The 72,089-nt window shown below is 42.7% G+C and overlaps 1 protein-coding gene across 1 annotated transcript; it reads left to right on the top strand.

Annotated features, from left to right (window-relative positions):
* Positions 1-19,877: 19,877 nt before the first annotated feature.
* Positions 19,878-65,770, top strand: DUSP7 (dual specificity phosphatase 7). Its single transcript, XM_030206072.1, has 3 exons — positions 19,878-20,766; positions 23,754-24,182; positions 65,049-65,770. The coding sequence occupies exons 1-3, from the start codon at positions 20,358-20,360 to the stop codon at positions 65,354-65,356; spliced, it is 1,146 nt and encodes a 381-aa protein (XP_030061932.1). The 5' UTR covers positions 19,878-20,357; the 3' UTR covers positions 65,357-65,770.
* The last annotated feature ends 6,319 nt before the right edge of the window (positions 65,771-72,089 follow it).

The raw sequence follows: 72,089 nt of genomic DNA, 5'->3' as shown, positions 1-72,089 counted from the left end.
GCCTCATACCAAAGAGTTGAGTCTAGTTGAACTCCTAAATTTCTTTTGTCCCTAAGAATTGGAATCTCAACAGTATCTATCTCAACTGACATTGTCACAAACATCACTAGAGATCATTAAAATTTGGGTTTTTGAAATATTCAAAGATGATTGCCTCTCAGCCACTGATAAATATTACTGAGACAAAATCTCAACATACCATAGCTCTTTTCATAAGTTGAATCAATAGGCACCAGAAATTTTATGTCATTTGTGTAGATTTTATATTGCAGACCAAGACAACGCAGTAAAAGACAAAGAGGGAGAAGAAAAAGATTGAAAAATACTGCAGAAAGGCATGAGCCTTGAAGAACACCAGTAAAACAAGTTTTAATTTCAGATCTTACTCTGTGACATATACAGGGCTTTTTTTGAAAGGGAACTTGGGGGTACTGAGTACTGGCACCTTTTCCATTGTCTGGTAAAATTGACCCATGGTCCCCAAGTTTTAATGAAAAAGTTCAGGCTCTATACACAAATTCTGCCTTGTCATAGATTCTGTGACTAGTTGCAGGGGGTCTGGCTATTGTGGGGTGGGTCCCTCAGTGATCACACCACCCCTGAAGGGTCGCCTAGTATTTGAGTACCGGAACCTTTTTTGCTAGAGAAAACGCGCTGGACATATATAAAAACATCTATCTGATAGAAAAGAATGGAATCAACGTAATACTCTACCACCCAGTCCAACTGCCTTCCTGTAATAACTTAGTCTTCCTCCACTAACCAAGACTCAGTAATACAAAGAATATCTGGTGAAACATTAATAAGAAATCATGAATTAAGGCAACTTTATTCCTTACAGATCTAGGATTAATTAAAAGTATATTCAAGAGAGAGAGAGAGAGAGAGAGAGAGAGAGAGAGAGAGAGAGAGAGAGAGAGAGAGAGAGAGTTATTTAAAACACCATTACCAGTTACCAGTGGTATTTCTTTAATATAATTAAAGTCACAATGATACGTTTTTGAAGATGGAAGAACACCATAACAACAACAACAACAACAAAAAAACACAAAAGCAGAAGAGACCCCTTTTGAAAAAAGCAACAAAAAACAAAATTTAAAAAAAACACAAAAAGGGGAGTGACTACTGATGTTCCAACTCTAGAATATTTATTCAACACTGTACAGAAAAACCCTAAATATGACTCGATGCAGTCCTGCCTTTCAGCGCCTCAGGAGTCTTAGGGATGAATCAGTATATATGTAGTTAATCAGGATACAGCAAAAATTGCAATAACCACCATCTATGAAAATAGTGTTTCCAACTGATACAGATTTCGGAAATTAGGAAACAGCAATGCAGCAGGTCAAAAAAGAGATTTGCTAAACCACAGTTCACAAAGCAGATCCACAGCAGCATGATGGAGAAAATGCTGAGAACACGGACAGCCCTTACAAACCTCTGGTGCTAGCCTGAACTTGTGCCCTTGAGTGATGTCCAGAGGTCACCCAATAGCTTCTTTGAATGTCAACCCAACAGTGTAAAGCAGTGGTTCTCAACTCTCTCCTGGAGGCACACCTAATCAGCTGGGGTTTTAAGGATTGCCACGCTCAATATGCATGAGATAGATTTCCATATGCTAGAAGCAATGCATGCAGTTTCTCTCATTCAGTGTGGTAATCCTGACAACTCAACTAGCTAGGTGTGCCTCCAGGAAAGGGTTAAGAAGAACTGGTATTAAAAAAAAAAACCTGCTAAATGGCCAAGGACAAAGCTGTTGACCACCACTACTTTGGCTAAATTATAGGCTAAAGGTTAAATGAGCCCTGCTTAGGCTATGCATCTAGCTGCCAACATCCTCTGTTTTCCCAGAGGAAGAGTTAGGTTTCCATGTTGGCCTTTATTCTTTTTCATATGGAAAAAAATGTTAAGGGGGTCAAAATAAAGTTACAAAGAAGTTGCCAACTCAAGGTTGTCTATGTGAGCTATAACTGTCACCTAATCACATCATATCAGTGGAAATACACTCCTTTTGCAATGACTACTGACCCCCAAAACTTAGAAATAAATTCTATAAATCGCACCTAAAAATCGGCACAGAAAAAAATAGCTTAGCACTATTCTATAAATGGCGTTTAAATATAGGTGCCATTTATAGAACAGCACTTAGCACCAGGAACTGCAACTATATTTAAGCGTGACCATTTACATCAAGAAAACCATGGTGTAAATCCCCGTTCCTATATTAGGTGTGGATCCCCATTATTCTATAACAATGCACATAAATTCATGGAAAGCCCCTGATCTCCCCCCCCCCCCCCCCCGATCATGCCCCCTTTTTGGGCCTGCATGTAAATTTTGATTAAATCCATTCAGCATCAATAATTGCTTGCTAAGCTCTCAATTACCGGTGATAATTGGCTCGTTATTCAATTCAATTACGTGCACAAATTGGTCATGCACCCAAATTTGCACATTTAATTTTTTGTGACTTTTACAGAAAATGTTGTAAAGTGGTTTAGAGCTTGCCACATTTCTAAAGTAACACCCATCATTTCAGAATAGAAACTAAATGGAGGCATAAACACCTGTGGCATCTATAAGATTACAGTCAATTAAGCTCTTAAATCCACATCCGTCTCTAGTACCAGCCATAAAGCAGCTGCTGGCAACTTTCCATCACTTCCCATGCCTCAAGCAGCATTCTGCATGAAAGCCAGATAGTATGACAAGGTAACTGCGCCAGGAATATTTGGAATATTTCAACAGTTGATGGACACACTTCTAGATAAACTGGAAAGAAGACTTCTGTACATTGATGATATCTCTGTTCTTGCAAGGTCAGAAAATGAGTTACCAAGATCTTGCTAAATCTTTCTCATGCCTGAAGATAAAAAAAAGTGTTTATTTAAGAGCCTGATGTAGAGTTCTTGAGTTATTTTATTGACTAACAAAAATTTACAACATATGTCAACTTTGAGTAGCACGCCACTGAAAGCAGGATTACATCCGCAAGAAGTCATGATGCACCCACAGTTGAGGTTAAACCTCTACTTCATGGGGCATCTCAATGACACATATTCCTCATTTTCATTGACTTTGTTTTGAAGAAGTTAGAGGTTGGAAGACTACTTGCAATGTATCAAATTACCACAAGTCATGATATCAGATAATGGATTTGCATTCATGTTTAAAGCACCAAAGATAATTGTAAAATGAAATCTAATTTTTCATATAACCATTGCACTGTTTCACCATAAGCTTAAAGATCAACAACAGTGCTCTTGAGATTGCTTAAACTGCTTCCATCCAGACTGCACCGGAAATCTTCAAGGGGAGCAAATGCCTGCTTTTTGAAACTTAAAGATAATGATCCAGGTTTTATGCACAGCTACAATTCAGGACCATAGAGAGAACCAGCTATCATAAGTAAGGTGACTAGACTAATTTTTGAGACTCTAAAAATGTCTGATGGATAGATAAAATGCTGTCATACTGATCATCGTTGTGCCAACTGTGCCAGAGTCCCATTGGAACAAATACACAGATTCTTTTTTGAGGCCTAGTTGATGCACCACTATCAGGCTTATTTTCGAAAGAGAAGGGCGCCCATCTTTCGACACAAATCACAAGATGGGCGTCCTTCTCACAGGGTCACCCAAATCGGCATAATCAAAAGCCGATTTTGGGCGTCCTCAATTGCTTTCTGTCGTGGGGACGACCAAAGTTCATGGAGGCATGTTGGAGGCATAGCGAAGGTGGGACTGGGGCGTGCCTAACACATGTGCGCCCTCGACCAATAATGGAAAAAAGAAGGGCGTCCCTTTACCTGATCCTTTTTTTCTTACGACCAAGCCTCAAAAATATGCCCTAAATGACCAGATGACCACCAGAGGGAATTAGGGATGACCTCCCCTTACTCCCCCAGTGGTCACTAACCCCCTCCCACCCTAAAAATATATTTTTAAATATTTTTGGCCAGCCTCTATGTCAGCCTCAAATATCATACCCAGCTCCATGACAGCAGTATGCAGGTCCCTGGAGCAGTTTCAGTGGATGCAGTACACTTCAGGCAGGTGGACCCAGGCCCATCCCCCCTTACCTGTTACACTTGTGGTGGTAAATGTGAGCCCTTCAAAACCCACCACAAACCCACTGCACTCACATCTAGGTGCCCCCCTTCACTACATAGGGCTATGGTAGTGGTGTACAGTTGTGGGGAGTGGGTTTTGGGGGGCTCAGCACACAAGGTAAGGGAGCTATGCACCTGGGAGCAATTTATGAAGTCCACTGCAGTGCCCCCTAGGGTTCCCGGTTGGTGTCCTGGCATGTCAGGGGAACCAGTGCACTACGAATGCTGGCTCCTCCCATGATCAAAGGGCTTGGATTTGGTCATTTCTGAGATGGGCATCTTCAGTTTCCATTATCGCCGAAAATCGGGGACGACCATCTCTAAGGATGACCATCTCTAAGGTCGACCTAAATTTTGCGATTTGGGCGTCCCCAACCGTATTATCGAAATGAAAGATATATGCCCATCTTGTTTCGATAATACGGGTTTCCCCGCCCCTTCGCCGGGATGTCCTGCGAGGACATCCTCAGGAAAACTTGGGTGCCCCTTTCGATTATGCCCCTCTATGTGTGTTCCATATCTGACTGAATGTGACCAAGGGCTTGCACTTTGGGGGGGGGGGGGGAAACCTGTAAAATGCAGGGGGGGAATTCTATATATAGTGCCAAAAGTGTAAAGATCTTCGCTGAGCCCCTATTCTATAAAGGGCAAACAACCTTTGTAGAATAGGAGCTTAGTACACAAGTCACGCCTAACTGTGGGCATTGAATGTATGTCTCATAGAAGCTGGTGTAATTTCCTCCCCCCCCTCCCCCTCAAGTTAGGCTTGGATGGCCATTGTTTTGTAATACCGTGCCTTACTTATTGTAATCCCGTGACCCACCCATACCGCTCCCATGGGCACACCCCTTTTCTAATTAACATGAGAATAGTTAAGTGAAGTTATTGGAGAAGTGCACATAGGGGAGATCCATGTGCAACCCCTAATTAGGATCAATTAATGTTAATAGCACTAATTAAATGTTAGTACCAATTGAGACAATTTGTGTGTGGATCTTGGATCTGCATGCAAATTCCATTGCCCAACTTTGGGCGACCTATATAAAATCTGGGGGACAAATGTCACTGGCTGCAGGAAGAAGAAAGGTGAGAAGAAAGGTGAGGTGGCATTAGGTGGTTGCAGAAAGAAGCGGTGTCATCAGCCATGTGGAGAAAATTGAGGTGGTGTTAGTTGGGGATGTGGGGCTTGCATTAGCTTATAGAGGAGGGGGAGATGTCATTGGTAATCACAGGTCTTTGAGAGTTAGAGGCTAAGGTGGACAGGAAGATGCTTTCTGGGGACCATGGGAATTGGAAGGGGGAGAGTACCAGCAGGGGCTTGAAGAGAGGAAAGGAAGGGAAGTTGAAGAGTTCTGGCTGAGGTCTTAGGAAGAAGGAGGGGAGAAAGCGCTGACTGGAGACTGCAGGAGAATGCTCCTCACTCTTGGATTTCAGGGGTCCTGCCTTGGATGATTCGCCTTGGGCCTTTTACCAGCCTTAGGGTGAGCCTTGTTTGCAACCATCAGCTGAGACACCTGTCAACAAACCTGCTGAGTCACATGTATCCAAAACTGTGTTACAGACATTATTGAATCCACCCAAACATGTTGCAATACTGCATAGTATTTGTACTAACATCTGAAGACAATGTGCCTTGGGAGACAGGTGTTATATGTTTAGTCTAACACATAAATATAAGTTCCATAGGCTAAGAGTTGTACCTTTATTATTGTGTGGTCTTTGCATGAGTAACAGGAACTTCTGAATAAACCAGAACTAATGAAGAGTTCAGTTGTTCTTCATAAATATATAAAATAAAAACATGAAGGGAGTCAATTTTGAAAGCCAGCAGTCAGTGGAAGTATATAAATGCCAGTTGTATTGTTTAAAGTCTTCCGTTCTGTCTTAACTTTTCATCTACCCCCCCCCCCCCCCCTTTCATTGCTCCTGCCTTGAATCTACCCATCACTCAGCTTTCTTCTGTGCAGGTCCTTCCCTCTGGAATGCTCTTCCTGTTGAACTCTGACAAACAATCTTATTATTGATTCCAAACCCTCCTCAAGACTCTCCTGTTTTCCCAGGCTTTTCCCTTTCTTAGTCCTGGTTGAGCTGACCTAGGTTGCCTACCCTGAAACTGCCCCTGCCCCTCCTCAATTTCACTCTGTGCTGTCTCTATTTTGACTGTTTGTAGTAATTGTGCTTGTTTTTTTTGTTGTACACTGCTCTAATTTCCATAGAAGGGCGGTATGTCAAGTCTTTAATAAACCAAACTAAACTAAACATATGTTGAGTACTGCTATATATAGCCAGTCACATTGAATATAATTATTTACTGCTGAATGCTGGCTAGTATGAGGTTAATTATAAAGTACGCCTAGAGGAATCCTACTTGGTGACTATTCTATAATGAAAAGTAGGTGCCTACTGCCTTTATAGAATATTTTATTTATTTGTATCCCACATTTTCCCACCTATTTGCATGCTCAATGTGGCTTACATAGTACCGTACCGGCGATCGCCAATATCAGTATGAACAAATAAAGACACATTAGGGGATCGTAAGGTGGAAGAGTTAAGTTATGTCCTGTACGAGCTTTGATATCGTTGTGTTGCAGGGTTAAGGCATTTAAGTTGGATTGTTAGGGTATGCCTTTCTGAACAGGTAAGTTTTCAGTAATTTCCGGAATTTTAGGTGGTTGTTAGTTGTTTTCACGGTGCTTGGTAGTGCATTCCATAGTTGTGCTTATATAGGAAAAGCTGGATGAGTAGGGTTGATTTGTATTTGACTCCTTTGCAGCTTGGGTGGTGGAGATTTAGGTATGTTCATGTTGATCTTGATGCGTTTCTGGTTGGTAGGTCAATGAGATCTGTCATGTATCCTGGGGCATCTCCGTAGATGATTTTATGAACCATTGTGCAGACTTTGAATGTAATACGTTCTTTGATTGGTAGCCAGTGCAGTTTTTCTCATAGGGGTGTGGTGCTTTCGAATCTCGTTTTTCCATATATAAGCCTGGCTGCTGTGTTTTGCGGTGTTTGGAGTTTCTTTAGGATTTGTTCTTTGCATCCCGCGTAGATTCCATTGCAGTAGTCTAGATAACTTAGTACCATGGTTTTGTACCAGGTTGCGAAATATTTCCCTCGGTTTTACTCATCTGAGCTTCCACATTGAGTGGAACATTTTCTTTGTTGTGGCTTTCACTTGGCTCTCCAGTGTGAGATTGCGGTCAATTGTAACTCCGAGAATTTTTAGGCTGTCTGAGATAGGGAGGTTGTGATCTGGGATGATTATGTTGGTGGGTTTGTTCGTGTTGTATTGGGATGAGACAATGTGTTTTTTTCTGTATTAAGTTTTAATTGAAATGCATTCGCCCAAGAGTTCATGATGTTTAGGCTGAGCTTGATTTCATTGGTGATTTCTGCTAGATCATTTTTGTAAGGGATGTATATTGTGACATCGGCTGCGTAAATGAATGGGTTGAGGCCTTGATTGGATAAGGACTTGGTTATTAGAATAATAGGTAAAATATCCAGGTGTAAATTAGGAGCCTTCCCTCCCTTATCCACTTTCTCCATCCTCCACTTACTCAAAGCATGAAGGGAATAGCAGTCCGCACAGGGCCCAGTTTGTCATGTGCACTGACAGACCCCAGCTCATATGGGAGGAAGGAGTAGGGCTTATGAACATTCACTGACTCACAGGTCCCATACTGACTGCTACCACTGGGCGTAGATCACTGCAGAGGTCTAGAGGGAGAGGGAAGCATCCCTATTCCTCTGGCTGTATCTACTGATGATGTGACCCCATTTGGAATTCCAACCCACAGTTTGAAAGCTACTGATGAACAGGCTGAAAATCTATGGATACTGGATTTATATGCTGCTTTTAACTGCTAACCCTTACTCACTTGTTCAGTACCCATGTTTTATCATTCCCATCTTAGTAATTCCCTTTTCTCTTGTTTGTCTTTCCTAATTAGATTGTAAGCTCTGTCAAGCAGGGACTGTCTCTTTGTCCAGTGTACAGTGCTGTGTACGTCTAGTAGCGCTATAGAAATGATAAACTCCATTTGAAAACTGGCTCCTAAGATGTGAGTGATCAATGGTTAAGACAGTTGAATGAGTTAAATTGTACACAGTTACACACTATAAGTTAAAAGGAAGAGCACCAAGTACACAAATATCTTGCTAAAATCCACAATTTAATCAAAGCCCAAATACTCTTATTGTGGACCTACAGCACTTGACGTGGCCAAGTTTCACCTCAGATGGCTACATCAGGGGTCACCAAATAAGCAAGGAATAATTACAATATCAAGCAATTTCAAATGGTGAAGAAGATCACTTCTAGACCAAATAAAACAGCACAGCATGTCTATGTCTTCTCACAAACTTGCAAACATGCAGCCTTCTGAGGTGAAATGTGGCCATGCGCTTGATGCTATTCCTTTATCTTCTGTGGACATTACAGAACCAGCCTCTTTTTTGTTTGTGTGTCACACTGACAATATGGAGCATTCTGTCCAAGGAGGGACAATTTATGTTGTGTAAAGCGACTGCAGACATTGGATTTAATGGAATTTAGAAATTAAAGATCCATTTGCCTCGATTCTCTTTCTAATTACCTCTTATTCTGTAAAGCATTTTTATTTAGTAAATCCCATACACTTGTAATTGTTAGTTCTCAGGTATACTTGGAACCCTGCTCTTGTTATTCGATAGTAGTGAGGTTTGTGTATTGTATTATTTCTACGTATGCTAATACTAATTGTATTGTACTTTTTGCAAATGTTTATTGTTAGCCACATTGAACCCGAACTTGTTTGGGATAATGCGGGATATAAATGTCATAAATAAATAAAATTAGACCACAGTACATAGACCGCTTTTAGGGGATGGTAACGCAGCTGAGACCTGGAAGGCCCCCCCCCCCCCCACCAAATTGAGAGCAACACCCAGCTCTTCCCATCAACTGAGACAAATATCTATGTTGGATTGTTCTGACCAAGTAACATCAGTGGTCAATATGCTAGCCATTAGACCACACTACATAGACAGCTTTCGGGCTTCTTACTGATGAAACACCTGTGAGCCCAGTAGGGATGATCTGGGCAGCTGTGACCTGGAAGCCTGCCAAACTGAGAGCAACAACCAGCTCATCTCATCAACCAAGACAAATGTCTATGTTGGATTGTTCTGAGGCAGTGAAAAGCTTGATTGGCCAAAAAGTAACTATATCAGAACCCCGAACTACAGGAACAGGTTAGTCCATAGAGAAGGTAGTCTGTTCAAAAGAAAGTCTAAGTCCAGGATGCCATAAATAGAATTTCGCCTAAAGCCGGGATGTGCATTGTTCCAGTAGATGCAACCATTACATCATGGAGAGTTTGGTATAAATGCTAGCACCAAAATCGGTAACTACGTGTGTAGAATTTAGAACTGCCCATGTCATGCCCCTCGTCATGCCTCCTTTCCAGCTCCACATGGTAGAATTTATGCAGACTACCTTATAGAATAAGCTTATGAAGCAATGTGTATAAATTCTAATTAGTCCCTATTAGTGCTGATAATTACCTGTTAACAACCAATTATCAATGCTGATTGGTTGTTTAATCAATTAAGTTATGCACATTATATGGAATACACCTGGATTTGCATGCAGAAACTTTGGCACACTGTACAGAATCCAGGGGATAGCACTAAACATTTAACATTTTGTGCTGCCTCCAAAGACCACACTAGAAAATTTTCCCAGCAGATGCTGAATGCACAGCTTCCACGCTGCGGGGACCTGGTGGACACAGTTTACATGTCCTGTAAAGGCAGCCCATGTTGGTGTGAGCCCATGTGGGCCATTTTCAACGTCATACACACCCTTTGGGAAACTCCTGGATTCCTAGGCATCATTGCCATCCAATGGCATCATTTTGGGAGATCGCCATTGATCTCCTATATGTTTTTGGCATCTTGGTCAGTGGGAGGGGGCACAGAGATATGTCAGTTTTACAATAGTTTTATACATACAGCCCTGCATTTGTAAAATATGTCATAGGCTCCGGATGTTTTTGTAAAAACATCTATATTCCCACTTCCACAACTTATCTAAAATATGCTTACCTATCTTGAGCACCTCTCAAACATTAAAAGATAGTAGTCAATATATCTATTAAATAACACATATAAAGTAAAACATACATAATTAAAATAAGTATATCAACAATAAAGATAGAGGACATGAAATAAAAAACACATGGGGCTCCTGCAGGCCACATATTCCCCATCTTAGGAATCCCATAGCAATAGAGTTAGCTCCCCACCCTGGCATTTTCCAACAGTCTGGGGTCTCCTTGGCTACACAACACATGTGTCTATGGATGTTTCACAACATCAACAAGACCAATTGCATCACGCTCCCTATCACAGAATATGTAGGTAGACCTCAAAATGCTATGCTGCCACCTCTGACTGATAACTAAATTGCAGAGACACAGGACACACCCCAGTGGGTGTTGGAAAGGACAGGGATGTAGCACAGGAAGGTATAAAGTTAAGTTCTCACAATCAGGGTTGCATACCCCCACATGCTGGCAATATGTGCCGTGCATCCCATCCCTGAGACTAACTGGAGTTGCTTCCACCCACAGGACACAAGGATGTGCAGGACACAGAGGAGAAAGAAGAGGAAGAGGAGGAGGAAGACAAAGAGCCCCCCCGAAAGACTTAAAGCTGCTGCACCCTGGCACCGATGCCAAGCTCCAGAACATCAACCAGAACCACCACAACACTGTCTTGGGTCCCTCACCCGCTAGAGCCAGTTTTGGAAAATGATCAGGGCAATGGGGATGAGGGTTTAGAGGAGGAAGGGGAGGCAGGGTGAGGAGTGGTTTGAGGCTGATGCTGGCCCTTGATCCCATCACCCCCTCCTCCGGCAGGACAAAGGGAGAAGACGGGAGGACATCTGCTGTAGGGATCAGATCACAGAACTATAAGTCTTGGCATGCTCCTGCAGCTGATGACCCCCTTGAGCCAGTAGACCCCCACCCAGATGCCAATAAGGTCCCAGAGCCACAGTGCATGCGTAAAATCTGGCATCAGTTTGACACCCTCTAGGCTGACCTGCTGCCAGCTCTTCATGAACATTAACCAGATTATAGAACTTATAGTCACTACAATGGAGGGGATGCAGGCTGAAATAGGTGCTTTCACGGAGGCCATGAGGCACCTTGAGGCAGGTACCCTGACTTCTCTATCCTAACCCCAACACTATCCTATCCTAGCTATAAGGGCAAAAGCTGAATCAGGTGGAAAATGCAAAACCAAGAATGTGAGGCAGCGCAAAAGGAGGAATCCAAGGATCTGGTTCTTTAACCCTTTAATGCAGTCAAACGTTTCCAATCGCCTGGTTTGTATCAGACTCAATACAGTTGTGTTTCAGCACGGGTGCCTGCGTCAGGAGTCACAATACCTGTCACATCCAGTGATGCGTGAGTGTTTGAAGTATATATGTGAGACTGGCAGTCAGTTGTACTATGTAGGTGATATGCTGCTTTTTTTTTTACTTCAGCGCTGGATGTTGTATGCCAGTCCCACATATATATTTTGAACACTCTCACATTGCTGAATGGATGTGACAGGTATTGTGACTCCTGACTCAGGCACCCCTGCAGAGACGTGGCCATGAGTCTGATACACACTAAACGGTTGGAGACTTTTGACTGCTTTAAAGGGTTTTAGATCCAAATCCTTGGAATCCTCCTTTTGTGTTGCCTCACTTGCTTGGTTTTGCTGTTGCATATCGGTGGGGTTGTGATTTCCTCCTTTTCTCTTTGAATTGTCTCAGGTGGGAAATGGCCAGGTGACCCTTAATGTATGCTGCCTCAATGCACTAACTGGTACACTTGACAATGACACTAACTCAAGTGTCCAAATCCAAAGATATTCCACCACAGATGTTTATATAGTTTTCTTTCACATCTTTTTCTCTGAATTGGTCCTTTTCTTTTACAAAGCCACGAAAAGGTGGCCCCGTAAGAGTTTTCATATTTACATAGATTTTATTTCTGCATTCACAAAGTTTCATTTCATCTTATACAATTAATTATATGCATATATACACTTACTTTATACTTGTTTTACATCCAGCACCTTTTGAAAAAGACACTGCTACTTATACAGATTTATGTTTCCTTTATAGATAAGAATAACTTCTACATATGATTTTCTTTAGACCCATTTTAAATCCAGCCATTCTAATGAATGGCACCTCTCTTTTTTATACTGATGAATCTTTTTTAACCTTTCTGTTGTGGATAGGATCAACCTTGAGGGCATTTTTAGATCATCTTCGATGTTATTTATTTATTTATTTATTATTTTTTTTTACTTTGTTTTAGATTCACATTTTTAGATTCACATTACACAGCACCTTCATAAGCTAACTAAAAAGGGGTACTCAGCAACAGCTATTATTATTATTTAATCACAACCGTTTAAGATGAATCGTACACGTGGAAGAATTTATAAGAAGAAAATATTTCATAATGAGTTCACAAACATAATATTATGTTCATGTTGGCAATATGCAGGATGTTTCTGTGGTAAATAATATCACGACGTCAGAAGTTCTCTCATACATATATATTTTAAAGCATTTTTAAAGCGTTTTCGTGATTAGAAAAGAATCATAATTACATTAGAGATATATTTTCAGTAGTAACGTATCTCCTAACCTCATAGTTTATCATTTTTAGAGGATCACCAAATTCCAGTCTCATGGGAGTGCACTATATATATAAACAATCTCCAAACTCATTTTCACATTCTTCAGGTTGATTTATATAATTCTAGAGAGTTTGCAATTATGACATTTTTATCACTTGTTAACTTGGGTAATCACACTGGATATTAATAATGAGTGAGTTTTCTTTGTCATTTATAGGATTATATTTATATCGTTTGTGTCTATTGATTTAATAAAGACATCTTTTTTTTGTCATAAACAGCTATACATCATAAGGTCAGTAGATGTGGAGGGGCATAATCGAAAGGGATGCCCAAGTTTTTCTGAGGACGTCCTCGCAGGACATCCCCATGAAGGGGCGGGGAAACCCGTATTATCGAAACAAGATGGACGTCCATCTTTCGTTTTGATAATATGCTCGGGGACGCCCAAATCGCAAAATTTAGGTCGATCTTAGAGATGTTTGTTCTTAGACTTTGTCGTTTCTGATTTTTGGCGATAATGGAAACCGAGGATGCCCATCTTAGAAACAACCAAATCCAAGCCCTTTGGTTGTGGGAGGAGCCAGCATTCGTAGTGCACTGGTCCCCCTGACATGCCAGGACACTAACCGCACACCCTAGGGGCACTACAGTGGACTTCAGAAATTTCTCCTAGGTGCATAGCTCCCTTACCATGTGTGCTGAGCCCCCCAAAATCCACTATCCACCACTGTTCGTGGCTTGGTCGTAACAATAAAAGGATCAAGTAAAGTCATCCAAGTGCTCATCAGGGACACCCTTTTTTTTCGATTATGGGTTGAGGATGCCCATGTGTTAGGCACGCCCAAGTCCCACCTTTGCTACGCCTCCGACATGCCCCCAAGAACTTTAGTTGTCCCCGCGACGGAAAGCAGTTGGGGATGCCCAAAATCGGCTTTCGGCTGGGAGAAGGACGCCCATCTACCGATTTGTGTCCAAAAATGGGCATCCTTCTCTTTCGAAAATAAGCCTGATAGTGAAATACACTACATAGATTTATTTAATTATTTCATTTTAATGTACAACATTCATCTTTGTTTTTTCCAAATTTATACCAGTTTGAAATGTGTTCATATTGATTTAATGAATTTGTTTTAAGATATATTTGTTTTATATATACATTTCTTATATATATATATATTTTTTTTTTCTTAATATATATAAGTATATATTTTTTGTACTTGTATATATGTATAATTTATGTTTACATTTTATATAATTGTTTTTTATATTACAATGATTTATACATCATATATTCTCATTTTACATATAAACAGATTTATTGATTATCTACATAACATCTGTTTTTATATATGTGTATTTTTACATATATGTAAATAATTTTTATATTATTAGTTTTATATATTTCTTATGTCGACTTTATTTTTTGTATGTTTTGACAACTGTATATTTTGTAGACCCCCGAGGAAGGCGCTTGGGTGCAGAAACACGGCTGCTGTGTCGAGTTGTTTCTGGTTTTCTTGCAATAAAGATTTGATTTCCATCATTACGTCTCCTCCGGTTTTTGAGAAGAGCCTACTCTTCCTACTTTTTTGCTTCTGTCTACTAACTCAAGTGTACCTTGACTGTTCTGGTTGTCCAAGTCTTGCCACTTCTGAATAAGTGGAACCAACATTTCAGCCATCGTGCTGTGCCTTTCTTCAGGGTATGCTGCGAGATCTGCAGTTTGTCTTTTTACAGTGGGTTCTCAAACCTGATTGGTTGGGGTATGAAGTGGGTGGTTTCCTCATAAAGGCAGGAGATTTTGGTGAGAAATTGAGGTGGGAAAGTCCGTTGGTCAGAAGTTTGAATTTTGGAGGGAAAGTTTGCAGACTTGCCAAGTCTCTCGCATTGAGTGGGAGACTCCTGCTTTGGTGGGTCATCACCCATACCCCTGCCAAAGCGGGAAATTTCCTGCTGGTGCTGAGAGAGACTGCCAGCACTGTACCGCCACTGTTGCTTCTTCCGATGAGCAGCAGTGGCAGCAAAACAACAGAAATCAAGCGAGCTGCAGCTGTCGGCTCTACCAGCCCTCTGCTCCCATTGACGTCAACTTCCTGTTCTGGGGCTGAGGACCAGCAGAGCCAACAGCATGTGTCTGAAAGCTGCGGTTCCACGCTTGCTTTCTGTTGTGTTGCCACAACTACTGCTCATTGGGAGAAGCTGTAGTGGCAGCAGGAAATAGAAGATACCAAGGGGAAAGAGAATGGAAGGGAAGGGGGTGCATGGAGAGAGGAAGGAGATGCCAAATGACAAGAGAGGAGGAAAAATGATAGATAGAAAAGTGAAGACTCTGGAGGGATAGAGAGAGAGATGGTGAATGGAAACAAGATGGTGAAAGTAAGAGGGGATATAGTGGATGGAAAAGGGATGGAGAGAGAGAAGATGATGGGTTGAAAGATGGGAAAAAGGGGGAGACCATGGCTGGAAGGATGGAGAGAGAAAGGGGGGAGATGCTGGATGAGAGGATGCAGAAAGAAGACACTGGAAGAATGGGGAGAGAAAAATGGAAAGTGCTTGATGGATGCGTAGGGAGAGAAAGAAGGAAGGCACTGGAAGGCAGGGCAAGATGGAAGGTTAGGGAGAGAAATATAAAAGATGCTGGATGGAAGGATGCAAAGAGAAAGAGAGGGAGACACTGGAAGGATGGGGAGAGAAAGAGGGAAAATGCTGGATGGAACAGTAGGAAGAGAAAGAGGGAAGACACTGGATGGAAGGATTCAGAGAGAAAGGAGAGACACTGGAAGGATGGGGAGAGAGGAAATGCTGAATGGAAATAGGGAGAAAGAGAGAGAGAGAGAAAGACTGGATGGAAGGAAGAGGCGAGAGAGGGAGACACTGGATGGAAGGATCGGGAGAGAGGGTAGATTTTGGGTGGAAAGATGGGGAGAGAAAGAGGGAAGATGCTTGATGGAAGGGTAGGGAGAGAAAGAAGGAGGACACTGGATGGAAGGATAAGGAGAGACAGAGGGAAGGTGCTGGATGGAAGGGTAGTGAGAGAAAGGAGATACTGGATGAAAAGATGCAGAAAGAGAGGGAGGGATTGGAAGGATGGGGAGAGAAAGAGGGAAGAAGCTGGATGGAAGGGTAAGGAGAGAAAGAGGGGAGATGCTGGATGGAAAGGGGGAGAGGATAAAGTTGCCGACAGACTGGAGAATAAGAGGAAGGGACATAGGGGAGAACAAGGGTGAGGGAAAGATAAAAAGCCATAGGTAGATGTCATAAAAAGAGGGAAATTAAAGACTAGATAGTAAGAATGAATTAAATCTGAACAGAGTGGCAGAAAAATAAATTGAAGAAAACTGAAAGAAACAGGAGGGAGATAATGACAATTGGACAGGCAAGAGAGTTAAGAGAAGACAAAGGAAAGCAGAAACAAGAGAATGGGACCATGAGAAGTGGAAGGGATGAGGAAGGAGGGAAGGGAGTGAAACCTGCCATACCACAAAAGAGGAGGAGAGCTAGAGGATGCAGGGCCTGCAGGGAAAGGGAGGGAAATACAGGGAGAGAGAGAGAGAGAGAGAGAGAGATAGAGAGAGAGAAATGAAATATGGCTAGGATCTGTGAGGGAGGAAGAAAAAGAAATAAATAGTGGACTCATGAGAAGTGGGGTAGGGGGGCAGGTAAGAGAGTGACATTTCCTGAGTTTCTGGGGAGGAAGGCATAAGGAAGGGGGAGATAGGGACACACAGGGATAATGACATATGAGGGGGTTGGGGACACAGAAGGGTGATACTGGATAGGACAAGAATATAGGCACAGAGAAGTGGAATACTTAGTATGGTGGTAGGATAGGAGCAGGGACACAGGAAATACTAAACAGAGTGATAGTGACACAGAGGGAAGAGAGAAAGTGGGCATGTAGAGAGAAGAAATGCCAAATGGATCAAGAGGCCCTGGCAAGAGAGTTAAAAGAAGACAGAGGAAAGCAGAAACCAAAGACTGGCACCACCATAATGAGGAAAATTAAATGACCAGACAACAAAGGTAGAAAAAAGAATTTTATTTTCTATTTACTGATTGGAATATGTCAGTTTTTGGACTGTGTATGATCTGCCAGAACTAGTTTTAGACATGGCTTGTGGCCTGTGAAAACATTCTCACTCATTTGGCCTTCAATTTCCAGCACTGCGGTGGTAAATCTCCAGCATTGGGATGGGCTACCCTTGGCGTCTCTGATGTTGTCTCTGCTACAGGGTCCGGGGTAATGCAATGTTGTCAGCGGTGTGTGTGGTGAGAAAGGCCATGAGATACTGTGTGATGAACAGGGAGATCTGGCTGACTGGCTGAGGCCTGTAGTGATGGCCAGGACAGTCTGGAAATAAAGAAAGGCTAGTGCATAGGTGACCTTGAGGTGGACAGGTACAGGTTGTCCCCTATGAGTGTGAAGTGGAGGAGGAGCTCCAACTGTGGGTAGAGATGGTGAATGGCTTTCCTAACAAAGGGCCAGATGCACTAAGGTCCTCGGAAGAGCCCTTCCCTTACCGATTCCATAGCGAATTGGTAGGGAACGGCCATGCATCAAGGGAATGGAATGCAAATGAGCTGCTCGTTGTAGCTCACTTGCATTCTCTATTCCATAGGAAGCCAGTCGGCCGGTCGAGCATGCGCAGAGCAGCCAAGCGTTATGCTGGCTGCTCTGCGCATGCCAAGGACGTCCTTTATGGACGTCCTTCACTAAAAAACAAACAAAAAAAAGGACGTCTCTGCCAAGGCACACCTTCTCTCCCTGTAAGGCATTCCCGCAGGCAGCAAACTGCTTCTGCAAGCTTGGGATCGGGAAAACGATCTTCAGACTTCTACTTTCCTCCTTGTCCGCAGTTCCGAACCTCTCTCTCAAGCCCCTCCACACCGTGTCATCAAACTCATACCTGGCAGCTATCGGCAGCTTCTGCTCTGGCCGCCTTGCCCCGGGGTGTTAGCAGCACATCTGATGCCCCTCCTCCAGGTTTCTCTCAGCCAATCACAGCGCGTTTAGCTGTCACTGGTGTCAGCTAAACGCTCTGTGATTGGCTGAGAGAGACTTGGAGGTGGGGCATAATCGAAAGAGACGTCCAAATAGTTTTTTGATTTGGACGTCCTCACACCCATCATAAAAAATCTGGGGGAAAAACATCCAAGTGCTCGTCAGGGCCGTCTTTTTTTAGTGAAGGACGTCCATGTTAGGCACTTTAGAAGGACGGCCCTGACGAGCACTTGGACGTGGCTAGGCAAATGTTTCCAGCTGGTTGTTTTGAGTGAAGGACATCCATAAAGGACGTCCCTGACGAGCACTTGGACATTTTTTTCCCAATTTTTTTTTTGTTAAATTTATAGAAGTTTTTAGAGGCGAATAAATCCCACGCAGCCCCAATGAGAGGTACAGACCTCCCATTAGATTTTCCACAGTTAGGCAATCGGAAAACAGTAGTGCATCTCATTACAATACGATTTATACACATTGGGGTACTAATTTGCTCATCTGCATTCTGTTTTCGTTAGCTGCTACCGTGATCGGAAAATGGCTCAGAGAAGCCTTTTGTGCATGCCACGGTTTACTACTTCCTCGTTAATGGTTCGTTAAGTTTAGTGCATCTGACCCAAAGTGGAAGTGCCCTATGCAATACTCTTCAGTGAAGTCAAGGAACTGTGATAGGGATAACAACATAAACATTGCCATCTGGAACAGACCAAAGGTCCATCAAGCCCAGCATCCTGTTGCCCAACAGTGGCTAATCCAGGTTACAAGTACCTGGCAAGATCCCAAAAACAGTACAATACATTTTATGCTGCTTATCCTAGAAATAAGCAGTGGTTTTTCCCCTGTCATCCAAACCTTTTTAAACCCCACTAAGCTAACTGCTTTTACCTCCGTTCTTCCTGGTATGCCTTATGTAGGATGGACTCAGTGGCCCAGACATTCAGCCATCTCATGGTTAGAACTCCCACCACTAACACCCAGCATGCTCCCCGTGAGTGCTCCCCACCAGCAAAACCAACACCTAGAGTACTCCCCACTATCAAAATCAAGAATGTGACAATGTGAAACAGCGCAGACATGCACAAAAGGACACAACTCTCTGACACCACCTCACTTGCACACACACTGAGGCACAAACACAGACTTCGGGCAGGGGGGGGGGGGTGCAATGGAGTGAGAAATGGCTGGGCAGACACTGACAGAATGGGGATGAAATGGGACAGGGTCAGGGAGACATATGGAGGGGGCTCACAAGTGAGTATGGGACAGGGTGGAAGGAAGGGGGTTGAAGGGGCAGGCAAGGCAGCGGGTGTGAGAGGCAATGAAGACCAGGCAATTAGGTGTAGAAACAAGAAGGCTCAGCAATCAGGCTCACAGTCTCTCTCACAGCGCTCGCAGTCAGCAGCAATCACAGGGACATTCTGCAGTGGCATTTATTCATCCTTTATTCGTGGTCTAAGTACTGCTGTTCATCCTGTGTTGCCTGTACGTCGACGTATTCGGGGATAGACGTTGAGGATGCCACACTGCCCCTGACCTGGTCCTGTACCTTCCCTGACACCCCCTCCAGCCGTTCTAGCCGTTTTCACAACATTTGTTTGGTCCAGGCCTTTTCTAAAATGACACTTTGTTTGGGGGGCTTATACGTGGATGTGCCTGAATATTCACGTTTAAAAAAGCAAATAGGGCTTTTAAAAAGACCACCATAAATGAAATAAAATTAGATTTTGAAAAGCTGGTTCTGTGCCATAAACGATGTGATCCTAAAAGAACTCATTCATTTTATAATATTAAGAAGCAGTTTAAGAAGAAGGATAGCAACTCTGTGAAAATAAACGAGTCACTGATAACAGAGAACGAGTAAACTGAGAGCTGGTGGGACCCACAGGTTCTTTCTCAATGGGTAGCCAGAAACCTGTGGCCGCTTTAAGCTTAGACTCTTGCCTTCCAGCCCCGCCCCCTGGAAGACGACACGACAGCAAAAGCAACTTTAATTGAAGAGCAGCTAGCAGCCGAGGTAGTGAGGAATTAAACGCGCAAGAGGGACGGCAAGGTTTAGGGCAGGAAGGCGCTGACTTGGCGCCGTTTGACGCTGTCACCGACTCCTCCTGGAACCTGCTTCAGCCTGCACTGGAGACGATCAGTTCCTTCCGTGCCTTCCCCCTCTACCCCACCCCCTGGATCCTCCGAAACAAGAAGCCAGATGCTGCTCCGGTTCCTTCCTAACAGGGATTACTGTGTTTGGGGAGCGCAGTCTGAGCTGGAGCTCTGCTTTCCCCTCTTCGCTCTTCCCGTCTGGTTCTTGCAGGTTTTCTTGGTGCTAACAAGTATCTCTGGTCTTATTTCTTAAATATTTTTGGGGGGTTGCAAGGGTGTATTTTTGGACTGTATTTCCCCTATCCGTGTGCTTTAGGGGACATTATTGTTTTGGTTTTTTTTTTTTTTGGAAAAGGGGAGATCTCCAGCCAGCTGTTTTTTTTTTTAATCCTACCCCCTCCTCTTTATAAATTTCCACCACCCCCCTTTTCCTTCCGCCCTCCGATCCTCATGAAAAATAACATCTGGGGCTGCTCCCTGGCCATGGCTGTTGCGATGCCGAGTAAAAGCGTGGAGTGGCTGCAGGAGGAGCTGGAGTCCGGCAGCGGCTCGCAGCTACTGCTGCTCCTGGACTGCCGCTCGCACGAGCTCTTCGAGTCCTCTCACATCGAGACGGCCATCAACTTGGCCATCCCCAGCCTCATGTTGCGGCGGCTCAAGAAGGGCAACCTGCCCATTCGCTCCATCATCCCCAACAACGAGGATAAGGAGCGCTTCGTCAAGCGCTGCAAGACCGACACGGTGCTGCTCTACGATGAGGCCACGGCCGAGTGGCAAGAGAGTGGCGCCGCCAGCTCCGTGCTCGGGCTGCTGCTGCAGAAGCTCCGGGACGATGGCTGCAAAGCTTATTACCTGAAAGGTGAATACAGGGGATGGTGCTAGAAGGGCTGGGTATGGTGCAAATAATCGGGAGGGCAGCAGTACGAGCAAGTCTCTGCATTTTAATTTTGTCCTAAGCTATCGTGAATATTCATCTGATTCATATATGATATGCTAACACCCCCCCCGAGACCTTGAACTTTTTGTTTAAGATGCTTTCACTGTTGTTGGGGTCGAGGAACAACTTCCAGATGCTGTTCTGCCTGGGAGACATTTAGGGATAAGCCAAGTGTGTATTTAACGTTTAAGGCTTCATCGAGTATAGTGGAATTGAATGCTAGGACATTATGTTATTTAATAATTACTGTTTTCAAAGAAAAGATCTCCTTTCAGAAACCACTCTAGATCCCGCAGATCTGGCTTTTACACCGTCCCCTAGTTCACCATCCCTAAATAGCCCTTAGCGTTCGAACGCTTGGCGCGGAGGGCCAAGTTTTTAGTGTTTCCCCCCAAATGCTTCGAAGATGCAAGTTTTTAGCTCGGAACTGCAGAAAATGTTGCCACGATCCCTTTTTTCCCCTCCCGTTGTGATACTGGGCCCCACGCTTCCTCCCCGCCCCCAGAAAGATGGCTTGAGTTGGAAACCGCACACCGCAAGCAGCAGCTCCAGCTGTTTTGGTTGCAGCTAAGGGGGGGGGGGGGGGGCTGTACTGCTGGCAGGGCAGAGAAGCCCCTGAAACGTTTCCTTCCAGCAGGGTTAGAGACAGACAGGATCTGGCTGGTAAATCGCTGCCTCCTCTAGGGAGCCTTGGGCTTCACGACTTGTGTGGGAGGCAAACTTTTCCGAGGCAGAAAGCTAAAGCTGCGCTCCCTGCCAGCGAGGGGAGGAGCTGACAGGAAAATACTTAAGGAGAAGTATTTTAACTGCTTTGCTTTCTTCAGCTTGTCCAGCCTTGTCTTTTTTGGAGGAAGCAGTGTTTTAAAGATTAGTACAAATAAACGAGAAAATGCTTCCTTTAATGTTTTAAAATTTTTCCTTTCTATTTTCTAGGTATATTCTTAAGCTCTCAAATTTATCATGTATAATTTTTCATTTTTGTTCCTTGACTTGCTAATGCATAGTTAGTATTATTGGCCAACATCACGCTAGATGTATATGTTTTTTGAACATTTTTCTATGAATAGGAGCGCCTTTTTTTAACCCATTACAGCTGTCCCACTGTAAAAGCTTTCCTTTGTGTTTGATCACAACAATAAACCCCGAAAAAAGCATTCAAAGGATTCGAGGTGCTCAGTTTCAGCTCCCCGATTGAGAGGTCCAGGACCTGTCAAAACGTCGCGCAACTCTTCAAGAAACACTTATATATATATAGAGAGAGAGAGATTGTGGAAGCCGAACGGGGCGCGAGAAGCTGCTGGGAAGGAAATTCCAGATCATGTCTCTGGAGAGCGATGTTCTTGGAGGCTTTGGGGGGGGGGGGGGCACAAACGAAACAAAACAAGGCGGGAGGGGGGCTACTTATGTCAGAAAATGCAGTGCGCTGGCTTTCCTTTCCTTTTATAATCATTGTCCCCGGTTGCACTTCCTCTTGCATGGCTTTTCGAATGGGGGTGGGACTTTATTACTTTCTCTGTCTCTCTCTCTTTTTGTTTTAATGTGCTGCTGTTTCGTGCAGAGTGCCAGAGTCCCAGGTGGCCACAGATCTAGAAAGGTGCCTGGCTGCTGTGACAAACGAACAAATTGTCACGTTTAAGCTGCAGCTCAGTTGCTTTTTCGATGCCTCCCATATATGAATAAAGTTTGGCGTGGATTCAGAATGTTCCGCAAAATAACGTTCCAGAATTCCCCGCAACCCCACTGCCTTTAAGCATAACTTTCTGTCATTGTGTTGCGCATAAGACGCTGAATTGGGAGGGGGAGAGGGCGGCTATTTGAAGTGAGCTTTGTTTTTAATTCAATTTTTATAAAACCTATACTATACTATACATCGCTGATGAATAACATTCCATTTTAGTTAAGGTCGAAAGTCCGATGATTCGGTGTCCCGTTTAATTTTCGGTTCGGTTTTGATCAGGAGACACACGGTGGCTTTATTTGCCAGAAGTGGAGTGAGGCAGGAGGCGCAGCAGCCACCAGAAAATGTTTCCAATTAAAATTCCAAAATGGCCACGCTGCGTTGTCTTTGAGAAAAACGAGGCCTGTTTCATGAATGGAGGGAAGGTGCAGCAGCTCGTGTCTCAGTCTCTCTGCCAGCGCTGCTGACCGCCCCGTAATCACCACAGCCCCCCCCCGCCCCCACCCCAAGGAATTTCTTTTCTTCAACTGATTTTTAGGGAGGTGTGTTTTCCCGCCTCAGATTTTTGTTTTATTTTTTTGCCGAGATACAACAGGGTGAAAAATACATTAGGAGGAATTTTGTGCTACAGACTCATCTCTTGAATGTGTGAATTCCTACGGATGTTTTGTTTTATGTACAAACACGTTGGTCATATTTATTTAAGTATGAACATTTCTTAAAGCCCTTACTAGCTGTTCTTTCCATTATTCCACTTCTCTCTCTCCCCCCCCCCCCCCCCCCCCAATCATCTTATTCATAGAGTGCCCAGGCATGCCATCAGTGCAGGATCCCTAGAGGCAAACTACTGGAATACATTATTTATGTCTGTGTTGCTTGGCTCTCTTCCCCCACCCCCCCCCCTCCCCGGTTATAATGTTGAGAGGGGGAGGGACTTACTAAACAGAGCCATGTATTTTTTACTTAATCATTTTGAATGTCTTATGTTAGGAGAAGATAAGCAGTACAGAGCTGTGCAAATTGCACTTATGGATTCATAAACTTGAATTTTCTGTTTTAACTTTTGGACCAGGGATTGGATATGTTTGCTTTATCCGGGAGACCAGGCTTTATGTATGCATGGTTTATTCCGGCACTTGAGCAAAGCATTAACTTGTGAACAGCCTTTTGAATAGTTAAGCAAATTTGACTGTAAAATAAGAGACTGATTTTTATGTGTTTTTGTTTTTAGGTGGCTTTAACAAGTTTCAGACTGAGTACCCTGAACATTGTGAGACCAACCTTGACTGCTCATGTCCAAGTAGCTCTCCTCCAGCTTCTGTTCTTGGGCTTGGAGGGCTTAGGATAAGTTCGGATTGTTCAGATGGCGAATCTGACAGGGAACCAAGCAGTGCCACAGAGTCAGAAGGGAGTCCAATCCCCAACAACCAGCCTGCCTTTCCTGTCCAGATTCTACCCTACTTGTATCTGGGATGTGCCAAAGATTCCACTAATTTGGATGTGCTGGGCAAGTATGGTATCAAATACATCCTGAACGTGACGCCCAACCTGCCAAACATGTTTGAGCATGATGGAGAGTTCAAATATAAGCAGATCCCCATCTCTGATCACTGGAGTCAAAATCTTTCACAGTTCTTTCCAGAGGCCATTACTTTCATTGGTAGGTACTGGGTGTAGAGCATTTTTTTGCTGCTATTGATTTTCTTCAGGCTTGCAAACTGTTTAGAGTTCATGACCATTTTTTTAGTATATTTTAGGGCATTGAAATAAGCTATTGTAAAAATCTCTCTCTACAAATTTGTTGCTTAGAGATTAAGCAACTAAGATGCTGTGGGCTAGAAGGGCATTGTTGAAATTTCTGGGGTGTTTTTTTTTTTTTTGGTCTTGGCCATGGATGACGGTAAGCCAATGCTATAATGGAAAAAAAGGTTTTGTCCATGCTATCTGAAGATTTTTTTTTTTGACAGATTAAAATCAGGACTCCCAGGGATGTTTTGTTCTTCCATGTTATCAAAAGCAGCTTTAAAAAAAAAAATAGAGATCAAAATCTTACAAGGATGGGATGATATCTTTGTATTTATTTGGTATATAATATGCTGCTGCTTGGTTTAGTTTCATACAGTGGGTTTAAATATTCAAACACAGCTAAAGTTAAAGCAATGATACTAAAATCATTGATAATTTAAAGTTTTAACAGATTAGGTCATTAGGATCCCTGCTTTCATGTAAATGTTCCCTGGCTCACTGGACCCATACGGATTGTCTCCACTGTGCATAGGTCAAGTCTAGAGAGGGGGAGAGTGGCCCTGATTATATTACACCCCCCCCCCCCTTCCCATGTGGGATCCTGACCCACAGTATGGGAACCATTGGCTCATGTAGCTCATATAGTTACTCTTCTAGATGGTGTTTTTGTTAACTGGTTTAGGCTGTTTGCTTTGATTGCTGTTAGGGTAAAGGGGTCATGAATTTGATATACCACCTTTCTGTCGTACAACCAGGTTTCCAACTAAGTTGGAAATAGCTCTAGGATACAGTATTATGTGTCTTTGTGTTATAAATTATAATCGGTGTGCCATTTGGAGAGGCTGGTTATAGGGACACTCTAGCACTGTTATATTCATGCAGAGATTTTTTTTCTCCTGGTAAAGGGCCACTAAAACAGATGACATGTTATGAGAATCAGGTGCTCAACACAATATTTACTTATTCATGACATTTATAATCCCATAGTAAACATGAATTAGGTTGAAACTTGGGAGCATTTAAAACTTTTTTTTTCCTGTGTCTCCTACATCAATAGAAAAAGATGGCATGTGGGAACTTGCTCCTTTTGTTTTGTGGGTTGCAGTAGTATATTATTAAAATGCACGTGATTTTTTTTTTATTGCTACTTTTTCAGAGAGGTATTGAATAATGAAGGAAGGGCTTCCTTCATGCAGTTATGTCCAGCGTCAGTCTAAATGTGCCAACATTGTCCAGTGCAGCACACTATTAGCAGACAAGTTTATACAAAATTAATTGTGTTCAGTAGGAAATAAATCTGTTGCCTCAGGCTGCTTGCTATTATAGAGACTATAATCAAGAACAAAATTACAGAGCACATTCAAAAGCATGGACTAATGGGACAAAGTCAACATGGATTTAGTAAAGGGAAGTTTTGCCTCACCAATCTGCTGCATTTCTTTGAAGGGGTAAACAAACATGTGGACAAAGGTGAGCCGGTTGATATTGTGTATCTAGATTTTTCAGAAGGCATTTGATAAGATCCCTCATGAAAGACTACAGAGGAAATTAGAGGGACATGGGATCGGAGGTAGTGTCTTACTGTGGATTAAAAACTGGTTGAAAGATAGAAAACAGTAGGCTTAAAAGGTCAATATTCGCAATGGAGAAGGGTAGTTAGCGGGGTCCCTCAGGGATCGGTGCTGGGACCTCTGCTTTTTAACATATTCATAAATGACCTAGAAATGGGGGTAACTAGTGAGGTAATCAAATTTGGCGATGACACAAAGTTATTCAAGTAGTCAAATCACGGGAAGATTGTGAAAAATGACAAGAGGACCTTACGAGAATGGGAGACTGGGCGTCTAAATGGCAGATGATGTTTAATGTGAACAAGTGCAAAGTGATGCATGTGGGAAAGAGGAACCCAAACTATAACTACGTCATGCAAGGTTCAGCGTTGGGAGTCAAGGACCGAGAAAGGGATCTAGGTGTCATTGTAGATGATACGTTGAAAACTTCTGCTCAATGTGTTCTGCGGCTAGGAAAGCAAATAGAATGTTGGGTATCATTAGGAAAGGGATTGAAAACAAAAATAAGGATATTATTCTGCCATTGTATCGCTCCATGGTGCGACTGCACCTCAAGTATTGTGTTGAATTCTGGTCGCCGCACCTCAAAAAAGACATAGTGGAATTGAAAAAGGTGCTGAGAAGGGCGACAAAGATGATACAGGGGATGGGACAACTTCCCTATCGGGATAGGCTGAAGAGGCTGGGGCTCTTCAGCCTGGAGAAAAGGCGGCTGAGGGGAGATATGATAGAGGTCTATAAGATAATGAGTGGAATGTAACGGGTCGATGTGGAGCGTCTGTTTACGCTTTCCAAAAATACTAGGACATGGGGGCATGCGATCAAGCTGCAGTGTGGTAAATTTAAAACGAATCGAAGGAAATTTTTCTTCACTCAATGAGTAGTTAAACTCTGGAATTCGCTGCCGGAAAAGGTGGTTAAGGCGGTTAACTTAGCGGACTTCAAAAAAGGGTTGGACGGCTTCCTGGAGGAAAAAGCCATAGAATGTTATTGAATGGACGAGGGAATAATACAGTATTTCTAGGATGGGCGGGACAAATTGCTTGTTCTTTTGGCCGCTGTCGTTGATAGGGTGCTGTGCTCGATGGACCCTTGGTCTGTCCCAGCATGGTGATGCTTATGTACTTATGTAATGTTCCATCACTGTTTTATTAGCGCTACCAAGTATTACATATTAAGGGCATTTGCTTTTAACTGTTTTAATTCATTTATCCAGTCCTTACATGCACATGTTTTTGCTTTTTAAACCCAAAGGTGAATCCTAAGGGCGGTTGAACAACTAGGTGTAAACTGTGTTGTTTATACTCTTTAAATATTAAATGCTTTACTTTTTGTCTATTTAGATTGTAAGCTCTTTGAGCAGGGACTGTCTTTCTTCTGTGTTTGTACAGCGCTGCGTACACTTTGTAGCGCTCTAGAAATGTTAAATAGTAGTAGTAGTAGTAGTTTCTGACTTGTTTTGGAATTTGGACTGCTTTGGGTCCTGTGCTGATCTGTACATCTGCTTCTTAGCAGAGTATGGAGGAAAATGATTTATGTTACTTTTACTAGTATTTTTTACAGCTTATAGAATTTTCTTTGGGGGTAAGGTGACTGCAGCATGGCAAGGGCTGGGCAGGCCAGGAGCTGGGATAGAGGAGATTACTTGTGACAGGGAAAAGGGTTAGATTCCTCATGGATTTGACTCCTGGCAACTTACAAAACATGAAAAAAATTACACATGCACTTGTGTTTGGGGGCAGGATCCAGTTGTAGGACAGTAGCTTGCCTTACCTGTCCATATTCTGCCACGTGTGCATTTTTCAGAAACAGTGCCTTGTAATAGTACCAGGTTTACCAGAGCGTGATGTTTCTGTAGCCTGAGACCAACACATAGGATCTGTAAGGCAAAGGAAGGGATAGTAGATGGTATGGGAAGGCAGCCATTTAGTCTTTATCAGTTGTCATTTTATGTTTCTCTGTATTTAGTATGTGTACGTCGAGGTGCTAGTTTTCCTTCAAAAGCATAGTACCACGGAATTATATGCACACAGACCTGTACCTATCACATGCCTATAGGGCCGAATTCAGTAAATAGCATCAAAAATTAGGTGCTGGAAAAAATCTGTGTTCAGTGCTGATCTATAAGAGATGCTCCAGCCCTTTATAGAATAACACTTAGCGCTGATTCCCGTGAGTAAAATCAGGGGCCGGGACTTACACCTGCTAAAACCAGATGTAAATCTTGGCACCAGGTTGAGCGCGAATCTCTGTCATTTCTGTAGCGCTGCCTGTAACTTTAGGGAGCGCCCATGCCCCTTTTGGGTTGTGTGCAAGAGAATTTAGGCACGGTTCTCTTAGAATCGCACATAAAAAGCTCCTTTTGAGAAGGAACACGATCATTGCAGAGTAACTTGTCTCAGCAAACATGTTTTCCTAGTCAGTTGAATGTTCACCGCATGTAAAATTGCATCTATGCAGAATGTAGTAAGCTCTTAACATACTTGATCATGATATCATTTTGTGAGTCATTTAATTTTCTCTAATCACGAGCAGATCTGGAGGTGGCTCTAGTCTTCAGAGAAACAAATTGAGTCTAATTAGCCCTTTGCACTGAGATAGTGTGAGAACATCAGTCACTGCTTTAGCAGCTATTCATTGCTAGAAACTGAAATATCAAACAGTTCTTCATGTTTTGTCCAGAAGTAGGACCTTGGTTAAACCTCCACTCCCCCGCCCAGTAACTAATTTTTCAAATATTGAATTTTGGATTTAGCATTTAGCTCATATCTTGAGTTAGGTTCAAGTATAGCAGATATTTTCCTGTCCCTAGAGAGTTTACAATCTAAGGTTGTACCTGAGGTAATGGAGGGTAAAGTGACTTGCGCAAGATCTCAAGGAGCAGTAGTAGGACTTTAATAGGGCTTCCCTGGTTCTCAGCCTGCTGCTGTAACCATCTGTAAAAACCTAAATCTATGGGGCCAGTGGCAGAGTGACACTGTATGTTGTCATGCAGAAGTTTGCTGGTTCCATTTTTGGATCAGGTCTTCCATATTCTAGCTTGGTTATGGATATTGCAGAGGTATCCTTTGCAGCCTCTGTGGGAGCTAATCTTGACTTCTGTCAACAAGGGTGATAACTATTATGGGCCACCAGGTTTGGAAGGATCCCTGGTGTATTATCTCATTCCAGGACTATTGATGGATTTTGAACAGACTTGGAGCAGTGGGAGAGAAAGATTTTTGAGTAAAGGAAAAGTCCTTAGGTACCTGTGGATGAAGCAGTGGTATAAGCTACAGGTGGGCACAGGCCTACCCAGCAACAATGCATCTGTGCTGTAGTTGGTGGGAATTCTCAAGCAAACAGGAAAAGAGAAGGAAAGATCCCTCACGTAAAACTGAGCGACAAACAAAGAAGTGAGGTGAACTCAAGGAGGATATCAAAAAGTCTTTAATTGACAACAGCATAAAGACGACCCAACATGGCCGTGTTTCGGCACAAAGGACTGTCTCAGGGGTCAGGTGGATCTCTTGTGTTGTGACGAGAAAACTTGAAAGTGAAGTCAAAATCCTGGCTGTTGGACCTCTATGTAATCCTCGGTAGAAAAAATGCTGGGCTGCAAAAGCAGTCTAACCGGCAAACGTCGGTGATGTCAATTATGCAAAAAAAAAAAAAAAAAATCTCAAGCCCCACTAGCAGAAGTGTCCTGGTATCTTTTCCTCCCTCCCTCCCTGGCACAGGCTTGCCCACCAATAGTTCATCCATGCCTATGGCTGGTGGGAATTCTCAAGCCCCACTAGCTGAAGTCTCCTGGTATCTCTCCCTCCTCTCGCTGGCAATCTGGTATCTTTCCTGGTCTCTCAACCCCTCCCCCCCATGTTTCTGTTGGAGGGGAGGGGTATCTTCGCTTTTGGAGGTTGCTGGAAGTGAGTCACACACGCTGTTCACACTAGCCCCAGACCTCTGATGTCCCAACTATGTGGAAACAGGAAGCTGCATCAGAGGGAAGGCTCTGGAGCTGTTGTGGACAGCATATGCAAGTTGCTGCTCACTGCTGACAGTCACTGGAAGGGAAGCTTTTAAGAGGTACATCAAGGAGTTCGGGATATTGAGATGCTGGATCACTAGTAGGGGAGGGGTGAGAGATCTACGAGTCTGCAAATGGGGAGGGGGTGGAGGGTAGAAGCGGGGAGAATTTTGTGCCCACCTGCTTTGGGCTCAGGCCCACCCAAAGTTGGCTATCTGGTACGCCACTGGAATGAAGGCTTATGGTGCTAGAATCCCAATACTGGTTCCTATGGTTTAATACAGTTGTGGCCAATAGTTTCAGACTCTTACAAGCGATACAGTGCATGGAAAAGCCAGATGGTATTGAACAGTAGCTACCTTGTATTCTTCAGTCTCCTTACTTTTCGCCACATACTTGGTAAGTTTGCTTCATATTTAACATAGTAACACAGTAGGTGATGGTAGTCCATCCAGTCTGCTCAACAAGATAAACGCATTACATAAGGTATGATGTGATACTTAATATATATACCTGATTTTGATTTGTTTTTGCCATTTTCAGAGCATAGACTGTAGAAGTCTGCCCGGCGTGGTCCTTGTTCTAAAACTTCAGAAGCTGTCTTTGAAGCCCCTGAAAAGCTTCACTCTAACCCATCTAAATCTATTCAGCCACGATCAGGGCACAGACCGTAGAAGTCTGCCCATTACTAACCTTGTTCTCCAACTTCTGAAGTTGAATGTGTCCAGCTGTGATCAGGGCATAGACTGTAGAAGTCTGCCGAGCACTGGCTTTGCTTCCCAATTACCGGTGTTACCACCTAATCTCCGCTAAGCTTCTTTGGATACATTCCTTCTAAACAGGATTCCCACATTTTTTAATTCCATTACTGTTTTCATCTCCTCCACCTCTCGTGGGAGGGCTTTGCAGGTATCTACCATTCTCTCAGTGAAAAAATACTTCCTTAGCGTCCCTCCGGACCGGACCAGGATTGGACTGATGGGTTGTGCTCGCCTACCAGCAGGTGGAGACTGAGAAAAAACTCTGACTCTAGAGAGCCAATAGGAGCCCTGGCCATGTGACCTTAGCCTCAGTATTTTCTCAGTCTCCCAGCAGGTAGGAAGTGAGCCCATTAGTCTCTCTCCTTTTCTCTTTAGATATTACAGATATTTGTGATAATTCTTCTGTGCCTGGAATCTTATTTAGAGGCTTGACAGGGTTTCCTTTCTCTTCTTTCTTTGACAGCCTCGGGGGTGTTAAACTCGGGTGTCTCGAGTCCACCCCCCTTCCTCCCCATCTCCCTGGCTTAGCAGGGAAGGGCCGTCCCTTTCTCTGGAAAGGTGTACCGTCTTTGGGAGAGGCAGCCACTTTTAACAGGCAGCTGCTTTAAAAGAATTAAATCAAATAAAAGGAAATTCAAAGAAGCAGCCTTTCTTTCCCCAGACTTCTAACGAGCAGGCAGCTCCAGTGTTTTATTATGATTGAGGGGTTATAAAAGAAAAAAAAAAAAAAAAACCCAAAACAAACAGAAGAAAATAATTCAGTGTGACATTATTTCTTGTTAGCCCCCCCCCCCCCTTTCAACCTTGGTTTATGTCTTCTAGTTCTATCACCTTCCTGTTTCTGGAAAAGGTTTGTTTTCGGATTGATACCTTTCAGATTTTGACTGTCAGTATCATATCACCCCTGTTTCTCCTTTCCTCCAGGGTATACGTGTTTAGGTCATCAGGTCTTTCCTCAGAACGTCTTGCTATGCAAACCCCATACCATTTTCGTTGCTTTTCTTTGAATCGCTTCAAGACTTTTTACACCCTTAGAAATATACGGCCTCCGAAACTGAACACAATACTCCAAATGGGGCCTCACCAACGACTTATAGAGGGGTTATCAACACCTTTCTTCTGCTGGTTATATTTTTTTATTTTTGTTACATTTGTACCCCGCGCTTTCCCACTCATGGCAGGCTCAATGCGGCTTACATGGGGCAATGGAGGGTTAAGTGACTTGCCCAGATATATCCCTCTCTATGCAGCCTAGTATCCTTCTGGCTGCGGCCACCGCCTTTTCACATTTATTTTCTCACCTTGAGATCCTCATCACATCACCCCAAGGTCCCTCTCCTGAGCTGAGTTTACCAGTCTCTCCCCTCCTATCTGGTACATCTTTTGAATTTCTGCACTTGGAATTAAATTTAACTGCCAGACCTTTGATCATTCTTCTAATGATCTCTTCTCATGGTTTCTGGTACCTCTGGGGTATCCACTCTGTTGGCTATCTTCTTGTCATCTGCAAAAGGTAAACTTCTCCTTCTAACCCTTCAGCAATGTTTCTCTCACAAATATTAAACAAAATTGTCCCCAGCACCGACCCCTGATGCACTCTACTGTTCCTTTCCTCTGAGCGGATTCCATTTACCACTGTTACCAGTCTATCAGTTTCCAATCCAGTTCAGCCCTCTCAGGTTATTCATGAGTCTTCTGTGAGGGACCATATCAAAGGTTTTTTCTGAAATCCAGGTAGATTACATCTAGCGAATGTCCTTTATTCAGTTCTTTGGTCACCCATTCAAAGAAGTCAATCAGATTCGTTTGGCAGGATTTTCCTTTGGTAAAGCCATGTTGCTTCATACCTGCAATCCGTTGTCTTCTAGAAAGTTAACTATATTTTCCTTCAGCAATGACCCCATTATTTTTCCTACCACTGACATGAGACATACTGGCCTGTAGTTTCCCCACTTCTTCTGTGTCTCCACTTTTGTGAAGAGGGACCACATCAGCTTGTCTCCAATCCCATGGAACCTCTTCTATCTTAATTAAATCCTTAAGAGGTCCGGCCAGGACTTTTTTGAGTTCCCTCAGTATCCTGGGATGTATCCCATCTGGCCCCATAGCTTTATCCACTTTCAGATTTTCAAGCCATTTATCAACACTTTCTTCCGTGAACGGTGCAGTATCCACTCCATTCCCAGATATACCCTCAGCAGCTGACTGCTATCCTTCTCCAGGATTTTCTTCCATGAACACCAAAGAGAAGTATTTGTTTAGCACATTCACTTTATCCTCATCACTCTACACATAGCCATTCAGCATCTTTCAGTCTTACAATTCAGTTCCTATCTTTTCTTCTTTCCCTAACATATCAAAAAAGGTCTAGTCACCTCTTTACATCTTTGGCCATCTCCTCATTCCTAAGCATGCAGCCATAGACTTCCCCTTCAGGGCACGCACTCGTGATGGGTTTGCTATATATCAGTAGTGTGGATGTAGCCTTTGATACCGTCTTAGAGTACTAAATCAGGTCATTTAACATTGCTTTCAAGAACAAGAATACTAATTCAAGACACTTATCCATTCAAGCTTGATTTTGGCTGGCACCCTTGCTTATCATGCTTATGAGGTTAATGTGTTTTTTTTTTCCCCTTGTGGTGCTTTTGATTCAGAGGGTTTTCTGCCTTCCGCCTTTTAAGGCACTCAGAACATTAGTAGTGGTATCTGTGATTACGCTTGGTTACTTTAATGTCAGGAAATGGAGGATTACCTTTTCCACTAATTGTTTGAAACCAGCTTTTTTAAAATGACTAGGTCAGATATAATTCTGAGCAACATCTGAGAAGCTTTGGGAGTGGGAGGGATAAGTTGAATCTGCAGAAGGATAAAATAATCCCTTTTCATAAAGGAAGGTGGAGTTAGAAAAACAGTAAAATAGTTTCCTTTTTTTTTTTTTTTAATTTCTCCAGACTCACTGGAGGGCTCTGGCAGGAATGCAGTTAAGCTGCAGACTTCCTTTCCTGTGAGGGCCTGATAGTAGGAGGATCAAGTGTCCTAGGCACAGGCCCATGGTTTCAGGTAACAGCAGCATTTAAAAATGCTTCTGTTCAGGACTGCACTAGGCTCCACGGTGTTGTTAACTGGTGAAAGAAAAAGGATTGTGTCTCTTGGATAGTGATACCACAGGGCAGAGGGTGGAGAGATACCTATGGTTTTTATGCTAACATTACTAATTTCTAAGCCTTAACAAACTCGCAGGAAAAGTGTAAACGCACTTGCATCATGCCAGATATTTTCATTTACTGGTATAATCCTAGGTAGGGTCTTTGATGTCTCTAAAAGTTCAACACTTCTTCCTTCTTCCCTCTAAACTATCACCAGTTTTGCTGTCCACTGTTTTAGCAGGGGGAGGTGGCAGATCTAAAACTGTTAAGTACATTTGATTGTACTTTTTTGGGATAAAAGCTGAGCATTTATGATAAATGTTTACCTTCTTTTGCACATGGTAACTTTTTTTTCCCCCTTGACCTTGAACAGCAGTGCTGTCATTGTAATTTATAGTGAACTAGTGAAAAAGGCCCGTTTCTGACACAAATGAAACGGGCGCTAGCAAGATTTTCTTTGGAGTGTGTATGTTTGAGAGAGTGTATGTGAGAGTGATTGTGTGTGTGAGAGAGAGCGAATGTGCGAGTGTGTGTGTGAGAGAGAGAGAGAGAGAGTGAGTCTGGGTGCGAGTGTGTCTGTGAGAGAGAGAGAGTGTGTGTGAGAATGAGAGTGTGTGCAAGTGCCTATGTGCGACACAGTGTGTGAGAGAGAGTGTGTTTCACACAGATACAGTGTGTGCGAGAGAGTGTGTGTGAGACAAAGACTCTCTGTGAGACTGAGTGTATGAGACCAAGAGAGTGTGTGAGTGACTGTGTGACACATAAAGAGTGAATGTGATACAGTGTGAGACATAGAGTGTGTGAGAGTGAGAGAGAGAAAGACATTGACTGTGAGAGAGAGAGAGAGAGTGTGTGTATGACAGAGATACCTCCCCCCCTCTCTGGTGTCAGGCCCCCCCTCCCTCCCTCTCTCTGGTGTCAGGCCCCCCCCTCTCTCTCTCTCTGGTGTCTGAGTGTTATTGTGCAGGACACTGAGCTCTGGCTGTGCTTCAAGGAACTGACCAATCCTATTTAATAGAATGCACCTCCAACATTCTGAAGCCGAGAAACCTTGTGTGGTTGGTCACTTCTGCTTGTGACGAACCCGGAAGTACGTGATGTCAATTCAGGAGATGGATACAGAGAGCAGGAATGCCTCAGCCATGCAGTCAGCTTCAGAATGTTGGAGGTGCGTTTTATTATATAGGATGTCTCCTCCCACCTTCCTGATGAAGTAATCCATCAAATTCTTTCACTGCCAGGCTTAGGTACATAACAGAAATGTGTTTGTCTCTTTGATTTGATGAGAAAAGGGGAGGTGGTAGCTAGAATGTTGAAGAGTGCTGGTTTGGAAGGAAAAAATTAAGTGTCATAAAAAATAAAAACCTTTACCTGTTGCAACAGATTTGAAAGGATAACTTAACCATAGGGTGCCTTTGTCCCATGGCAACGGGTATTACTTGGCAGTACACATTGCAGCTGTTAAGAATTTATTATTTTTTATTTATTTTATTAGGATTTATTTACTGCCTTTTTGAAGGAATTCACTCAAGGCGGTGTACAGTAAGAATGTTCTATACAGTTCAGTCAGTAGGTTTCACGATAGAATTTACAACTAAGAAAGCTAAATACATATCTGAATTACTAAGAGGCAGCCCAACAGGAAAGGGGTGTCTCAACAGTGGAGGGGATGTATGGCTGGGAAAGCATGAGGAACATGCTTCATGGAATTATTTCCAGTCCCTCTGTATATGTTTGGGAGAATAGAAAACAGGGGAGAGGTAGCTTGAAAGGAGCAATTCCTTAACTGCTGTGGGCTGCTCTATCAAAGTTTCTATGCTGCACAATCTGAAATTGCTTCTTTCCTAGAAATGCATTGAGCCATTTTTGTGGTCCAATCTGTTCCATTTATGAACTCAATAGTCCCCGCCTGTTAAACTTTTTTGAAGCTTTTTTGCCACTAACCCCCCACACCCACCCACACACACATACTTCTAACCACCTCAGTATAATTTCTTTCCAACATTTCTTGGGTTGGAAAACACAAATGGACATAGTTACAAATGTGGGCTGCCACTATACATATTTTACTGTTAACCCCAGTTAGTATTAACTAGGTTTCATTGCATAAAATGGGACCTGTGTTAATAGTAGCACATATTGGTAACAACATCCTAAAATGTGGTTGAACTATTTATGTTAGGGGTCCTTTTACTAAGCTGAGGAAACAAATGGCCTTAGTGTGCCCTTACACAGGCCATTCCCATGCGCTTAGGCCATTTTTACTGTGGCTGTAAAAAAAAAAATCTATTTACTTTATTAATGGCTTTGTGTGCTAATCTTGCCATTTAGTGTGTGGCCATTTAAAAAAAAAAAATGACCACGAGAATACTTACCGCCACCTGTTTGTAGGTGTAAAGGCTCCTGTGTTATCTGTGTGTGGTTACCAGGTGGTAATGTAGATGCGCTAACAGGTTAGTACAGGACCACCCACTCTACCCGACATGCATGCCTTTAAAAAACAAAAAAAAACATGTGCACATCTCAAATGCATTGCTTTCAAAATCTGCACTCTGATTCACAAAATTATCTATGGTGAAGCTCTGGGATACATGACAGACTTGATCGACCTACCAACTAGAAACGCATCCGAATCAACACGAACTTACCTAAATCTGCACTACCCAAGCTGCAAAGGACTCAAATACAAATCAACTTACGCGTCCAGTTTTTCCTACGTAAGCACACAACTATGGAACGCATTACCAAAAGCCTTGAAAACTACGAACGACCACCTAAACTTCCGGAAAACACTAAAAACTAAGCTGTTTAATACAAATCAACTTACGCGTCCAGTTTTTCCTACATAAGCACACAACTATGGAACGCATTACCAAAAGCCTTGAAAACTACGAACGACCACCTAAACTTCCGGAAAACACTAAAAACTAACCTGTTTATAAAGGCATATCCTACCGATCCAACATAAATGCCTGATCTCTGCAACACAACAAAACTAAAGTACGTAATGGACATAACTCAACTCTTCCGTTGTACGGATTCCCTAGTGTGGCTGTGCCACATGAACTTTATCTTATCACAACTTCACTTTGTATTTGTTTGCACCGGAGTCTGTAACGCCTCTCCGGTACTATGTAAGCCACATTGAGCCTACAAATAGGTGGGAAAATGTGGGATATAAATGTAACATAAATAAATAAATAAACTAGCGCTTAACGCAGGTTAGTAAAAGGAACTCTTAGCATTAAAAAAAACATTTCTTTGGTATTGTAGCTTGCTTGTGCTTTCATGGAGTGATCAGAAATTTCAAACAATTTCACCTGGGCTTCTGGTACCATGAATCTTCCTTCAGTCACAGTTATTCAGGATATTTCCCATTTCTCCAGTCCTCCCCACCCTGCATGTTTCTCCCCTCTTTTCTCTTTGTAGCCCCCCAACATTGCAGCAGCATTCATTGTGGATGGCTACTGACTACACTTCTCAGGTCTGGAGCTTTGAATCCCACGAACAGTGGCTTGAGTGCTTTCCCTGAGGGTTGTGAATGTTGCCTTTGCAGTATCACTAGGTTCTACTTGTCAACGGAAGCAAGGACGGGTGCAGGAATTTCATTTGAGCACTGACACAATGCTTTAAGTAATCAGATGAATGAATATTTAAAGACGCAAGCTTTTAATATGACTGATATATCCTTTTGAGTTTGTGGTTCAGTTCAAAAATAGGCTTAAGAATTAAGGGTCTTGCACCAAAGTGCAGTAACATTTTAGCAGTTCCTGCATGGTAAGTGCAAAGCTGTTAACTGTTGGGGCATTTCCAGTATCTGCCCATGCACTTATCTGCTGCCTTAACAGTTACCCCATAGTACAGTACCATAGGTTGAATGTACAATACTGTCTCTGTCCCATTTCATGGTATACAGAACATGTGATTTAGCATGTGCTGTCATGCACTGTGTTGCATATTAAGGAATGTGTTATTTTAGCACAGGTCCCATTTTAAGCAGTGAAACCTAGCCACTAATTAGGGTTAACAGTAAAATACCATGTGTTAATTTCCACTTATATGTGGACGTATGTAACAGCACACACTAATTGCCACGTTAGCTGCATAATGAGGTTTACTAAAAGGCTGCCTAAATTTTAAGCAATGAAGCTGAATAGAGCTGTCAGAGCAAATTTTGTTTTTGTCTTTTTTTTGTAGGAGTAGCCTAATGGTTAATACAGTGGCCAGGGAACCATGTTTGATTCCCATTGCAGCTCCTTGTGACTCTGGGCAAGTCACTTAACCCTCCAATGCCCCAGGTACAAAATAAGCACCTGCACATAATAGGTAAAATGCTTTGAGAATATAACCACAGAGAGGCAGTATATCACATTTCTCCCCCCTCCCCCACCTTCTATTTCCCTTTAAGCGTCAAGAGTGAGAAGAGAGTATTGGGTTATCACAAGTTTTGTTGGAAGAAAGCCCAGAAAGCAGCCTGATAGCACTGAGCATTTATTAGGACTAATGAGGTAAAAACTAGTTAGAAATGAAAGGGGTTGAGAGTAGTCGAAGGCAAGGCAAAACTTGGGAGGAGGTGAGACTTGAATGGTGCTTTTAATGTCTTTACTAGAGTGTACCTGAATGTAACTCACCTTGATTACTGAAAAAGGTATCAGCAAAATCCAAATAAATAATAATAACTAAATAGAGACAGGGCTGTCTTAGAACCTCTGTGACCAGAGTTTGATACTGTTGTTTGCATAATTGGGGCCCCAGATTTCTGTTTTTATGGATGGAATTGGTTTTCCTTTCATCTGTATTTAATTCTTAGCAGAGGGATGAATGGATACGCATGATTGGAGTTGAAAGCATTGCCTGAGGGAGCCCAGGCATGTGTACAGCTTATATCCGGTTAAGTTTTGTTTCCTTTTCGTAAGTTAAAACTAAACGTGGAGTCAATATAAAGTTCTTATTTTATGTAATAGTCCACATTAATTACGTTTATTTTCCCCATCCCAAAATCCTGAGTGGAGTAGAACGGGTAAATGGGAATCGATTTGTTTACTCTTTCAAAAAGTACAGAGGCTAGGAGATGTTACATGGCAAGGCTTTTAAAACAAATAAGAGAAAATATTTCTTCATTCAATGAATAGTTAAGCTGTGGAACTCGTTGCCAGAGAATGTGGTAAGAGCAGTTATCATAGCTGGGTTTAAAAAAAAAAAAAGAGAGAGAGGTTTGGACAAGTTCCTGGATGAAAAGTCCATGAATTGTTATTAAGAAAGACAAAGAGAAAGCCAGAACTTATCTCTGGGATCGGTAGAATAGAATCTTGCTACTCTTTGGGATTCCACCAGGTACTTGTGACCTGGATTGGCTACTGTTGGAAGCAGGATAGTGGTCTAGAAGCACCACCAGTCTGACACAGTTCAGCAACTTGGTTATGTACATAATCTTACTAAAAATGATACCTCAAGTGAAGAGCATATGAAGTGGAGGCTTAACCTAATGGTTAGAACAGTGGACTGAGAACCAGGTTCAAATCTCACTGGTACCCCTTTTGGTATTGGGGAAGTCACTTTACTCACCATTTTGCTTAGGTACAAGCTATGGGCCCTTTTACTAAAAGGTAGTGCATGTTAATGGACATTAGCATGCACCAAACGCTCCACACCCTATAACTATGGGCTGTGTGGTACTTAGTGCATTCTAATGTCCCTTAGCTTGTAAATCCTCAGGGTACAGAAACAAATACCCACTGTACCTGAATATAACTCACCTACTGCTACTGTTGAAAGACAGGAGTAAAATCTGAGTTCCCCCCCCCCACTAGATTATGAGCTTGAGCATAAGTTTTGTCTGATTACAGGTTCAGAACAGCATTTGGTTACAAGCGCCTTGTCCTCAAACCAAATTGGCTACTAATTTTATTAAAAAATTCATTTTCTGTAATGCACCAAAAAATGGTGTAACCTTGCTAGATGTGAAATTAAAAAAAAAAAAAACCCAAAACATAGTTCTATGCAAATGGTAAATCAAAGGGGGCCCAGTGTGGTGACCTTCACAAGATGTCTGCAATAGGCACAAAACAGCAGAGAAACTTGAAGAAAAATGAGGCTTAACACATTTTCACCACCATCTGAGGTGAGCAGGACTGGTGCAAGCATACTGAATGGCTTAGGTTAATGCTTGTCAGTATTTTTGTGGCCATGACTCTGATCACGGCTAAATAAAATTGTGTGACCCCAGAGGTGCAGAATAATGATGTACCTATGAGGAGCCTACTCAGGTTGTGACCTCAAACACAGATTTTGTGACACCATTTGGAATCCGAACCCACAGTTTGGGAAGCTGTGACTCAGGTGAATCTTCAGCCTTGATTCCCTCTCCCCCCCCCCGGCCCCCAAATTATCTTTCATTACCAAAGGTGCTCCCTGTAAAAATGGATAGCTGGACATCATACTTTCAAATACTCCTTTGTTTTGTATGTACAGATGTAATGATGGCAATTTTCAAAAGCCTGAGTAAATGGCTATTTGAAAATTACCATGCTTATGGTACTTTATTTTTGTTACATTTGTACCCCACGCTTTCCCACTCATGGCAGGCTCAATGTGGCAGGCGATGGAGGGTTAAGTGACTTGCCCAGAGTCACAAGGAGCTGCCTGTGCAGGAAATCGAACTGAGTTCCTCAGTTCTCCAGGACCAAAGTCCACCACCCTAACCACTAGGCCACTCCTCCAACTTTGAGTTGTGTGGTTGGTTGTCAGGATCTATCTTGCTTTGGTGGTTGCTCTTTGCCGCTTCATAGAAGCTGCTGTGCTAGGCGACCATCTAGTTTGCTTAATGGTTAAGCTGGTCATAGAGGCAAGGAAACAGCTGAACTGGACTGTTTTAAAGGCAAAGGCAGGGCCAGACAGGATGTTTTACCACAAGAATGCACCCTACAGTAGGTATTTTATTATATGCCCTGTAGGGTCAGCCTTTTTGATAGGTAACCTAGGGCCCCTTTTTACCAAGCTACGTAAGTGTCTGTGCATGCCAAAATGGAGTTACTGCCCGACTACTGCGTGGCTCTTGCGGTAATTTCATTTTTGGCGCGCACCCGATATGCGTGTCTGAAATATATATATATTTTTTATTTTTGGACGTGCGCCAAGTGGCATTTGACATGCGTAGGTCATTACTGCCCAGATTCTTTACCGCTAGGTCAATGGCTAGCGGTAAGGTCTCGGACCCAAAATGGACGCATGTCCATTTTTTCGGGGGGGGGGAGGGCTTTTTTTTTTTTTACAGGCGTGCTGAAAAATGGATTGGCGCGTGCCCAAAACCCGCACCTACACTACCCACATGCCATTTTTCAGCGCGCCTTTTTAAAAGGACCCCCTAATGCTTTTTCAAGCATTTGATAAAAACTATAACATTTGAATGTTGAGTTTGTTTACAAGTACTTGACATAGCTTTGATTGATTGATTTTTGTTTCTTTGGAAAGGCTTTTTTTTCATTCATCCTCTGTATTTAAACATTAAAAGGAGGACGCACTGGAGACTCCCTTAAAACAGAGAATGATCTTTCCCAAGTGTTAGCCCAGGCAGAGGATTTGAATAGATTAGGTCACTTATCCATAAGATTGCAATGAGGTGTTGCAGCTGAGCGAAATCTGCCAAATCTTAATAGAGACTTGACAACCTGAATTTGTATATCTTAGAGCAAAGGAGAGAGGGGGGGGGGGGGGGGTGATATGATACAGACATTTAAATATTTGAAAGGTACTAATATAGAAATAAGTCTTTTCCGAAGAAGGGGAAGTGGTAGAACTAGAGGACGTGACCTGAGGTTGCAGGGTAGGTTAACCTAGGAGTAACATCAGGCAGTACTTTTTCACAGAGAGGGCAGTGGATGGCTGGAACACCCTGGCTGTGAAGGCGAAAACGGTAATGGAATTCAAGAATGTGTTGGATAAACACACACGATTCCTATATGGAAAGAGAATGGAATCAAAACAAAAACTTACCTGTGCTTAGTTGGGAAGTAAGGCAGACTTCTATAGTCAGTGTCCCGACTGAGACTAGATAATCTGGTTGGCCTGGGAATGGGCTTCAATCACCACTCCAGTAGTTGAAAATTGTATGCTAATGCCAGGCAGACTTCTACAGTCTGAAAATGGAAGGACAGATTAAGATCAGGTATGGATGTGTTATCTTGTTGGGCAGACTGGATGGACCTTTTAGGTCTTTATCATCTACTTTGTTACCATGTTAATAGGGACATTCTGTTGGACACAGAAGCAGCAACTGGTAGCCAAACATGTCATAAGCAGTGGCATAGCTAGGTGGGGCCTGGGCTCCCCCCCCCCCCCCCCAAATTTAATCCGGGCCCCTGGTTTTGCTGGCGCGGGTCCCCAACCCCTGCCAGCTGAAGTCTTCAGCGCCGGCCTCCGGCGTTGCCGTGTTCCCTGCCCTGCTCTTTCTTCGGCCTCCTGCGCTGCCGTGTCCCCTGCCCTGCTCTTTCTTCCTCTTCACATCCCTTGGTTTTGCTGGCGGGGGTCCCCAACCCCCGCCAGCTGAAGCCTTCTTCAGCGCTGGCCTCCGGCGCTGCCATGTTCACTACCCTGCTCTTTCTTCTTCACATCCTGCATGCTCCTTTTTAAGTGAAACTGCTCAGTTTCACTTAAAGGAGTGTGCCGGACATGAAGAGGAAGAAGGGGCAGGGAACGCGGCAGCGCCAGACTTGAGCTGGCGGGGGTTGGGGAACCCTGCCAGCAAAGGTATTTGCTGCTGTGGAGTGTGGGGGGGGGGGGGGGGCAGCAAGGTGGTGCAGTTTTACTAAAATTAAGTTATTTGGAAGCAGTGTTTCTACTATTGTACTTTTTGGATTTGTCCATTTGCTGCTGTGGGGTGCAGAAGGGAGGTGGGGGGGGGGGGCAAGGCAGCGGGGCGGCAGACTAAAATGTGCCCCCCTCATCGTGGGCTTTGGCCCCCTCCCACCATGAGGTCTGGCTATGCCCCTGATCATGAGGCAATATTAAACTTGGTACTTACGAATTGAGGCAGTGTGTGTGTTTAATACCTTTAATAAAATGTATTTATATCCTGGTCTGTAGTCACCATAGCTACGGTGATTTGCCAGGTAGTGTGGCTTAATATATGAGCAAAGACAGAGCTAGGTCACAGAACGGTCAGGGCCCTAAAAACCAAGTGTGAAGACGACGAAGTGGAACAGTGAGCAAACTTTAAAAGCCAGTGTAAGGGAAGCAAATTTTTATTAGGAAAATGTTTTGTTCTTGATTTTCCACTTAACTTTCAACAGCCACAAAGCAGAGCATATAACGCAAAAGCCATCATAGTAAAATTGAGTAACAGGAAGAAGGCTGGTCTGGGCAGAAACGGCACATTCACAAATTGCAAGGGGCCTTAAAGGAGGACACGGCACAATAACTGGATGGTAGGAGCAGACCAAATTGAAAAAGCTGATGTAAAACAAAGTGATGACTTATTCTTGCTGTTTTAATAGATGTTAATCGAGGGATTGCAGGAGTGAGACTTACGTATCGCCAATCCAGATGTGTTCAACAAATAAAGCACATTACTTGGAACCCAAACGATGGATTTTAATTAATACAAGACATGGCTATAGACCAAGAAAACCTCCAGTCTTTGTTTACTGGTTTGGTTTGACACATGCATTGGCAGGCCTCAACACACTTTCATTAAATCTAGGAGCAGCCCAGAAACGTAGGAGCAAGTGTCTAAGACCTTTGTCACTTCTCCTTTCCCACCCATCCAACATTGTCCCCAGTGAAATGGGGGGGGGGGGGGGGGTGGAATCACCTCTCATATTAACAGTAGCTCCTGTAGAAATTGGCTTATTAAGAAACTGGGTTTCTTTTTCTCCTATTTTGTGCCTGTGGGCAAAGAAACTTTACTAAAATCGGTTCATTAAGGTGCCTCTGCTAATCACCTGCAAAGTTTAAGTCTCCCTTCCCTGTGACAGCACCCTCTAAAGGGTCCCCATCTGTTTCTCTTTCATACCCTCTCCAGCCTACCCCCAGACTCTATCTGTCGGCCTTGCATGGTGATCTGGCTCTGCATATACTTGAGTCGTGCAGTGCAAGAGGTTGAAGTTTTGTGGTTTCAAGTCCCGCAAGAATTCCAAACCCCCTGCACCTTGTGGCTCAAGTATATGCAGAACCTGATCACCATGCAGGATGGAGAAGCAGTTTTGGGCAGTTCTGAAGAAGGAAAAAAATCAGGGTTATGAAATTTCTAGGCACCAGCGTGACCTGGCACCCGGGATTTATCAAGCCTTGTGCATTGGTATTATTCATGACAACAATATATCTTATTGATCCTCACCCTTACCATATATCCACCAGAGCAACCAATAGTTACTTGCTGTGGGTGACTTCTCTAGAGCAAGGTATGACCTTCAAACCTCCACCCCCTTCCTGTTCCACCTGACCCATTGTGTATGGTTATTGGTTAAAACACCAAGGAAAGTTATATGGAGAAACATGTTCAGGGTGACAGATAAAGTTGAAATTCGTAGCAAATTTCATTGTTCTCTGAAAGGCTTGGACCAGAGGAATGGTAGAGTAACTATCACTCTGTATACAGATGGAGTGGTTTCGATGGAATTTGCAGAACATGGAATAAGCGGTAAGGTCAGATAGGTACTAAGGGAGCTTTAGAAAGGTTTTGGCACTTCATGTTCAATCACACGTGCAAGAGAAGAACTATTCCAGAAGACTGGAGAGAAGCAAACATGCCTCTTCTGTGGCACTTACCTTGTTAATTTTTAGAAATCTAGGGTGACAGTAAAAATTTGACAAAAAAACAGGTTAATAACTGCAGTCCAGTAAGTCTGACACCTGTGGTGGGCAAAATAGTGGAGTGTCTCTTAAAGGAAGACAGTGGACAGTCCACTATCGGCTAGTTACAGGATCAAATATTGCATCACTTTACCAGGGTCAGATCATGTCAAATCTGATCATTGCTTTCTTTGGGTGACCAAAGTTATATTAAGGCAGGTATAGGGATATGCTATACATAATGAAGGTTTGGGCATTTTGTAACAGAGTAAATGATGACAAACACTAAAATGGTCCATCCATTTATTCTGTCAAGTAGATGCTTCATCTAGTTTAGATGCACGCTCAAAATCCTTTATTCAATCTAGCATCAAGTTTTTACTCCTCTACCTTTTGCCTGTCCTTTCAACCCTTTTACCACTGTCCTCAATTTCTGGCTTGAGCATGTCCAGATCTGTCAACATAATAGCCTCCAACTTTCATGACAATAGGCCATTTTAGGCTCTGTCATCTTCAACTTACAAAACCAGCACCCAACCCTAGCCCTGGGCCTTACTTCCTCAGGTTTGTAGTAATCTCCACATCCAACAGATATCGTGTTGGCTTAAAAAAAAAAAGCCTTCTCATGCTCATTGAAGTTTTGGTTTTGACCAGGGCTCCCCCAGGCAGATAACCTCAGCTTTCTTGAAACCTAGTGCTGTTTGTAATAAGGTTGTAACTAGTATTCTATACAGGATACCCTATTGTCTTATCAGAAGCACAGAGCTGTCATGCCAGACTTATGGACTGAACTGTTGCTCTCCTTTTATCCTCTGGAAGGGCATTTCAAGTAAATACTTTACTCTGGGGAAAAATACTTGATTACAATCCTCAGTTTATCCATTTTTGGAGTTCTGTAGAGCTTTTGCTTACTGCTCCACAGAGGAGGTTATGGTAGTCAAGGCCAATCATGGGAAGGTTGTGCCCCCCCACCCCACCCCATACATACACTATGGAATCTGGCTACACTAGTCAATGACAGGGGCACTGCCTAGTGCCCATCCAGGCTAATCTCTGGCATCACCAAAAAAATCAGTATGGGTTAAGTTAGATGCCTCATAAAATGGAGATATGTATTGCGCTTTATAAACCCTCTGGTCTATATTCAAAACAATTTAACCAGCCAGAAACAGCTCTGACTGGTTAAATTGGTTGTCTGAGGCTATTGGCTAATTTTCAGTGACACTTAAGCAGTTATTTCTGCTGAAAATTAGTGGTTGGCACCCAAGCGAAAGCTGGCTATTTTGGGGGCATTCCAGGGGCAGAGTCGGCACTTGGCTGGTTAAGTTTGGATATTCAGCATTTAACCAGTCAGGGTAACTGCAGTGAGATCGCATAAAATGTTCTAATTTTTAGGTGGCAAGTCTGAATGTTGACTTAAGTGGCCATGTGGTAGCTGGTGCCACAAACTGGATATTTAGTACTGAAGCCCAGACGTGTCACAGGCATTGAATAGTCGGAAATAATGCCAGCGGCAGTTGACAAAGCATGTGCTGGCTGAATACTTCCCCCCCCCTCGTGTTTAAATTAAATTAAGATCATTTACAAAGGGGTCCTCTTACTAAGGTGCGCTGAAAAATGGCCTGCGCTGGTGTAGGCGCGTGTTTTGGATGCGCACAGATCCATTTTTCAGCGCACCTGTATAAAAAATGGCTTGTAAAAAATTTTGGGTGAAAACGGACGTATGGCATAATGAAAATTGACATGCGTCCATTTTAGGTCTGAGACCTTACCGGCACCCATTGACTTAATGGTAAGGTCTCATGCGTTAACCATGCGGAAATGGTCTACGTGCGTAGAATACCTTTTACCACCCACTTAGCGGAAAATATGATTTTCTGGCGTGTGTAGTGGATGTGCGTAAAAAATGAAATTACTGCCCAGGCCACACGGTAGCCGTTTGGTAATTCCCAATTGACGTGCATTGGGTGAGCGTAGGTGCCTACGTGGCGTAGTAAAAGGGCCCCAAAGAAACACAGCAAACACTGGAAGGGGAACATTTACAAAGTAAAGTTGCAAAAAAAGTAACTGATGCTGTGATTTCCATATTTTGATTTTTGTATTTAGACATCTTGTCTTTTTATCTTTAAAACAACTGAGGGCAGCTGTAGAATGAGAGAGAGGAAGAGATTTAGAAAGGAGCACCAGAAGCAACTGGAAGTGATAACACATGAGACACCAGTGAAAGAGATGGGTGTAACAGGAGGGAGAGAGTTATGTAAGACTGGCCACCAATCACAGAGGAAATGCACAGTGACTAGGAGATGGAGGAACTGGTGATCAAGCTCCTTGCCTAGCAGTGCAGAAGAGGGAAAGAATACTTTAATTGAACTTGAGAGCTATGGCAACAAGCAAACTATGACTAATAAGGTCTTAACTTGTATAAAAGGACCATTTATCGATAACATTGTAATTGGATACAGTGTTGGGCAGCAAGAACCATTGCCGAGAGTTTTACTAACAGGGACAAAAGGCTAAAAGAAAGGGAGAGAACAACCTCACTTCATGTGGAGGTACCACTAATGTCGGTGGACTGAGGCTACCAAAATTGAGAGATCAAAGCCTCAAGCTGAAGTATGCTGTGCTAACAAAAGATATTACTTTCAATTTGTTGGAGGATATGAATCAGCAGCAGAAGCACTGCATTCTTAGAGATATAAAGAAAATAGAAAGGAAAGATGCCAACATTTTTTTAGATAAATCCTAAAGCAGTTCTGAAGGACTTGGGGAAGAATATTACTGCAATTAAATCTCCACCAGTCTAAGCTGAAGCAGAACATTCTAGGGAAGCTTATGTGAAGATCCTGTACTGTTGAACAGAGAAGCAGAATGGCTGCCTAACATAGAGCACGTCACAAAAAGGCAAATAAGAACTATGGAACAGCCTGAAGTAAGAACTAAAGAATTGGAAACTGGGATTAAGAGGAGGCATAAATTGGTGGGACCCTGAGCCTGATGGCGTGAACATTCAACATCCCTTCAGCAGTCTTTGACCAACTACAAAAATCAGTTGTTCAATTAACCCACTGTGGTATTAACTAGGCTAACGGGAACTAAACTTCTCCTTCTACAGGGAAACCCAATGACCATCCACCAAAGCTACTGTCCAATAATAGATTTATAATTTAGAAGCTCAGTGCAATAGGTGCAGAAAAAATGTGATCACTAGGATTATGGTAGTCGAAAAGAGGGTCAATGAAAGATCATATGGAAGTAAGACCAAGTGATGCCAAATGGAGCCATTATGACCAGCTGTAAGCAAGCAAAATAGAAATCTTAGTATAGCAGTAAATGACGTACATAATATGCTTTTAATATCAAACCATACTCTTGAATAACAACAGATTGCCTTGAAAGGTACCGAGTGAATCATGGATTGAGTACATGGAGTTCACAATGCAAATATGGCAATCCACATGCCATCTGAATTATGAAGGAAATTTGTCATCCTAGACAGTTAAAAGCAAGAAATATTTTGGGGCAGTTCACTGTCGTTTGCTCTTTTTCTGTTTTGGCACTAAAGCCACATATTGTATATTGCAATTCCTGTATCCATATTTAATTTATTCTTTTTATCCATGTGCTTTGACTTCATGGGGTTGGTTTAGCCACATTGAGCCTGCAAATAGGTGGGAAAATGTGGGATACAAATGTAATAAATAAATATTATTCTTAACTCATTAGACCATTGATTTTCATTTTAATCCCAGAGGCACTAATGAATCCCAGATAACATCACACAAACAGCATTGATGATTTGAAGCTTACATCTCCTGGATCATTATTTGATGGAACAACTGCACCAGAGGTTTTCAATCCAGTACTTGTGAACCACACAGCCAACCAAGCTGGTTTTCAGGATATTTATGACAATTTGCATGCACTGCCTCCATTGTATGATCATTTTAATTTATCACATTCATTGTGGGTACCATGAAAAACCTGACTGGCTGGTGTGGTCCAAAGCCTGAATTGAGAAACTTTTCTGGAGAAATGTTCAAAGGCATCCTGGTCTTTGGGGAATATTTTATATTTTGACTGGCATATGGGATTCTGCTTTGACTTGATTTGCATTTTACTTATTTATTTTTTTACTGTATGCTATTGTATCACACTGTATTTTGATTTGTACCTTATGATAAGGCAGAATCTAAAATTTTGAAATCTCTACCATGGCCCCCAGGTAACCTATATAACCAGTGTGTGCCACTGAAGGTGGTATGGGTTTTATAGAAAGATTACACACAACCATCATCGTTTTTAAGGCATAGGTATAAGCATCAGTAGCCCCAAATACCCCTGAAGCCTACTTTTGTATAGGACATCTAGGCCACAAAAGGGATGTGCAAAGTTGGAACATTCAAAATTTCCCATGTATTGTACAGAAGGTTTGCTGAATGTGGAGTCTTTGTAAATGACATATATGGAAATTCAGAAGTACACATGTATTTGTCATCATGTATGGTGGGAGCAACCATTTTAGCAACAACAAAAAACTGCAAAAAAGGTGTAACATCTTGTCATGTTACTCATGTAAGCAGTAAGTGTAAATTGCTGGTGTTGTAAAACTTCATGTATAGGAGGAACTAAGTAAGGGTTCAGTTCTGAAACTCAAATTCTTTGATATATATATATATATATATATATATTTATTTTTAGGTGTGTTTTAAGGCCAGAAATATAAGGTGGCCAAAAAAAGTAAACAGGATGCTAGGAATTATTAGGAAAGGGATAGAAAATAAGACAGGTTGTTTTAATGCTTCTGTTCATGGTGTGACTTCACCTTGAATATTACGTGCAATTCTGGTCACTGTATCGCAAAGATATTGTAGAATTGGAACAAGTTCAAAGAAGTGTGACCAAAATGATAAAGGGCAAGGAACACTTTTCATATGAGGAAAGGCTAAAGAGGTTAGGGCTCTTCAGCTTGGAAAAGAAATGGATGAGAAGGGGATATGATAGAGCTCTACAAAATCCTGAGTAGTGTAGAATGGGTAAAAGTGAATTAATTAATATTTATTTATTTATTTATTTACTTTTTCAAAAAGTACAGAGAAAGACACTCAGTGAAGTTACATGGAATACTTCTAAAATAGGAGAAAATATTTTTTTTATTCATTAAATAGTTAAGCTCTGGAACTCATTGTCAGAGGATGTGGTTACAGCGGTTAGCATATGTGGGTTTAAAAAAAGGTTTGGACAATTTCCTGGAGGAATGGTCCATAGTCTGCTATTGAAATAGTGTTGACCGCTGTCCTCAGGCTTTGCTCCTCCAGCCAGAAGTTGGTCTATGATCCGCTGGAGTCATCCAGCAAAAAATTAGTTCATGAGCCTCTGTATGAGTTAGTCTCCAGCTCTTTAGTGTCAACAGCTGTAGTGTCTTTATTTGGGTCTCCCTTTACAGTTAGGGTGAGGCCGTAACCACCAGCAATTAAGCACCTTTTAGTCCATTCAGTCCTGGGGTGAACAGATATTCCCCCCCCCCCCCCGCCCCTTTTTGGGGCCTAATCGGGCTCTTTTCCTCCCTTCCCAGGTCTTATTAGCAAGCAGTGTCCACTGTTCACCTGCTTATACTAATGTATCTCCTAGTTCAGTTGCTGGGTATTCTTGTCGCTCCCAGCACTTGGGAAATTGTATGAATAGAATCTTGAAGGGTTAGTCTCTCCCCCCCCCCCCCCCCCCACCTCCCATATAGCCTTCCCTGACAAGGTACAACCTCCCATGCAGGGTCCCAATGTCTTTGCCCTAATTGTATGAAGTGGGCCGTGGGACAAACCTTAATCCAAGTTGTCATGGTGTATCTCGTTGGCTGGGGTCCTCCCCTTCCTGTGATGGGATATATATACTCTGTCACAGATGGGCATGAGGGGATTGGTAGCATGGAATCTCCAGTTAGAAGCGGAATACTGGGCTAGAAGAATCATCAGTTTGACCTAGTATGGCTGTTCTATGTTCTTTAACACTTGCCCTCTCACTCACTTGAAACCCCTACCTTCAAAGGTCTCTTAGCTCAAACTTAATGCATCATTTGATAGAGGTGTCATTACCAAAGGGGAGCTTTTTTGAACTATATATGTATTGGCCTTGAAAAATGAGAAGTACAAGTGTATTTTAAGTCTGCACACGACTCCCTGAAATCTTTGCATCCTGCAGTCGTGTGTATAAGTAATGTCTTTTCTAAAACAAGCACTTAGTGTATGCCCACTACCTAGCCTTCCAAAATTTCAAAGTGCAGAAGTACAAAGGCAAATGGCAAGAGGTCCTTCACATTGAACAAATGTTCTGACAAACAGGAGCAATGAGGGTGAATCCATGCCAAATGATGGAGAGAGAAGCAACAATTTAAGTAAAAAAAAAAAACTGTTTAAAGAATTAGGGGTCCTTTTACTAAGATGCGCTGAAAATGGCCTGCGGTAGTGTGGATGTGTGTTTTGGGTGCGCACAGAATCATTTTGCAACGCGCCTGTAAAAAAAGGCCTTTTTAAAAGTTTTGATGACAATTGCCGCGTGTCCATTTTGGGTCAGAGTGCTTACCGCCAGCGATTGACCTAGTGATAAAGACTCACATGGTAATGACCTATGTGCACCGAATACGCGCGTCAGAAAATAAAAAAAATTATCGGACTCGCGCCAAAAATGAAATTACCACACGAGCCACGCGGTAGTCAGGCGGTAACTCCATTTTGGCACATGGGTGCACGTAGACGCTTCCACAGCTTAGTAAAAGGCCCCTTAGCAAGGAAAACCTGGCTAAAAGTACAAATATGGGATTTGATTAGGAAAGCCATGCATTAGTGCTCCACTAAAACTCTGTTCCAATTTTCCTAATGTATTATGTAAAAGAGAAAAAATTGCTCCCTGATGCAATAAGCAAAAAAAAATGCAAATGATCTGTGTGCAAAAAAAAGTGCTTTAATTTAATTGCACATTGGAAGCGTGTGTGTGGGAGCAACAGCTATGTTTTTGATTTGTTCAAGAATTTTATATCTGCATTGCAGTTGTATGCCCCTACATCTCTGCATGTGCCGGAGTCCCATTCTGTGCAGAATAGCGTTGAAAAATTGTATGCACAGAACAGCATTCCAGGCAGACGTGCACTTGTGTGTGTGTGTGTGCAAGTTGAAGTGCTACTGTGTAAAAAATACCAATTTTTTTCAAAAATCACAACATTTAGGGAGGAATTCATCAAAACATTAGCGTGTATTAACTGTTAAGATGCCCATTTAATAGCCATACTGGGTCAGACCAGTCCAGTATCTTGCTTCTAACAGAGGTCAATCCAGATCACAAATAACTGGCAGAAACCCAAATAGGAGCAACATTTCCATGCTACCAATCCCAGGGCAAGCAGTAGCTTCCCCCGCGTCCATTTCAATAACAGAGGAACTTGTCCAAACTTTTTTTTTTTTTTAACCCAGATATGCTAACCGGTGTTACCATGTCCTCTGGCAGTGAGTTCCAGAGCTCAACTATTCTTTGAGTGAAAAAAATATTTCCTCCTATTTGTTTTAAAATTATTTCCATGCAGTTTCATTGAGTGGCCCCTGCATTCATAGGAGCCGACTCTGTGGGTGCTTGAGCACCCCCAATATTGAGAAAATTCCATATATGTGTCTAGGGAGGGGTTATTTCCAATGGGCTTTGCACCCCCAATAATTTTGAAAACTTGGCTCCTATGCCTGCATTAGTGCATGCTAAAACTTTGAATTCTTCCCTAAGTGCACAAGAAAATTGTATTGATGCCTGGAGTGCTGGAATGCGATGCTGTGCATACATTCAGTTCCAGATGCCAATATATAACAGTCCAACATTTTTTCTTTTTTCAATCGCACCTCCCCACCCCTTAGCTCCTTCCCTAAAAGGAAGCTCAAAAGAGTTGTGGGTTCTGTACACTCACTGATGAAGATATAGGCAAAACATCCTAACTAGTGTTGACCTCAGAAGAACAAGCTAACCCAGGGGTAGGCAACTCTGGTCCTCGAGAGCCGCAGGCAGGTCAGGTTTTCAGGATATCCACAATGAATATGCATGAACTTGATTTGCATACACTGCCTCCATGGTATGCAAATCTATCTCCTGCATATTCATTGTGGATATCCTGAAAACCTGACCTGCCTGCGGCTCTCGAGGACCGGAGTTGCCTACCCCTGAGCTAACCCTTTACTCCTCAGGGCTTATGATAGACTATGGCATTAGAGAATCCTGTGTTCAGCCTCCAGGTCTTCTGCATATTTCTTTGCATTTGGGTGAAATGGCTATTACCATGTGATTGTACTATGTAGAATGCATTACCATACTACTATAATAAGCAGAATGCTGTTATTTGTGCAGACACTTGTACGCAGATTATGTTTACTTTAAACCTCATTGTGGTCCACAATTGCACAGAATTTTAAGTGTAGATGTCACACTATCTTTTTCACTTACACATTTTACCGCAGAGGCCACAGTGGACATATTTACTTTAGAAACCACAAGTAGATCAAGACATGACAAACGTCAACCTAAAATGAAGAAGTGCAGCACAGGATAGTGGCCAATGGACAAGATGGTTCACAGCCAAAAGGTGGATGTGTTCTGAGGAGGGTTTTATCATGAAGGATGAGTGTAGGGCTTATAATGCTTTAAAGCTTGTATTTCACCTATTCGTCTTACTGATGTAATTGTTACCAAGAACAAAGTCTTCCATGTAAGACGTTGAGTTCTGATGATGCCATGGGTTCGAATGGATACTTGGTTAAGGATTCCAAAACCAAATTTAAATCCAGAGTTGATGTAGGATGTTGTACCAGTGTGCATAAGTTAAGTACACCTTTAGGAAACGTTTGACCACTGGATGCCTTTTCGATGGGAAGTCATGCACTGGATCATGGTATATTGACCATGCTGCCAGGTGTGTCTTGACTGAGTTATAAGTAAGTCCAGAGTTTGAAAGATGGAGCAGATAGTCTAGGAATTTGGTGAGTGGACATGCAATTGGATCTAAATTTCGTGTCACACACCATGCTTGGAAACACCACCACTTCAAAGTATATGATCTAATAGTTGAATCCTTACTGGAGGACATTAATACACGCAGACCTGCCTCTGAAAAGGAATCTTTTTGGTAGCCCTGGTCAAGTAAGGAATCACCCAAAGACTCTTGTGGTGATTAAACAAAACCTCATGTAGAGGGAGTGCTATGCTCTTCTTAGGTGCATCTAAGTAGTGTAGAATGCTTAAATAATTTGCTCTGGGGTTTGACTTTGATGCAGATGGTCCAGAAACAACCATCTTGAGTAAGAATTTGGGATATTTTGTGTCCTCTGGTTGAGACATTCAGATTGGCTCTGTAGGTGAGGGGTTCGATGGGATACCTGGAGCATCTCTACTCGATAATGGGCTAGACTCTGGTGATTGAGAGCGAGACTGACTTCCAGGATCTTCTGAAAGAGTTTGAGTCTCAGTGCCTACAGCTCTATAGATTTGGAGGTGGATATGGACTAGGATCGTTTACATGAAGGTGGTGACAGTCATGGCAAGGTATCTATCAAAGGAAAAGACCTCTTAAGGGGTGAATCTGGTTCCCCACTAAGGCTATTGTGACATTTACAGTGCTGTTGTTGAGGCTGCTGCTGGCATTGTTGCTGCTGCTGCTGCAGTGTGGGAGGTGACAAAGTAGGAGCAGAGTGGATGCTGGAAGCCCTGGAAGACCCCGATGTTACAGGGGAAGCCTGGGACTGATTGTGTGAGCGCGATCCACTATGATCTTCTCTTTGAGTCCTGCATGCTTTGCTTGTGGACTTGGTTCTTCATCATGGACAAAGTCTCCCTCAGGGTCAAGGAATACTTGGAGTGCTCCGATTGGGTATGCTTTGAAGGAGGCGGAGTTTGCCTTGAAACATGGTGTTAGATGCTCTTCGGTTTCGGGAGATCGCCTGCTGCATTCAGCTCCACTGCACAGGAAGGGGGAGGAGCCTTGTCACAGATCGGGGCCGAGAAAAGTAGAGCTGCCCTCTGGAGAAGCAGTGTTTGCTGCGGAATGGCTGCCCTGAGCTCCTTGCTGTTTCATGGAGGAATATAATGAGGGCTTATCTACTCCATTCCTGGCAATACTTTAGTGAGGTATGTTTAAGTCTTCGCCTTTGATTTAGTGGGTTGAGACTGGTGTGGAGGAGACTTTCGATTGTAAATAGTCTCGCAATTTCAATTCACTTATCTTTTAATGCCTTTGCCAACATGCTGGTGCAATCCAGGCAATGTCAGACATTATGATCTGACCCAAGGCATCTTATGCTTTCTGAATGCGTGTCCATTTGTGACATTTTATAAGAACAACTGTGACGGCGTTTAAATCCTGGCTTCTTTTCAGCCATGGTAAATTTCAAGGCAGCTAAATTAAACTCCTTGAGTTATGTTTGTGATTTTGTGAAGTATGAGAAGAGGCACAGGTGCACAGGTCCTTCTGCTACCGCTTGAAAAATAAAACTATGGTTTACACTAGTTACATTAGATACAGTAAGGTGGGAATGTCTGCAGATGCAGAAAGTTCTTCTAGAGTTTTCAGTGCTAGGTACTGGCCAGGTGAACTCCATCACCGTGACGTCTCTTCACTTGTGTGGCTGTAAGATGCCGTCTGTTTATGGAGAACATTTCTTGTGTGTATGTGTTTAGACTCCTTTGCCAGACCACGATGCTCCACTGCAATATGCTTAAGTATTCCTGACCCTTCTGGGTTGTTTATTTTTGGGGGGTTTTTTTCCTATTCTTTGGACTTGAACTCCTTGCTATTATCCTGGCCTCTGAGCCCTATTTCTCTGATATGCTTTGTCAGTCACTTCCAGGCTTTGGAGTGGTCCTTATGGTTAATGTCTTCTGCTTAATCTGCTGCTCTTGTATTCTTGTCTGTTTTTGCTGTTTCCGGTACTATACGTCTGCACTGACCCTGTACTTTCAGGACCTGATGGCTGCCAGCACCTGAGGACTCAACTCACATGCTAAAGTCTATATCCTCCTTGTTCTGGGGCTGGGGTTGTCTAGGGTTTCTATTATCTCATCCTTGGGACTTTGGCCAGAACGTCATATTGATGAGAAGAGACCTACTGTGCAAATTGTTGGTGAAACTGCAGCTGGAATATTGTCTAGATCTGAAGGCAGTTGTTTAAAATAATATAAGCAGAACAAATAGCCAGAAGAAGGGCCACAACTTGTGCAGATTCTGTACAATAAGCCTTTTTGAAATTTGTATTTGTGAACTGAAATACGTATGCTCTAGAGAAGAGGAGAATTGAGGAGGATATTCATAGACCTTAGAGATATGAGTAGTGTAGAAGAGGCAAGCATCTTTCAGTGAAAGGGAAGTTCTATAAGGACTGCAAACTGATGATGTTTCCAAGGTTGTCGCTGTGAAATGTTTATCAGCTGTATTTTTATTCATAGGGTGCAAGAACAGTATTGTTGCCCTGAAAACCCATGTTCTAACCCAAAATGACATTATATGGGGCTCAAAAGGAAAAGACTGAGAAGAAAGGTGAAGAAAGTTTTTATCCTGATAGGATAGTGGATGCATGCAGTAGTCTTCCAAGGGTGCTGGTGGTGGAGGAGGCAAAACAGTAGCAGAATTCAAGAAAGTGTAGGCTTAGCATGGAAGGTAAAGCCTTAGATCAAGCAGGTACAGCAGTATTTCAAGGGGAATTTTCTACTTAATCCCTCTGCTCGGGGCATATTCTGGCAGTGAATGTGTCCTCAGGACACCAATTCCCAACAACCCACAAGCATAAATTAAATGATTGAAAGTGAAACACCTCCCTCACAAAATAACATACAGCAATGACATAAATCAACTGACAGGCCAATGAGATCTTTTGTGGCATGCTGCACTACAGTGGATAACAAGGAAATCACATTTTGTAGGGAATGACAGTTGCTGATTATTGGTGGGGGGTTATATTTGTGAATGCACATTCGAGTTGTTTGGGCTCCTAAAGGTATGTATATACCTAGTGCAGTGCTGAGGAGTGGCCTAGTGGTTAGGGTGGTGGGCTTTGGTCCTGGGGAACTGAGGAACTGAGTTTGATTCCCACTTCAGGCACAGGCAGCTCCTTGTGACTCTGGGCAAGTCACTTAACCCCCATGTAAGCCACATTGAGCGTGCCATGACTGGGAAAGCGCGGGGTACAAATGTAATAAAAAAAATACAAATAAATCACATGAAGCAACTCTGAATTCCACCATATAAAGATGGTGGGGATAAAAAGACACTTTAGCCTGGTCAAGTTTAACTGTCCAGTTGTTGCATCACCTCCTACAAAGCTGCATGTGAATTAAAAAACAATTGAGGGGGGAGCTGCAGCAGTTATCTAAGGCAATGCTTCTTAATCTTGTCCTTGGGGGGCCTAAGCCAGTCAGCTTTTCTGGATATTCACATTGAGTATGCATGAGAGAAATTTTGCATGCAGTGGGAGCCCAGTGCTGCAGCTACTATGCTACTCCTCTATTCTGTTTTTGCTTTGAGGTGTATTGTAGAGCTTGATGTTTGCACTGTTGTGTTGCTGATGAGGCGCAACCCAGTCCTTGAGACACACCCAGCCAGTCAGGTTTTCAGGATATCTACAATGAATATGCATAAGACAGATTTGCATAAAATGGAGGCAGTGCATGCAAATTTCCAGAGATCAGTTTGTTACTTTTTAAAAGTACTTAAGTAAAAAGTAAAAGTACTGGCTTCACAAGTAGTGAAGTAAAAGTAGAAAGCCTTATCCAAAAAACTCAAGTAAAAGCAATGAAGTATTGCTGTGAAAACTACTTTTTTACTACAAAGGAAAAGGAAAAACTATTCTTAACAAATTGGACCATAGAATCTAGTATGTTTTTACAAGCTTCGGGGGGGGGGGGGGGGGGGGGGGGGGGGTCACACAAGGTCCTTCCTAGAACACTGCAGTGGGCAGAAGAACATTACAAAACTTATTGGAATGTGCTTGCAACCTAATTGGCTAACAAACCCTTTTAGTGAGCAATAATTGGCTGCTAACAACAAATTGACATTAATTGGTACAATTAGGATTTGCACACACATCTGACTGTGCACTATTCTATAACACAAGGTGCCCAAATCCCATCACATGCAACATAAAAGGGGGTTTGGTCATAGGAAGGATATGGATGTGTCGGGGGCGTTCTGAAAACTTGCACGCATTGGGCATCAGCATTTACACCAGGTTTCAGCAGCTGTAAGTCTGGTGCCCAAAGTTATGGTGGGGGTATTGGTGCTAAGCGTGATTCTGTAAAGAGTATGCACCCTTTATAGAATCGTGCTTAGCGCCAGTCTTTACAGCGGTCATTTGAGCACTGTTTATAGAATCCAGTCCTGTGGGGGGGGGGGGGGGATATGGGCCCTGAATTCAGCCACTTGGTGTCACCCATAATCAATGTCCATGATGCCCACCCTTCCCCCCTCTCTCAGCAGCACCCCCACTCCTCACCCCTGGACAATCCAAGGACTCTGAATCAGCCACGTTTCACATGGTATAATACTGCATGTGCCGGCTGAGCCACTGAACAGCCCACAAACTGGTTAATTTTCCAAGTATTCACTTAAAGTAGCTGATAGAAAACCTGAGCAAAGACTAGAAACTAATTTAAAAAATGTAAATAAAATTCAGGAAAGAAAATGGAGACTTAGCAACCTCTGGCATCTTCTGAATTTCAACTGTGTACAGGTGTTGAAAATTGACAGTTAAATTGATGATGGCAAAATGGGTGACTGGGTATGAAAGAATATATAGGTCCCTGCATATATGTAAGGGAAAGAAGTAAAGCAGCTCCGCCAACACCATTGTCTTCTAATTAAAGCCTTCATTGCAGCCTGCCTTTCTGTGAACTTTCTCCCCCACCTTCCTCTGTCTGCCTCAGGCTGCCCACCTCCAAACCAACCTTAAGGTGCCCTTATGGTCTAGTGCCCTCTTTGAGGCCAGAAAGAACCTCACTCTTTCCTGCCTGCTACCATTGCAACTGCTTCTACAAAATGGCTGCTGAGACTTCAAGTGGCGGTTTCGTGAAAAGGCCACTAGACCACCAGGGCACCTTAAGGTAGGGGGGGGGGGGGGGTACAGCCCAACCTGCACAGTAGCCAGCCAGCCAAGGGAAGTAGGGAGGGAAGGGTTGGTTTATTTACTTAACACATTTATATCCCACATTTTCCCACTTAGTTGCAGGCTCAGTGTGGCTTACACAATACCGGAGAGGCAGGCTCCGGTTCGATAAAATACAAATACACAATATAGTAATCAACATGGAAGAAACATAAGCATAGAGCAACAAAGAAATAAAGAGGGGGTGGTGATAGAAGTCCAATACGGTCCATAGTTTTTCTGTGTCGCAGGAAGTTGAAAGTTAATATGGATCAGGGGGATAGGCCTTCTTAAACAAGTTGGCTTTTAGTAATTTCCTGAAGTTGAGATGGTTATGAATAGATCTCAAGGTTTTGGGCAGAGTGTTCCACAGTTGTGTACTTTTGTAAGAAAAGCTGGATGCATAAGTTGATTTGTATCTAAGACCATTGCAGTCTGGATAATGCAAATTTAAGTAAGTCCGGGATAGGCTGGTACTGTTTCTGGGTGGTAGATTTATGAGGTTTAACATATATCCAGAATGGTGTGGACCAGAGAGCAAACCTTGAAGGCAATACGTTCCTTGGTGAGAAGCCAGTGCAGTTTTTCACGAAGGGGTTTGGCACTTTCAGATTCTAAAGTGATGTCAGATGTTGGCTTATAGCTGATTAAGGTCCTCACTTCAGGTGCAGCTCATCTGTTTTTGGGGCCGGAGGTTCAATGGAAAATACTTTCAAAAATATTTTCTTAACTTGTACTTCATTACTAAGTACAAAAGTACAGCTTATCTGCAATGAGTTGCATTTTTTCCAGTACATTTTACTTGTAACTCATTATAAGTAAAAGTACTGTCAATTGTACTTAACTACTATAACAAAGTACAATGCATGACCTAACAAACTTCCGAAAATCATTAAAAACCACCCTGTTCAAAAAGGCATACCATAATGATCCAACCTAAACACCTGAATCCTGCTACACAACAAAACTTAACTCTTTCTGCTTGACTACTTAATTTACTCTGTCACTTATGAACCTTAACGCAAAATCACTCGGTATTTCTCATACTGGAATTGGCGATTGCCATCACGGTAATATGTAAGCCACATTGAGCCTCCAAATAGGTGGGAAAATGTGGGATACAAATGCAACAAATAAATTAGTTACCCGTCTGTGTAAATTTCTCATGCATATTCATTATGGATATCCTGAAAACCTGGCTGGCTGGGTGTGTTCTGAGAACCTCTGATATAGAAGATGAATAGAACAGGGGAAAGGGGGACTCTGTTACATGATGCTCCCAAAACTTACCTCCTGTTTACAAAGTTGCGCGGCATTGCTGACACAGCCCATTCAGTATGGCACCACCAGCCACTAGCGCAGCTTTGTAAACGGGGGCCTAAATGTTTTGACACACTCCATTGATCCCTGTATGCATATCGGGATCTTATAAACAGGAAAATTAATAAATTCCATTAATATGTAGTCTGGAGAGTGATAGGATGCAGATCAAAAGCTCTGGAAAAAGTATTCCTTGATGGCTTTTGCGTTTGCATGGGTTAAGTAATCGCATGCTGTCTTGATGTGTGGCACAGATTATTTTCCCTGCCCCCCCCCCCACCCCACCCCATTTATATCTTTACCACATGCACAGTTTAAAAAAAAGTGAAAATTGTTTCTTTTACAGATTGTAAAATTACTTTTATGTAAATAGCAGTTTCTAATCAAAGCTGAACCACTGGCTTAAATGTGTGTGTTTTGGCTTTAACAAAACACAATGTGGGATTGCTTTAAAGGATAATTATAAAACCTACTAATAGTTCCACCAGTCATAATTAATGCAGACAGCGAGGCTTCTATAATGTCTGAAATAGAATCTTAATGTCATCTGATGAAATCGTAAGTAAATTAAATCGTGCTTCAAAAAGCCTGTACTATATACATAAATATGTACATTGAACAATGGTACATCAGGCTGCCGTGTCCTTTTTAAAGGGCAGATATTAGTGAGCAGGCAGATGTAACATAGTAAATGACGGCAGATAAAAACCAGTATGGTCCATCCAGTCTGCCCAACAAGATATACTCATTTTACATGGTATGTGATACTTTATATGTATACCCAAGTTTGATTTTTCCTTGCCTTTCTCAGGGCACAGACCATAGAAGTCTGCCCAGTACTGTTCTTGTACTAAGTTCTGAAGCTAACATCGAAGCCCATTAAATTTACACTCCAGCCCATCCCTTATCTATTCAGTCACGATCAGGGCGTAGACCGTAGAAGTCTGGCCTTCTCCCGTTTTGTTTCCAATTACCGGCGTCGCCACCTAATCTCCGCTAAAATTCCACGGAACCATTCCTTCTAAACAGGATTCCTTTGTGTTTATCCCACTCATGTTTGAATTCCATTACCGTTTTCATCTCCACCTCCCGCGGGAGGGCATTCCACATATCCATCACCCTCTCCATGAAAAAGTAGAGTCTGCCCCCCTTCAACCTCAGTTCATGTCCTGTACTTCTACCGCCTTCCCGTCTCTGGAAAAGGTTCGTTTGCGGATTAATACCTTTCAAATATTTGAACGTCTGTATCATATCACCCCTGTTTCTCCTTTCCTCCAAGGTATACATGTTCAGGTCAGCAAGTCTCTCGTACGGTTTGCAACGCAAATCCCATACCATTTTCGTAGCTTTTCTTTGCACCGCTTCTAGTCTTTTTACATCTTTAGCAAGATACGGCCTCCAAAACTGAACACAATACTCCAAGTGGGGCCTCACCAACGACTTGTAGAGGGGCATCAACACCTCCTTCTGGTTATTCCCCTCTCTACGCAGCCTAGCATCCTTCTGGCCACGGCCGTCGTCTTGTCGCATTGATTCTTCACCTTCAGATCCTCCGACACCAACACCCCAAGGTCTCTCTCCGGAGTCGAGCTTACTAATCTCTCCCCTCCTATCTAGTATCTCTCTTTTGGGTTTCCGCTCCCCAAGTGCATCACTGTACACTTTTTGGCATTAAATTTTAACTTTAATAGCAAACAGTATTCCTGTTCCATATAAATTACAAAATCTTTATTAGTGAAATAAATCAGTGCATTAAACTACAAAATAATATCCCTGCAACTCACTCACATAGCCATCCACACCACACTTATACCCTGATCACAAATGCAAATCCCACAGAGCTGTAGGATTTGTATTTGTGATCAGGGTAAAAGTGTGGTGTGGATGGCTATGCGAGTGAGTTGCAGGGATATTATTTAGTAGTTTTTTAATGCACTGATTTTTTCACTAATAAAGATTTTGTAATTTATATGGAACAGGAGTACTGTTTGCTATTAATGTTTTAGGTACTTCCTATTGTATTATTATTATTATTACTACTACATTTGTACCCCGCGCTTTCCCACACAATGCAGGCTCAATGCGGCTTACATAGTAATTTGAAATACAAAGTTAATAGAATTTTAATAAAACATATCCCCTATTAGGACTGAGATTAAATTTTAACTGCCAGACCCTCGACCATTCTTCTAACGTTCGGAGATCCCTTCTCATCATTTCTACTCCCTCCAGGGTATCCACGCTATTGGCTATTTTTGTGTCATCTGCAAAAAGGCACACCTTTCCTTCCAACCCTTCAGCAATATCTCCCACAAATATATTAAACAGAATAGGCCCCAGCACCGACCCCTGAGGAACTCCACTGCTCACCTTCCTTTCCTCTGAGCAGTTTCCATTTACCACCACCCTCTTCCACCTGTCGGTCAACCAGTTTCTTATCCAGTTCAACCCTTTCAGCTTATTCACGAGTCTTCTGTGGGGGACCGTATCAAAGGTTTTGCTGAAGTCCAAGTAGATTACATCTAGCGCACATCCCTCATCTAGTTCTTTGGTCACCCAGTCAAAAAAGTCAATAAGATTTGTTTGGCAGGATTTTTCTTTGGTAAAGCCATGTTGCCTCGGGTCCTGTAACCCGTCTGTTTCTAGAAAGTTAACTCCTTTCTTTCAGCAGCGACTCCATTATTTTTCCTACCACCGACATGAGACTTACCGGTCTGTAGTTTCCCAGGGGGACCACATCCGCTCGTCTCCAATCTCACGGAACCTCTCCCATCTCTAAAGATGCTGATATTTCTTCTGATGCCGATAGGACAACGTCCTCTCAAAATGGGAAAATGAAGTTGAGGTGGTCAGAAATAAATTCAGCTTACATAACGCCACATTTCCTCTCTGTTCAGTATAATGTTAAATACTCATTGGTAACTATTGAGATGAGCTATTTCAACATAATTTGTTTTTTGTGTAGAAAGGTTTCTGTGTGGAATTTATAACACTATTGGTTGTCTTAAAGGTCTATATACATAGCTATGTTTTAAGCAGCTAGCATGGGCTTTACTATGCAGATCTGCACTAATGGCTACTGTGCGTTAAACTAGCCAGTGTGGTAAATATCCCATACTTGCTGATTAACATAGGTAAGGATGGGTCATGGGCATGACGGGTGGAGGGGAGTGTGGTAGGCTGACAAGTAGCATGCAAGTTGCTGTGCCACTTCCCAAATTGAGAACAGTGAAGCTGTGGTGGTGCATTTCTCCAACCAGATGCCCCCACCCTTCAGACTTCGATATACCAATCAACCCCATTCCTATTGGGATCTACCCAGGGGTCTCCGATAGTTTAATGGTTCAAGGTGGGAGCAGTTCCTCTCTACTCTCCCAGCACTGTTCTGGGTTCAAAGTGGCACAAGTGGTATCTAGCAATAGTCTTGGACCAATAGGTTACCAGAGAGGAACCCCAGTTAAGTTTGGGGGTGGGGTTGGAGCACTGGAAGGGCTTTCTTTTGGGGGAAGGGATGTTTTTGCTCAGGGTGGCCTTTGGGAGGGAATCAGAATGGGGGTCTGCTCTGTCAGGGGAGGGGTGTTTGTTCTGAGGGTGGCCTTTGGGAAAGAATCAGAATGAGGGTCTGCTTTTTCAGGGTTGGCTTTGAGGAGGATTGGAATGAGGGGGTTGTGCTGGGGGTAAGTAGATTGGGGACCATTAATTGTTGTGGGGGGTGGGGAGATGCTGTTTGGGGTGGAAAGTTTGGGTTGCACCACCATGGTGGTACTTAACATTATTATTATTATTTATTTAAGTTTTGGCAGTGCCTGGTGTTCCTGTGCTATCTGTCAACATATGTAGCATAGAGTTTGCGCTGTGCACTAAATACAGTGCATGCCTCCTGCATTTACCAAATGGGCTTTGCATTTACCAGTGCAGCAGTGGCGTAGCTACGTGGGCCCCCCCCTCCCCGCCGCCGTCGCCTACCTTTGCTGGCGGGGGACCCTAAGCCCCGCCAGCCAAGGTCCTCTTCATCCGGCGCAAGGCTTTGCTCTGTTTCTGTGAGTCTGACGTATTGCGGGGGGGGGGGGGGTCGAGAGGGTCATCGGCGGGTAGGGGGGGGTCAAAGTTGGTGGCGGCAGCAGCGGGGGGGGGGGGGCTAAAATGTGCCCCCTCACCTCGGGCTCTGGACCCCCCTCCCGCCGAAGTCTGGCTACACCCCTGCAGTGCAGGAGTGGTAAGTGCAAAAATAGCCACACTTGTTTAAACATGCCCTTTTAATCTATATATATAAAACTCACCCTCAACGTTCTGAAGACAGTGACGTCAGTGAAGCCAAGCCCTGACTTCCTTCAAAAAGGTTCGAAGGTTCGTGGTGGTGAAGCCACCAAAATCGCTCCGGGCCCCGCCCTCGAGGGCGGAGCTATGGCAGAACAACGAAGGGGTTGGCAGGGAGGGAGGCAGGGAGGCAGGGGAGGGGGTGGGAAATCACTACGGGCCTCGCCCTCGAGGGCGGAGCAATGGCAGTACAACCAAGGGGTTGGCAGGGAGGGAGGCGGGGGGTGGGAAATCGCTACGGGCCCCGCCCTCGCGTCAAACGTCATGACGTTGAGGGTGGAGCAATGCCACAACAACGAAGGGGTTGGCGGGGGGGGGGGGGGGGTGTTGCCGACGAAAACCTTGCTAGCGCCCGTTTCATTTGCTCAGAAACGGGCCTCTTTTACTAGTGGTCTATAATATGAGGAAGGTGTATAATGCCTGTCATCCTGGACCCAAACAGGTCCCTTCAGAAAAATACTGGTTATCCTGATTTTTTTTTTTTTTACCTATGCTAGACAAATCACTCTTGCTGTTGTCTTGAAAAACAGACTTGTTTGGGGCAGGTGGGAACAGATATTGAGAGACACTGTATTATATTGAGAATGTGGTAAGAGTCTGCTACGAGTATAAATGCTACAGAGTCTTACTATACTTTTTACTTAGAGCATTATCAAGATGAGGGTATAAAATGCATCATTCTTTTACTTCTCTATATCAATTTGTTTTCCTGTTCTTGCAGATGAGGCTCGTTCCAAGAAATGTGGCATCCTTGTTCACTGCTTGGCTGGGATCAGCAGGTCTGTGACGGTCACGGTTGCCTACCTGATGCAGAAACTGAACTTGTCTCTGAATGATGCGTATGACTTTGTGAAGAGAAAAAAGTCGAATATTTCTCCAAACTTTAACTTCATGGGCCAGCTGCTAGACTTTGAGAGGACTCTAGGACTCAATAGCCCTTGTGATAACCGGTCACCAGCTGAGCAATTGTACTTCACCACACCCACTAACCATCACTTATTCCAGCTTGATACTTTGGAGTCCACATGAATATAAATTCATGACTGGTTTCCCTCGAGTATTTCAAAAGAAAACAATCTTGCCAGGCAGCCTTGAAAGAACTGGTTTCTCCAAGTAGAGGTGTCTGATTTGCTGCTTTAATGGCTAGTGCCATGGGCTAGCGTATTGATGCTAGTTAATATGGATCAAAGAAAACAAGGGTTATTTAATGTGGGTTTGTGAGGGTGTGCTGAACACAGTTGTAAATGGCAATAAATGCTTTCCTGTGTAGAGATGGTAAACATATATGTGCATGCAAGCACATATACCACCCCACCACCACCACACATGGTATCAGTCAGTTAGTTTGTGGTGGAAAAGAGACTTGTGCACCCTGGCAACCTTGAATAAGGTCATGGCCTAAGACTGTTTAAAACTAAGTTTACTCTTGACATTTTTAAAACATTGCAGACTGTTTGTACAGACAAAAAGGTTGGAAAACCAATATCTGTAAGCAAATGTCTATATTGACCAAATGCATTTTGCACACTTATGAAGCCTTGATGAGTCCAGGCATAACCTTGGTACTCAAGAGACCAGGAGAAAGGCGCTGCTGTTATTGCTCGCATCCAGTAGAAGTTTTGTTTTTGCTCCTCCTCCTCACCAAAGCCTATTATCCTCTTTCTTCCCCACACTGCTCCTCCACCCTTAATCATCTGAAAGTCCTTTTGGGTACATGTTCTTAGCCTTTCTGAATTGCTCCCTGTTGCCAAATTCGAGTCATCGCCTGCTGTTGCCAGCAGGGTTCCTTAATGCTTGGCTTTAGTGCTTGCTGATTTTCAACAGCCAGCTGAGCTGAAATAGGCCCAGCCTCTGAAATGAGGAAAAATAATTGCCATGCTGGCGTTTTATGTCTTTACACTTAATTTTTTTAAACTTTTACACTTAAGGACTCTAGCGGAACACGAGAGAGTGAAAAGGCATGGTTACAGAGTAACTCACTGGAGGGTTGTGTATGACACCTGCTAGTGACCTGAGGCATATTCAGGAGCCTTCATGCTTCAGTGAGCTTCAGGTGTATTGTGAGAGTCTTGCCATACTTTAAAAAAGAATAAATGTTCATATTTTGATGAGCGTTTGGAAGAAAGATATTGAGGGGAGCGGGAAAGACAAATCCTTTTTGTACAAAGCAGAAAGTGAAAGCTATTCAGAGGGAGAAGCAGAAATTGGACCCAGATCCTTAATACTGGCTACAGTGTAGTCGTCTTCTTCCCTCCCCAAGCAAATTTCATGTAATTTAAAACAAAGCCACGGATTTTTCTATGTACCCAGTTTTGTACTTTGTACTTTTTTCAAAGTCCATGTGGAGGAATGTTTGTGTGACAGTTATGTCACAGTTTTGTTTTGTTTTTTTTCCAAAATGTTGGAATTATATCTTTTGTAATAATGTTTGAGTGTGGGTCATCAGAGTGAGAGTGGACAAATGAATTGATTAAGCAAAACAGAAAATGTTATAATTGCAATTTTACCTCACTGAGGAATTTTACTTTCAGGGATTCAGATGATGCATCAGTATCACGATATGGCAAAAGCTGTATGTGGTCTTCAAAGACAAGCATTCTTTGATTAGTATAAAGTTGACATTGGTAGAATGAAAACAGTTATGACTTATGAAGGAAAAAAATGACCCTTATACATATATATACTTGGACTTTGTTTATATTGCAAATAAATATTTTTTGTTTATAAAGTTCGTGTTTTGTGTGCACATGTTTCCTAGCTGTGTGACAGCTGTAGTGTTTTGCATGTGGAAGGTCTTGGAAAGGAGCTGTCATTGACAAGGTTGTGCTATGCAGCCACACTTAATCAGTCACCTTGGAAAATGTTAGCGACTTAGCTGTGGTCTGCAACTTTTTTTTTTTTTTTTAAGCAATTCAAGTTCAGCTGATCTTGCTGTAGGCAGAACTACGGATATTTTCCAAGATGATGAACCACAGGAGAGGAAGACGGGTGATTCTTTTCTGGGACCAGACAAGTAGTGTTACAAGAAACCTGAATATTCTGACAAGAAAAAAAGAGTGCTAAACTCACAGCTGAACTTATGCCAAAGAAATGCAAAGATAGACCAGAGGGAAAATACAAATAAAACTTTTATTCTACAAATTACAATTATGGTCTTACGTGGATTACAGTAAGATTAGCGAGACATCTCTAGGATGCATAATTACGATGAAGACAACATACCAATGTTGGCTCAAACAGATCTTTTTTTCTTAAAAAAAGAATTAACCCCCCTGTTTACTAAGCTGTGCGGCAATGCTGACAGCCCATTCAAAGTGAATGGGTTGTGTCTGCATTAGTGCATGGCAGCCGCTAGTGCTAGCTATACATTAACCATCTCTCTGACCTCATGTGCAACTTTCTTTAAATTAGTCACCTTACTTTCTAACTCCTCTATATTTTCCATCTTTGCTTATACCCTACACTGTCAATTAAAATGTTATATTACATATTGTGTTGGCATTGTAAGTAGTACACTATTTGAATGCTTTTACTGCTGTAATTGTCTATTGCTCATGTTTGATTTATTCTAATTGTACACCGCCTTGAGTGAATTCCTTCAAAAAAGCGGTAAATAAATCCAAATACATAAATTAGTAAACAGGGGGCTAAGTGTTTAACGCCCTAAGAAATATCATGTAGTCAGTCTGAGGTCTGAGATCTGATCTCAACTGGAAGAGCATTCCAGGTCAGAGCTGCCTGGCACATAAAGCTTTGAGGGAGCATTCTCTTATTTCTAATTCCTTTTATGTCGGGGAAGTACAGCAAATTTTAAGCATGTTCGAAATGAGAACGATTGCTAAAATGTAACCGCTGCTCACAGTGCAAGAAGAAACAGTGCTATTGAACACAAGAAATTAAAGAAAGAAAGGGAGTGGATCTGGAGAATTGGCATCTTTTGCATGCAAAAACAAGAGGTGGCAATATTGATAAATTAGATACGCAAGGCCCTGAGAGATTTATTTGTAGCTAGTCTCTCACTTGGAAGCAATGGAGACCCTGAAAGTCCTATATTTAGAAGAGGAGGTACTAGCTTAAGTAGAAATCAAAAACAGGAAAAAGCCAACCAGCACACCAAAGCAATATAAAGAGGTCCTGGTTGGTCAAGGAAGGTAAAGCCTAAGTTGGAGGGCCAAAGACAACAAAAAAAAAAAGCCAAAAAGGGACAAATGGGCACCAGTGATTGATTTGAGTAGAACACCTTTTACTAATGATTCCCATAAATATGGTATGTACAGGCCAAGAAAGGCAAAAGCAGCATCAAAGACAAATTTAATAGAGAATTAAAAGTCCATGGATCTGGAGCAGAGGTCGGCAAAAAAGGTGGGATTCATGGTGTTGCTGGCAGGAACGTCTAAGCCCCCGCCAGCTGAAGATGTGCCTTGCCAGTGCTCCTGTGCTATCTGAGTAGCAGGGAAGTTGGCAGTGTACTTCCACCTGCTAAACCTGGACCCCTGGGCATGCTCAGTTCATGAGCTGAGCATGTGCAAGAAATGCCAGTGTCAACAGCTAGAAGCAGCTGCTGCTCGGGCAAAGAACATCTTCAGCTGGCAGGGCTTGGGCATCCCTGCCACCCAAGGTATTAATTTTAATGTGACTGTGTGTATGTGTGGGGGGAGGGGGGGAGGCAGAGAGAGGAAATGCATGGTGGCATGTGATTGTTCATTGTATATTAAATCTGGAAAAAAGCACATGATGTACAATGGATTGCCAACTTCTGACCTCAAAAAATATATATATAGTGGAATTAGAAAAGGTACAGAAAAGGGTGACAAAAATGATAAAGGGGATGGGACGACTTTCCTATAAGGAAAGGCTAAAGCGGCTAGGGCTCTTCAGCTTGGAGAAAAGATGGCTGAGGGGAGATGTGATAGAGGTCTATAAAATAATGAGTGGAGTGGAACGGGTAGACGTGAATCATTTGTTTACTCTTTCCAAAAATACTAGAACTAGGGTGCATGCAATGAAGCTACAAAGTAGTAAATTTAGTAAGAACTGGAGAAAACTTTCTTCACTCAACGTGTAAACAAACTCTGGAATTTGTTGCCAGAGAATGTGGTAAAGGCGGTTAGCTTAGTGGGGTTTAAAAAAGGTTTGGACGGCTTCCTAAAGGAAAAGTCCATAGACCATGACTAAATTGACTTGGGGAAAATCCTCTGCTTATTTCTGGGATAAGCAGCATAAAATGTATTGAACTTTTTCGGGATCTTGCCAGGTATTTGTGACCTGGATTGGCCACTGTTGGAAACAGGATGCTGGGCTTGATAGACCTTTGGTCTGTCCCAGTGTGGCAATACTTATATACTTATTACCTAAAGCCCTGTTCTGGAACTCCTACATGGTCCCTAGGTACAAAATCTGCTACTGTAAAGCTAGTGCCTCTATGTACATGTTCAAAACCTTGAATGATGCTGATCTGTTTTTGATCGTGTTTCTTTGTAAAATGATTGTTCCCACTGTACGTGGTGCCAAAAACGTGTTTTTCCACAGATATAAAACTATCAAGCGTATTTTACAAAATGCTTTGTATTTGGTGAGCCTATTTTGTAAAATACTTAGCACATTTGGGCATCACCTTGTCTTACCTTGATGGGTGTTCAGTGAATTACTACCTTGAATACATAAATACCAAATGAGCTTTGTGAAAATGAGGTATGCTTCATCAAATGTAATAAGAGCAAGAGGACAGCTTGGCAGTCTAAAAGAGAGCATTCTAAAGAGCTTGAGCTAATCTGGATGTAGAAAAAGCTTTTGGAGCCTAGAAGTACTGAAGGAGCCTTTTTGAACTTGATAAAAAGCTGTTAATAAATGGACAGCTTCTAGGGAAATCTGAGCTTCACAGAGGGACTAGGCAGGGATGCCCTTTATTGCCACAATTCATATTTTTGCAGTGAAAATCAGGAAATCAAACAACTTGCCTGGTATCAAACTGGGAAGGGAAAGAGAGAATTCTGTGTCACTCTCTTTATAGGCAATTATTTTCTTTCCACATTTGGTTGTGCCTTACCTTAATAAAATACCTTGGTAGTGTTTCAGGCTTAAAAATAAACGTTGAGAGCAGATAGAGCAATTTTAGTGGGTGGAGTGCACTTCAGGCAGGCCCATGCCCACCCCCCCCCCCCTACCTGTTACACTTGTGATGGTAAATGTGAGCCCTTCAAAACCCACCCGAAACCCAATGTACCTACATGTAGGTGCCCCCCTTCACCCCTTAGGGCTATGGTAGTGGTGTACAGTTGTAGGGAGGGGGTTTTGGGAGGGGGTTGGGGGGCTCAGCACCCAAGCTAAGGGAGCTATGCACCTGGGAGCAATTTGTGAAGTCCACTGCAGTGCCCTCTAGGGTGCCCGGTTGGTGTCCTGGCATGTGAGGGGGATCAGTGCACTAGGAATGCTGGCTCCTCCCACGACCAAATGGCTTGCATTTGGTCGTTTCTGAGATGGGCGTCCTTGGTTTACATAATCGCTGAAAACCGGGGACAACCATCTCTAAGGTTGACCTAAATGTTGAGATTTGGGCGTCCCTGACCGCATTATCAAAACAAAAGATGGCTGCCCATCTTGTTTTGATAATACGGGTTTCCCCGCCCCTTTGTGGGGACATCCTGCGAGGACGTCCTCAGGAAAGCTTGGGCACCCCGTTCGATTATGCCCCTCCACGGAAACTAGTTAATAATGCTTGCTTCTCTCTCTTTTATTTTTATTTTTTTTCTTAGACTGAACTGGACCCTACTGTGCCTTCTAGAGACTATCTGTTAATGCTGTGGCAGAAAATTCAAGTTTTAAAACTATGGGGAAAAGGATATGGAGACTATCTAATAAAGTTTGCTTCTTTTTTTTCTGTTTTAAATTCTGTGTTTATCAATATCCTACAATTCCTCTTTTAAACCCTAATCTTTAAGTTACCAAGCACAGAATAAAATAATGTCTCTTACCCATAGAGATGTCTTCTTCTCTCAGAATGCAACGGGGCAACGGAGGGTTAAGTGACTTGCCCAATGTCACAAGGAGCTGCAGTAGGAATTGAACCCAGATTGCCAGGATCAAAGCCTGCTGCACTAACCATTAGGCCACTCCTCCTATATTTTGTTATACTAAGGTGTCCTTTTACAAAGGTGTGCTAGTGGTTTTGGTGCATGCTAAATATAAGTACTACTACTATTTAGCATTTCTATAGCGCTACAAAGCATACGCAGCGCTGCACAAACATAGAAGAAAGACAGTCCCTGCTCAAAGAGCTTACAATCTAATAGACAAAAAAAAAAATAAATAAAGTAAGCAAATATAAGCATGTACTAAACGCTAGAGATGTCCATATGGGCATCTCTAGCATTTATCATGTGCTAAAAATGCTATTGTGCCTTTGAAAAAGACCCCCTCAATGCCTATTTATAGGGAAGAGAAATTGGATTTATTTTATTTATTTATTAATTTAGATTTTGCTCACACCCTTTTCAGTAGTAGCTCAAGGTGAGTTGCATTCAGATACATTAGGTATTTAATGAGGAGCACCATAAATTGTTTTTATGTGTCAAAAGACATACCAACTAAGGGCTGCTTCTTACCTAAGATATTCCTGTAAGTATTTGAGGTGTCTTTTACTAAAGCTTAGCTTGAGTTATCTGTAGCCGGGACCATAGGAACAAAATGAGCCTGCTGCGGATAACCTGAGCTAAGCTTTAGTAAAAGACCCGCTTTGTGAAGTATATGGGCATAAATTACAGTT

Source organism: Microcaecilia unicolor, chromosome 6 (assembly GCF_901765095.1).
Source record: "Microcaecilia unicolor chromosome 6, aMicUni1.1, whole genome shotgun sequence".
NCBI classification, from domain to species: domain Eukaryota; kingdom Metazoa; phylum Chordata; class Amphibia; order Gymnophiona; family Siphonopidae; genus Microcaecilia; species Microcaecilia unicolor.
The sequence above is the reverse complement of the archived record's forward strand: the minus strand, read 5'-3'. Positions and strand labels throughout refer to the sequence as shown.

Excerpts from the sequence above, each read along its gene's own strand:
- DUSP7 (XM_030206072.1), top strand. The coding sequence starts at position 20,358 with ATGAAAAATAACATCTGGGGCTGCTCCCTGGCCATGGCTGTTGCGATG. Across the intron at positions 20,767-23,753 it reads CAAAGCTTATTACCTGAAAG|GTGGCTTTAACAAGTTTCAG; the intron begins GTGAATACAGGG and ends TTTTGTTTTTAG. Across the intron at positions 24,183-65,048 it reads AGAGGCCATTACTTTCATTG|ATGAGGCTCGTTCCAAGAAA; the intron begins GTAGGTACTGGG and ends CTGTTCTTGCAG.